Source organism: Ictidomys tridecemlineatus, chromosome 6, assembly GCF_052094955.1.
Source record: "Ictidomys tridecemlineatus isolate mIctTri1 chromosome 6, mIctTri1.hap1, whole genome shotgun sequence".
Lineage (NCBI taxonomy): Eukaryota > Metazoa > Chordata > Mammalia > Rodentia > Sciuridae > Ictidomys > Ictidomys tridecemlineatus.
The window spans coordinates 47711655-47783743 of NC_135482.1; the positions used below are offsets into that span (position 1 = coordinate 47711655).

General features: G+C 34.5%; 1 protein-coding gene and 1 long non-coding RNA gene across 3 annotated transcripts; one reads left to right on the top strand and one right to left on the bottom strand.

Annotated features, from left to right (window-relative positions):
- Positions 1-1139: 1139 nt before the first annotated feature.
- On the bottom strand, positions 1140-39568 carry Cand1 (cullin associated and neddylation dissociated 1). Of its 2 annotated transcripts, XM_078053188.1 has the most exons (15): positions 39191-39568; positions 27547-27690; positions 20569-20723; positions 18899-19022; positions 17215-17471; positions 17027-17132; positions 15886-16031; positions 12455-12747; positions 10939-11080; positions 9099-10592; positions 8410-8505; positions 5691-5860; positions 5439-5603; positions 3532-3639; positions 1140-2673 (listed from the first exon to the last, which is right to left on the bottom strand). In XM_078053188.1, the coding sequence occupies exons 1-15, from the start codon at positions 39256-39258 to the stop codon at positions 2449-2451; spliced, it is 3693 nt and encodes a 1230-aa protein (XP_077909314.1). In that variant the 5' UTR covers positions 39259-39568; the 3' UTR covers positions 1140-2448. The 2 variants fall into 2 exon arrangements, with proteins under 2 accessions (XP_077909314.1, XP_077909315.1); XM_078053189.1 differs by lacking the exons at positions 27547-27690; positions 39191-39568 and adding an exon at positions 22758-22773.
- A 152-nt stretch (positions 39569-39720) lies between these two features.
- On the top strand, positions 39721-45107 carry LOC144378621 (uncharacterized). Its single transcript, XR_013440504.1, has 2 exons — positions 39721-40437; positions 44220-45107. It is a non-coding gene; the product is annotated as an uncharacterized LOC144378621 (long non-coding RNA).
- The last annotated feature ends 26982 nt before the right edge of the window (positions 45108-72089 follow it).

The following is a 72089-nucleotide window of genomic DNA, read 5'->3' on the forward strand; positions in this document are numbered from 1 at the left end:
TTATTCAGTGCTACTGATTTTATAAATAACTTTTTAAGTTAGGCTCTACTACACCAAATTTTCTTTCTGCTTTAGTTTTTTTAAGATAAAATAAACTCAATCCCATAGAACTTTCTTCAAAAAAATAGAAGACAGATCTAAAATTTAAATATTTAAATGTCTTCATGAAAACCAGAAAACAGCTTGTTCTCAAATTGCTAAGTTTTAGATCTCCTGAGGAACCTACACGTGGAGAATTGTGAAGCAGAACTTCTTACCATTTACAGTAAGCAGCATAAATGACAAAATATGTCTGGTCTCTACACCTTGCTACTTCCAATTCAGCATCTGGACCACATTACCCTAGAAGTATGGAGTTAATCAGGATAATTCAACATTTAAATGCTGAACATACCTGTTACTGTGTTATGCTGGTGTACATATAGGTAGATTAACACTAGAACCATATATCTTTAGTACTAAGAATTTCAGCTATGTTAGAAGAAAAATGAACTGGTTTGCAAGACAAAAACAAACACAAAACCCAAAAAACCCCATAACATGCATCTTGGAAGTTAAATAAAAAAATAATAATAAAGTAAAAAATAACAACAAAAAAAACACCCTTAATTTTAGGCAATTAACTAAGGCATTCACACAACATATGTATGTCAGTCTATATGCATGTCACAAACCTATTCAGTCCTAAAGCCTGCAGTATTGTAGTTTATTGTGAAACTATGTAACCAAAACCTTAAATATATCCACAATATCTATACCACAATAATGCATAGGACATAATATACTACATCTCAAAATAAATTTCTATTACAATTTTATGCAAATTCTGGTATAAGATTTTCACCTGCCATATTTTGAAATGCAACCAACTTTAAGTCAATGTACTAATCAAAATTCTCACTAGTAGCAACGTCTTCTGTGTTATCACTGGAACATTCAAAAATCAAGCTCTTAATCTAATAACCACAGTATGTTATCAATTAAAACCACTGCATTATTGGTTGTTAAAGCAGGAAGTAATACAGCAAGTAAAGTATTTCTAATTCACAGTTTCAAAAATAAAATGTGCAGTTTTCAAATATCAGACAGCTTGAAATTGGTCATTCAACAACTGCCTCCTTCAACACATGTAAACTATGTTTGCACAGCATTAGGAGATGTCTTTTATTTCAGAAGTTAGTTCTTACTGTTACAGGAGCACCACAAATTTGAATAGAGGCTACAGTGTGAAATGAGCTCACTGAAGGATATGTTAAAAAAAATTTCAACTATAATGCAAAAGCTTTGTTCCCCCAGCACAGATTCCTTAATGAGAAAAAGGAGTCAACACTTACCAAACACAATATGTAAATTAGCTCTATAAGAGATGGGGAAAAATCTAACTCAACTAAAAGATTAGTTAACAAACCTGTGATAGCTGGCTTCAGAATTTTCCTAAAAATAAAATTCAAAAGCATACACAGTATTTGTATCCTCCGCTGAGGAATGCAGACTTTCAACAGTAATGAAAGAAAGATCTAGCTTTAAGAAGTTGTAGGTGGAAACACACGCACACAAATGGGTAACTGAAGAAAACTGAGTACTTAAATATTCAAATTTTAAATGTGTAAGAAAATCTATAATAGAAAAAAAGTGGCAAATTGTTCCTGTGACTTGATTTGCTGAAAACATTTGCAAATTCACACTGGCATTAAGAAAACCAAAGTTTCAAAATTTACTCCTCTCTCTCCAGATATGTTTTCTGTGCAAAAATAAATATCTGAAAATTGCACTAGTAATACTTATTTTAACTTTTGTATTATGAATAATCTGCACATGCTTCTTTACAGACAATACATATTTGTATACTTGCTCATGCAAAATTAGTGTGTGCAACAGGGATATTGTTAATCCTCATACTTAAAAATGATACCTTATTATCCTTTCAAAACTGCCAAATCCTCTGAAATGTAACAAATTTTATGTGGATATTCTTGTCTGCCAGCTAAAAATCATTTGTGTTGCTGAAACAAAAAATTATACAAGAAAAAGAAACATGTTTTTTTTTTGTCTTGCAGAATTGATTTTTAAATGAGAAAAATTTATAAAACAAAGAAATTCATGGTCACAAAATTTTAACATTTTAATCCTAAACATTACAGGGTAAATAGATACTGGACCCTATCTCCACACTCTGTAAGTCCTAACTTTTAGTTTCCATTTTAAATGTTGCTTCTAACCACTAAAACATTAGTGGTTTCACAACCTCTGGATTATGGAAATACACATTTCTCAAATAAATGCTACAAAACAACAATGGAAGAAAGCTGAACAAACTGTCTCCATGAAGGAAAAAAAAGTGGAACATTTTGAAGCTTTTAGACACTTCTGTTTCCATGTCTTATGATTAACTTGTCAATTCAGTGCATTATATGGTCAAATGTAATGGTCCCAGTATTGAACAAGCATTTAACTAGTGTCCATTGATTCCAAATTAGTGGATGATGAATCTTTTTGGATACTTTCAAAGATGGCTGCCAGCTCAGGGTTAGAACTGATCTGTGACTGGAATTCACTCATCAGTGGACTCTTCTCTGCTTCTGGAATGGTTAGCAGTGCTGCTACTGCTCTCATGGCAGATCGCTTTAATTCATCTTGTTTTTCAAACTCCTGCTTTACTGAGTTTGCCTTTACCTGTAATGGGAAGTAAATTTAAATTACATGCTGTAAAAGACAGCTTACATGAACAAAATTAAGCACACAGGAATTCCTGGTAAATAAGCAAAATTACTATCAGAGGTCCAAAGGGCACTTTATATTTTAAGTATAGCCAGAATTACACTTCTTTCAAAGCAGAAGCTGTCTTTTTTTCTTAGGAATTTACACAGAAAATCCAGACCCACATGATTGAAACAAAAAGTGAAACTTGGGGAATATCATCTGCTAAGCAAATCCTACTTTGGCCTTTAGCTATCCTATTATTCATGATTCTTCAAATGCCATATAATAACATCTCCATGCCTTTATTCATGTAATTACTTGATATTTAAAAACCTTGTTTAACCTTCTTGGTCTAAAAAATCATTTTCCAAGGTTAATTTCAAATATCATCACCCTCATATGAAGTCTCCTATGTTTCCCTCCCTAACCAGAACTGAATATGACCTTATCACATCTTATTCTACATGGGTACTTTAAAATATATATCATATTATTATAGCAATAAAAATAACATTTAACAGTGCTACAGTTCATAAAACAATAGGTTATCTTTAGATCAACTGCTATATATGAAGTTAGAATAATTAAATTTGGAAACCTCAGAAAAAGCTACCAATCCTAAATTCAAAGTTACACAAGAAAAAGAAACATGTTTTTTGTTTCCCTAAACTTTTTATTTTTAAATGAAAAGACTTATAAAGCAAAAAATAATTACATAGTCACAAAATTTTAACATTTTAATCTTACATGGTAAACAGATCCTGGCCCTTTCTCCACACTCCATAAATCCTACACCCAGGATAGTCTAGGTTGATGTCTATTAAGGATTACCTTAGTTGTACATGTGGCACGTAATGGCTCAACAAGTCGGTCCAACCTCTGTAGTACCGCACTTGGACAAAGGGTAGAAAGTCTCACCAACATTAAAAATGTTAGCATCTATTAGGAATAAAAAATGACAAAATTTACAACTGATATTTTTTCTAAGGACAAAATCCCAAATTCTGATAAATTTCTTAAAAGGAAAAATGACTCACATGTAAAATAGAGCTTCATTTTAATGTAATATGTCATTCTGAATCACAAAGATTTATTTCAAACCTTATCTGAGTTAAGTGCTAGGGAGAACAACTGTCATGTGGTCCTAAAATACAAAACTAGAAAACTGGTTTTCTATCTTGGCTGCACATTATAATCACTTGGGAAAGTTCTGTAACATACCCATTCCTCAGCCTTATCCCCAGAGGGGTTGCAGATTCAATGTTTTTTTTTTTTTGGTACCAGGGATTGAACCCAGGGGCACTGAACCACTAAGCCACATCCCCAGCCCTTTTTATTATGAAACAGGGTCTCACTAAGTTGCTTAGGGCCTCAATGAGGATGACTTTGAATTTGTGATCCTTCTACCTCAGCCTCAGATTTAGTATTTTTTAAAAAGCCCATGTGCACCAGAATTGAAATTCACTAAACTAGAATATTACTAACCTGGACAAAAGCTTTATAGTAAGTTTCCACTACCTTAGCAGATTTTTTTCTAGGGAGAGAGGTTAACTCAACTGTTATCCAGATTAATTCATATAAAACTAAACAACCCCTAATTTTTTTCTCTTGGGCTATAAATTTATAGAATTAAACAATATATCCTGTTACTTTTTGGGGGAGCTCTCTTTACTGAAATCTGGGAGGATCAGGTCACTACCATATATAGCAACAAATAAAAGTTCTGGTAGAATAGCTCAATACTGATCAGTTACCACTTTTGCTCTGCCAGGAAAGGCCCTAACGGAAGAGTTGAGGAAAAGGATATAATACATTTTTTTCCCTCAAAACTGTCGTTTACTGTTTGTATTTACAATGGAGATGAACAAACAAGAAAATAAAAAACAGTTATAAACAAAATTCAAGTTCTAAACTTAAGAAGTAATGAGTCATTTCTAGGCTCTTCTACAGATTGCTTTGTATTTCTAAAAAATATTATTGCATGTTGTCCTCTTAATAAAAGTTCTGATATTAAACATGGTATATTATACTGAAAAAAAAAAAAGCCCTCATTCAGGTAAACAAAAATAGTTATCATTCAGATCAGCCTCAAAGACAGACCAAGACAATATGAAGAAACTAGGAAACCCTCTCATGGGTAACAACTATAGTCCAACATCGAGACAGGTCAAAAAAGTCAGAGATTTATACTTTGAATAGCAAAAGCTAACTGGACTTTCTGGAAAAGATCTAGGTAAGGGACTAGTCACTAAGCAAGCTGGCACAGAATTTCTTAAAAACTTTGTGTCCATTTCCACTTCATCTTTTAATAAAATGAGTTTTGGACTTTTCTTTTATATTAACTTTTCTTACACTAACTTACTACTATTATTTTCTTTTTTGAACCAGGGAGTGAACTCAGTGGTGCTTAACCATTGAGCCACATCTCCACCCCTTTTATTATATTTAATTTAGAGACAGGGTCTTGCTAAATTACTTAGGGCTTGCTAAATTGCCTAGGCTGGTTTTAATCTCCCAATCCTCCTGCTCTAGCCTCCCAGGCTGCTGGGATTACAGGCATGCATCACCATGGCTGGTCATTACTACTACTTTTGCATATTACAGTTTATAAGATGCTTACTAAGACTTTAATAGACAACCCTTTTTTTTTTTTAACTTATAGGTGTTAACAAATTACAAGAGCACCAAGTGCTGCAGTCTTCCTCTAAAACATTCTATAAAACAATCAAACATCTTACCTTAATATCATAATGGTCCTTCAAACCATCTTCAACATGATTTAGAAATTCAAAGATATCTAGTCTATCAAGACAACTGTCTAGAAGTGTATACATACACTCAAAAGCCGCCTTTCTAATATCCAAACCATCATCAACTGTGTGTTTAAATGGACCCATTTCTACCTGTTAAAACAAAAAAAGAATTTGTAGATATGATACTTAAGAAATAAAAGACAAGCTCAGATAAACAATGTACTCTAACTAACTTACCTCCCTTATAAGCTCCTTTCTAACTTTTGTTTCATTGTACAGATGTGGAAGAACAGTATCCAAAAGATCCCTTATTAATGATGGTTTGTTATGTGCTGCTGAGTTGAATGTGACCAAGGCTACTCTTCTTACATTCAAATCTGGGTCTTCTAAAGTTTTTAGGAAGTCACCTGAAAAATTATGAGAAAAGCAACATACAGCTATAGTAAGCGTAAAATAAAATATGCATAATATTTTTTTCAAATTGAATTGCTTATTATAGTTGGTATCACTGTTATTTTCTTCACTGAAGGTCAAAGAACAGAACTTGATAAAATACTAAGTGAACCATAAAAGTTTATTTTAGCAGCAGGAAAATCATCATTTCTAAAGCTGAGTACATTTTCAAGTGATAACCCACTATCTATATATACTGCAGAGTGTATGGAAGGACAGTTCATGAAATTCCCCAGAGGTGGCCTACACAGAAAGTGATAAGTCTGTAGCCAAAAAGACTAAGTTGCAAGGTTTTCCTTATAGTTTCCCAAAAATTTTTAAACAAAGTTCAAAATAAGGCGAGGACAGATCTACTGCTGAAGAAAGATGAACTATTGTTAACAGGTATACAAGCAATCAAGTGTCAGAGAAACTGGTCTCCAAAACCTGTATTTTTTTTTCTATCTTCACTGAGAAATACGTGAATCTGTAAGACTATAAAAAGAGTAAACTAAAATTTAACAAGTAACAAACACCAAACATAGCCTCTAGATACTTGAAATTAGACTGAAGTCTGCTTGTTTTTCCCAATGTGGGGAGAAATTTATAATGCAAAAATCTTTGAAGTTACAGAAATGGTGACTCAAATAATTTCTCAAAGCCTCAGGTTTCTCAATCAATAAAATGAGAATTATACGTTTAGGGCTACTAAACAGAATAAATCATTATGCATACTGTTTGAACACAGTATTGATACATACAAGGTATGCATAAGTAGCAGTGATTCAATATTATATGATCCCAAGTCTATATCAGCAATTTTTAAAAATAAACAAGAAAATGAAGACAAGGTAATAAAAATCTTGAGCATCAATTTGAAAAATAGCAATTTGATAAAATAAGGGGAGATTTCAGACACTGTACATTGGTAAACTCAATGGTAACATCCAGAAAAGTTTCAGCACTTATTACAAAAAAAAAAAAAAAAGTTTAGAAGACAGCATGGTGGCACATGCCTGTAATCCCAGCGGCTTAGGAGGCTGAGACAGGAGAATTGCAAGTTCAAAGCCAGCCTCTGCAATGGTGAGGTGCTTTTAGCAGCTCAGTGAGATTCTGTCTCTAAATAAAAATCAAAGTAGGGCTAGGGATGTTGGCTCAGTGATTGAGTGCCCCTGAGTTCAATCCCTGGTAACCCCTCCCCCCAAATAATAATTTAAATGTAACAGATTAATCCTTCCCACCCCTTTGTTTACCTAATTATTAAACTATTAGAGGAATAATTATAAGAGAGCATGTATTTCCTTTTAGCAAAGCACCTAAAATACTGCTGTTTATCATGAATGAAATGTTATTGCAGAGTAGACCTGTGGTCCCGATTCCTTGGTCTAGAAATTTCAATTTGAAATTTAAAAAGATTCCTAGGTGGTTTTGATGTTCAAATACTCAAATACTGAATTAAATAGTTAATTCAACTAGAAAACCACCTGACTAAATAACTATACTAACAATGTACAATATAATGCCTCTAGATATTCTTGAGTATCACCTCTAACCTCTTCTGAGAGGTTATTTATTGTTTGTTTCTGGGAGTTTATTTATTGTTTGTAACCCTCCAATCCCCGCCCCCCCCCACAAAATAATCAAAGATTGGGGCCCTACCAGTTCAAATGAGATTCATTCAGTTAACGTTCTAACTGGTCCAAAATTTATTAATCTTAGATTATCCCAAAAATGTGATTATCAAGTATGTAGTTGATTTTAAAGACATGCTTGTATTATCAACTAATTTAATATATTTGCAAAATATATTTTGTTGGGTGGGAGCCCGCCCCGCCTCTCGCCCCCCCAGGCTCCAAAGACTAACTTCCCTGTCCCCCAAGAAGAGCCATCCAATGGTGAGCCCTGCTGGCTCACCTGATCCTACCCACCACTCAGACTAGCCCTGCTGGCTCACCTGATCCTTACCCTCCAATCAAAAAGCCAACTGTCAAACCACCCCTGGCTCTATACGCAGAGCTGTTCCTCAATAAACGGGCATTTGCTCCGAAGACGATAAGCCTTGCTCATTCTTTCAGTAATAAGTATAAACAAATATAATTTTATAAAGCTATAAGATCATACATAATAAATAATCTTTTGGGGTGGGGAGCAAAGGGAGCTTACCAGGCATTGAACTCAGAGGCACTCAACCACTGAGCCACATTCCCAGCTCTTCTTTGCATTTTATTTAGATAAACAGGATCTCACTGAGTTGCTAGTTCCTTGCTTTTGCTGAGGCTGGCTTTGAACTCACAATCTTCCTGCCTCAGCCTCCCAGGCTGCTAGTATTACAGGCATGTGCCATGAAGCTCAGACATCAATAATCTTTTTAATAAAATAATTACCTAAAAGGCATTTTAATTTCTATTCAAAACAAAAACTTCCTCAGAAATGTTTATAGTTATTGAAATTAAGAAACTTGACAATATAGCTCTTTCACCCAAACAGTTAACACACTATATTTATCTTTTTTTCCCCCACTTACCTATGCAGTTCTTTAATAGTGGATCGATAGGTTGAGGATGATCAGAAATAGTAAACTTCACAGCTGTAACCACTGAACTTCGGGCATATGATGAGCCTAGTTAAAAATAAATTGCAAGTCTATTGGTCCATGAAACCCATGGACATCATTTCAAGAAGGTGACCAAAGGAAGAAACAATGGAGGATCTAGCCCTCACAAAAGGGAAATGGTTAAATCCACAAGTAGCTTATACATATTTCAAAATTTTATTAAAAAAAGAAATCTATTTTAAGAATGAATAGCCATTACTATTTTCTACTTATTTCAATGGCACTGACAATGGTAAATCTGAAATCTAAGATCTTTCAACTGAATTAAATACTTTCACCAATTTCAACATAATTAGCACTAGCAAGCCCTTTAGATTAATTCTGGAGCAATCTTCCACATGTGACATTAAAATGTAGTTAGCATGAAGAACTAGATCAAACTTATTAAGCATTAGTACTTAATTATACTCTATCCTTGTAAACAACAAAATTTCATCAATATAGCTCCACATTGTAACACAAGGCAGTACATGTGCATGCATTAACTTTTACATATAAGAGAATCTGGTTCAACTTCCTCATTAGCTAGCTTTCAATGTCAAAAAATTTATTTATTTATTTTAGACAAGAAAATCTATCTTAGATAAGAAAATACTCACCTGATATCAAATACCCTTTAAGCCGTGGAAGGAGAGTTTCAGGATCAATTAGAGTGAGTTTTCCTAGACATTCAGCAACAACATTTCTGGTACCTTCCTCTGCACACTCACAGTGCTTTAATAATAAGGCCCAGATATTTTCAACATATGGTTTAAGGCCCACCACTGATGCAGAGCTAATAATTTCTTTCAAGGAATGAAGCAGAAGATACTGCCTTTTGGGCTGACTAGTTATTTCTTGTAAAACAAACGGCAAATATTCAGGAAGGTTGCCCACACTAATGCTGCCTAATGCATAGGATGCAGCTGATTTCACTTCTTCACTAGGAGATGAGAAAGCTTCTAATATTACAGATTTTAGTTCCAACTGCCCACTTAAGTCAATATGATGCCCAACTTCTCCAAGAGAAAGGAGAGCTAAGAGACGAATGGAATCTGTAGACCTTGAGTTCTTGACATCTTGAATAAACTGACCTACTACAGCTGGTCCCTCCTTAGGGCATGCTCGAGTAAGGGCAGCTACACATTTGGCAATGGAATAATAAGACTGCTTATGAGTCAGAGCTGTGCTCTGAGAGTAAACTGGACCAGTCAGCATACGCAACAAATCCATATATCCTAAATTATTTGTTCCAGTGACAACCAGAGCTTGGAAAAAGTCTAGCATGGCACTAAGAGCTCCCCCCTGCAACAAGGGTGATCTCACAAGTCCAATGAGTTCATTGAGAATAGATCCACTTATCTTTGAGAGGGAGGAGGGATAAACTTTTGCCAGGGTAGTAAGAAAACTGATAGCCATCTGTGAAACATGCATATCACTTTCACTGATAAGAGGTGGGAGCTCATCTAGAACTGCATCAATCATGGCAGCTGTCAGGCTGTCACTGTAGTTTTTAATCAGAATATCTAGGGCAGAAAGGGTCCCCAGTTTCAAAGCTCTCTGGTTCTTCCTGAGAAATGAAGCAAGAATAGGAACCCCTTCTCCCAGGACAGGTCTCAAATCTATCTTCAAAGGTGACCCAGCAATCAGTGTTAATGCCTTCACTGTAGTTAACCGGGTAATTTCATTCTTGAGTCTCTCCAAGAAAATCTGAAGGGTATTAGGCAAGTCGGAACCCAAATTGTCTCCAAGGTTGCAAATAATTTGTCCCATACAGGAAATAGCCCTTTCCTTGACTTCCTGATCAATGTCAGCTGCTTTTAACCTCTTAATGGTACAGGTAAATAGATCTTTGATGTAAGGAGTTGCATCAAACGAGGAAGGCTGATCTAAAGGACGGATTACTTTAACAAGCTGTTGAGTAACAAGAAGTGCTTCAGATGTAATCTTGTAAAATGGGTCTCCAACACAAGCCACAACTGGAGGGACCAAAGCCTGAACATGAGGATGGAAGACTTGAGGAGAGTGGTTACAGAGAATTACATATAGGCATGACAAAGCATCAATCTTCAGATTCGATGAGCTTGATTTATCATTCAGTGAGAAAATAATTCCTAAAAAGCCAACAAAAAAATCGAATCATTTCTATGCTGTTTCAAGAAAGAAATATTAAAAATCAACCGCTAAAATACTGCTAAAGTTCCTATTTTCATTATATTGTCTCAAAAGTAAAAAAAACCCACAATCTGTAACAGCCAAATTTTAAACACAGTAAAATTTTAAACTTTTTATTTGCAAATTTCTAACTTCACATGTTTAAGATGCTTAGATGAAAAAATTCTATATGTAAATTAAATTTTCATAAAATTCCCTCTTAAGAGAAATAATTATTTAAAGTTATCTGAGTCTTAAAATAAGAAGTCCATAACAAGCCCCCAAAAGATACTATTTCTTTCATACCTGGTACAAGTACAGGAATGTGTTGTGTTAGGGCCCCAGGTAATACATTTACCAGTTCAGTTAACATGTTAAAACAACATTGTCGGGTCTTCACACTTTTTTCTTTCATCTGTTTATGCAGAGCTTTAACAATGTTGGGAACCTGTAATTTTCACATACTCATTAGTTAGTTCATCCATTGGTATTTACTCAGTATATTTAATATAATTTATGGATAATGAAGAAAAAGGTAAGAATTTATTTCTTTTTTGTTACATTCCTAAATCAGCTCCTAGTGCTCTTGCAAATAAAGATTATTAGATCTAAACCAAGTTTTTTGCATGTACTATAACTCTTATAACTATTTGCTTGCAGCTAATAAGAAACTAAAAAGATATCACTTAGCTTCCTACAGAGCAACAAAATAATTTTCCTTGATTTTTAATTATAAAATGCACATGACTAATAAAAATTCAACAAATGGTAAATAATAATTTTCAACTAAAAATTTAGCAATTTAATTTATAAATAGAAAGACAACAGATAAGTAACAAAGAAAACAAGTAACATTATGGAAAAGTAACCATCAAATAGGGTTTTTTTTGCTTTCAGTTTCCTGTCACCAGGAAAACAATCTCACTTCAAAAGTAGCTATAAGCAGCCGGGGTACAATTTGTAGACATCTGGTCTAAACTTTCTAATGTTTGTTAGTAAAACTTAAATATGGTCTCCATCAACAATTCTTATAGATGAGCTTGATTTAGGCTATAGACAGAGCTTCTAAAATCCCTCAATAACTAAAAAAGAGATTAAGAACAAAAACAACCTCTCAACAATACTAAACAGCTACATATCATAACTGAACAGATATGATATGTATTATCCCCTTCTCTGATTTAATGACTTAAAACATCTCTTTTATAATAAAAAAGACATAGTATTTATATACTCCATAGAGCTACTATAGAGATTACATGTAAGAAAATGCTCACTATATACTAGTCAATAAATGGGAGCTATAAAGATGTAATGTTTTAGAAAAAAAGTCCTCAAGTAAAAAATGTGTATGTTATTATACTAAGAGTTGACATATGTCAAGCACTAAGTAATATGCACTACACTGAAACTATACAGATCATTTCATCTCTCACTACATGAGCCAAATACTTTTATGTAAACCTTTATTATAATGAGAAGACAGAGGTTAAATAAAACAGATAAAACAGATGGCTATATGATCTGACAGCTCTAAGAATTCTCCATTAATATCAAATATAAAGATTACTTTAATGAATCTTAATATCACTTGTCAAGTAAAATGAGAAACACTTTGATTAGAATAAATGATTTATAAGTAAATATGAACATTTACTGATACACAAACATTTATCTTAGAACTTTGTTTCTCCAAAGATATTTCAGAATTCACATTTACACACACACACACACACACACACACACACACACACACACACACACACACACTGGAAGCATATTTACTATCATGAATTTCTAAGGCATACTTTTTTAAACCAACCTGACTCTGAAGCATTGTTAAAGGTGTTTCTCCCTGTTCCATTGCATCAGGGTCACATAGCCAACTTTGTACAGGACGAGTTTGCTTCAAAAGAGAAAGGTATGCATGAAAAACATCTGCCTTTACATTCTCTTCACGCTCTTTAAATCTGGATATCAGTGCAGGAGAGACAGTCTTGTAAAATTCTGGAAGCATTTCATGCCTTGTGCTAACTACGGCATCCAAGCATTTGGCAGCTGCACGCCTCACTTTCCAACTCATGTCATCATCATCACTGTATTCATCATCACTACCTAAAGGGAAGTTTTAATGTGAACAAGATATTAATGGTAAGAAAAATATCTCATTTTAGAAAAAGCAAATTGGTAATTTTTAATCAAAAACAGTTAATCTAACTTTTCATTAACATATACAGCAAGCATAGTTTAAAAAGAACTAGAACTAAAACTAGAACTAAAAACAGATACAGAACTTGTTACTTGTATAAATTTGCATATAAATGAACTTCTTTATGACAAAGCTTTTCACTAAACTGGTTGATGTGCTATTAGGACAAATATGCATACACTACCTTTCAAAATTTTGTGAAAAGACACTGTACATTTTTCATGATAAAAAGAAAACACTGCCCACTTAACAGATTATCAACTTCTCCAAATTCCTAATGTTAAACCACAAACACTGCAAGCATAATCATTATATCTCACTTATTTGCCAAGGAACAGTGCTGTACTCCTGTTATCCTATCAATTCACAGAGACTTAAGGCAGGAGGATCTCAAGTTCAAGGCCAGGCTGGGCAAGTAAGAGACACACTGTCTCAAAATTCAAAAAGTTTTTAAAAAAGGCTAGGGATCTAGCTCAGTGGTAGAGAGAGCACCCTGGGGTAGGGGCAGGGGTGATCAATCTCCAATACTATTTAAAAAAAAAAAAAAGTGTGTATATGTGAGTGTATGTGAAATCTTAAAAAAAAAAAATATTCCCTTCCTAACACTATTGGTTCAATCAGTTGAGTAACAAAGTCAGAAAGGCAACAAAAACATCAATGGTTTTGGACTAGGGATGCAGCTCAGTGGCACAGCACTTGCCTAGAGTTCTTGAGGCCCTGGGTTCAATCCCAAGCACTACAAAAAAAATTAAAAACTACAATTGTTATGGGCTGAGGGTGCAGGTCAGTGGTAGAGCCTTTGTGAAAGGCACTGTACCAAGAAAGAAAGCAAATACAAAAAAAAGCAATTCTCATGTCAGTCTAAAATTATTTATCAATGGTTTTGTTATTCTTAGATAAGACTATAGCTCTTAAATGATCCCTTAGTATATGAACATTGAGGGTAAGGGGTAATCTCTCTCTACCGCCTTATAACCCAATTAGCTTAGTGACAGTCAAGTATAGCCAAGTAGATTTTAGAAGACTCTATGATATATAATAAAAATTTCAAATCTCCAAATAGTTTACTTAATTTCATTCATTTTTGGTCATTATAGATAATTCAACAAAATACTGCTAAACACAAGACATTTGATTCAGTCTCCCATACCTACTTAAATAAAATTTAAAAGGAACAGCTAGAAAAGACTACTGACTTAAAAGAAAATAAATAAATAGAATTTTCTCCAATTTCAACATAAATAAATCAAATTTTCTCCAATTTCAACATACAATGTGAATTGCATCATAGAAATATAAGGTTTATTAAAAACAATTTTATGTAAAAAAATTAACAAATGTCCTAATCACTGAAATTATGTTTACTTAATGAATCATTATAACACCATGGATGAAAGACAGGAGGTGTTACTTATAATTCATATAAACTTATAAAGTAGCATGCTAAACACCAACACTCAAAACCTGGAGCATACATTGTTCTGTTATTTAGCATGCTAAACACCAACATTCAAAACTTGGAGCATACACTGCTACTGCTTCATTCAAATGATATTCACATCACACCGTAAGCTAAGATTTCCCTTCATTAATATAACACATGTATTACCTACTATGTACTAGGCACTGTTCTAGGCACTGACATAGGCAGTTAATAAAGAGGTTAAAATTTCTAGTCTCCCTGCAGACAGCAAGTAGGTGGAAGATAATCATACAATGTGTCAGAAACTGTGATAAACAAAATTAAAATGCTGAGAAGGGAAATAGAAGTATGCCAAAGGAGGGGAAAGCTCCAAGATGGGAGGGATATGAGAGAAAGGAATCAGGTATGACTAAGATTTTAGTCCTGAGAAACTAGAGGAATGGAGGCGCCATTCTGAGAAAAAAAAAAAAAAGACCAAAGAAAGAACAAGTTTGAAGATGGATGAACAAAAGGTAGAGAGAAGATATTTCAGATATTTGGCCAGTGATATCAATTAAACAGTCATATATGGACTCTAAAGAAAAGATCTGGAGCAAAGATAAGATATGGGTTGTAACCATACTAATAAAGTCAGGAGACTTCATGAAGTCCAGAAGAAAATTAAGAGTCCAATAAATAAGTATAAGGACTGTGTCCTGGAAAAGGAGTGCCACAACAATACGACCAAACCCAGCCAAGTTTGGTATCCTAAAAGCTAAATAAAAAAATACTGCTAAAATTAACAGGCAGAGTCAGTCCAGCCTTTGCAATATTATACATCACTGAAGGACAGGGTTCAAGATGGAAAGTGAAGAAAGGAAAAGAAAAACATAATTTAAAGAGTTCTGCTGTAGAGAGAAAACAAGGAGTACCTGCTAGAGAAGTTAAGGGAGGTATTTTTAGTTGTTTTTTTAAAGATAGGTTAAATTACAAACTTTATAGGAAAGTTTATTACATAAATTCAAAGAATCAAACTAAATAAAAAGTATTATTAAAAAATATTTACCCATTAAAATATCTCTATGATTTACTCATAAAATATCTCTTAAGTTCTTCCAATACAAAAAGAAACAACTAAACATGAGCAACCCTATGTCCTTTAAGTGCCATTCCTTTCCAGAGTAAATACCACAAATCACAGTGTAACATCAATTTTAGAAACTTTAGAAATGTTTAGGTCATTCATGAAAGTCTAATATGTCTTTAAACGTTACCCTACCCAGGTCATCGCCCATGCTAGACAAGTACTCAGTCATTGAGCTACTTGCCCAGTTCTTTTTCTAATTTTTATTTTGGGATAAGGTCTTATTAAGTCTCCCAGACTGGCCTTGAACTTGTGATACTTCTGCCTCAGCCTAAGTAGCTGGTTTTATTGGCTTGCATCACCATACCTAGCAGATTCAAAAATTAAAAAAACAAAAAAACAAAAAACAACACTGATTTATGCTCTGACAAAAACATTTTGTAGAAACTGTGAAAACTAAAGAACAAAACTGTAGTATAATTTGCAGTAAGAATCACCTCCATCTATAATACCGATCTTTCACAAAATTTAAATTTTCTTCCATCCAATCTGAAATACCTTGATCATCGTCATCACCACCATCAGCATCCATAGCATTTTCATCTTCATCTTCATCATCATAATTGTAATTTGGATCATAGGTAAGATATTTAAGACAAATGTTTATAATAGTAGAAACATGAGGATATACTTCCTTAGGACATCTGAAGATAAAAACAAAACCTGCTTTAAGCAACTCTTCTCCTTGATTCAGTGTCTGCCACATTTTACTTTATTACCATCAATAACATATAAAAGTGTTTCCCAGACTATTTAACACCAATTGGACTTGAACTTTTTCTTCCAGGGTCTTCATATTTTAAAAGATTTCTTTTAAATTATATTTATTTAATTAATTTTATGAAGAATCCTCCTCTTCATACAGAAAATCAGAAAATTTCCAATTTTAAAAATCAGATATCATTATAAAGTGATTTCTCAAGAACCTGAATGGCAAGGAATAACTGGAAGACTAAGTCCAGTGAGACCAAGACACTATGCTATATTAGCCAAAGGAAAAATCTGTTACTAGGTTAGTATTGCCTTCGAGTAGATATTTGCAAAAATTCTTATTAAGCTTTTAAAAAATATTAGAATCAAAATTTTCAAAATGAGTATCACTGTTCTTAGCAAAATAGATATGAGGGATCTAAACAAAAACTGTTGAAAAGATTTGAAAGTCACTGATCAAATAATTAATTTATCTTATTGATCTCTCAAAGCAGCTATATCTTCATATATTATATCTCTTCCCCTCTACAGAGGCAGAAATAATTATAAATGCTTTTCCTACATTTAAAAAATAAATTCCTAATAATGAGATGGAAACAATTTCAAAGTAAATGTGATAATCACATTTGATAACAAAAATAACATTATCTTCAAATATTGGCTATCAGTTATTAAAGAACTATTTAAAATACAGCTGAAATTTTGAGCACTGTTTTTCCTTATACAACCTACTCTAGATTTTAATTATTCTATTCTTTTTTAAAAATATTTTTTAGTTGTTAATAGACCTTTATTTTATTTATTTCTATGTGTTGCTGAGAATTGAACCCAGTGCCTCACACATGCCAGGCAAGTGCTCTACCACTGAGCTCCAGACCTATTATTCTATTCTTAAGGAAAAAAAAAAAAAAAAAACTAAATAACTTACCTTCTCACAAATGATTCAAAAGCTTGAATGCAGTATTCTCTCAATTCATCATCATCTACATTACAAAATTTTACCACCAAAGGAATTATCTTTTCAAGATATTCACCTAAGAAAAACATACCTTTTCTTAAAAACATGCTTTTTTTTTTTTTTTTTTAAATTAAAGACAGCTTTAAAACATTTCTTACCTATCCTATGGCCAGCTTGCCTACTAATAGCAGCAATACATTGTATGTAGGTTCTTGTTGTTGACATGGAATCATTTTTGGACAACTCTGACAACAGATGTTCAATAAGATCTACAAAAACTATATTTCCACAGCTCATAACCAGATGGCCAAGAGCAATAATGGTTCTTTTCCTCACTGCAAGTCTGGGGCTGGTCAACTGAGGGAGTAGACAGGTCAGAATTGAAGGATGGAAATTAACAAGAAGTCCTCCTTGCCTTAAAATAAAAAAGAAAGAAAAAAATGAATGAATTCAAGATGTCAGAGCACACTAAAATATCTGTCCTCTGAACTCAACATAAATATGCAATAGGGTACAAATTTAGATGAAACAAACCCAAATTCAGAATGAAGGGAAAACTGAATTGTCACTATTTTTACCATTGAAACAAAAAATATAGAACTAGTACTAGAACTCCTGGAATCTAGATTTACATTCTCCATTAGAAGCTATCTAATGAACTGGCTAGGCAATAACTCAATGTTCTTGTCACTTTTTTCCTTCCATGATCTTTAATTGATTTTATCTATTAATCATAGTTTCTGGGGTGATTCACAATACTTCTATATTCCGTCTCACCTCATTCCTCTCTCTTCCTTGCCTTCTTTTCTCTATAAATCAAAATACCAAAAATTTCAGAGATTCTCATGGTTCCAAATGCTCTTTTAAAATAATCTCATATGTACATGTAAAGTTCAATGAGTTAATAGTACTCAAATACCCATTATGTGCCAGGACAGTGCCAGTGATCAAAACACACACAGGACAGAAAGCCTGACTGGATTGAAAATGCTTATCAAATTAAGTACAAAATCTCTACCCACCTCAACATGATTCCAATCTATCAAAATGATTTCCTACTACTTTTCTATTCCTTCTATATCCTAGAAAACACCACTTACATGGAAATATTCTATACCTACAATACAGGCACATTCATCTATTAAAAGTGCTACCCAGCACTTCAATTCAAATGCATTCTTACCAGTCTTCAGTCCCACTCTGCCTTATAGCCATCTGTGTTCTCATTTCCTATAGTAAACTATAAGCTCTTCATGTGCTAGAATGATAGCACCTCACTATATATTTACATATACACACATACCCTTCCATATGAAGGCACAAGATTATTTTAAAATTGAACTGAGTTAGCCACAAAAAATAAACAAGAACCAGGGATTAAATAACTTCAGACCATTTAACTTACTTTCTCCTAAGAGAAAGTAGAAAAGCAACAAATGACTAAAAAGTCAAGTTCCTTTCTCCCCACAAACCATGCAATTCAAACAATGATTACTAAAGATTACCAGCATTTATTTAACTGGAAAATTTGTAACTTCCACTTGTACTTCCTATCTAAGTAAATCAATATACATAAGAATATAATAGTTTAAAAAAAAAGGAAAAACAACTGTGCTGAAAAAACTTAAAATACAAACTTTATTAATTTTCAGAACTATACTATGCTTATAATTATGCTTACATAATTAGCTTATGTGTCCCCCTACCCCCAACCATATACATTTGTAAGACACTTTAAACATGAATAATTTTGGATACCTTTTTTACATTTACCAAAAGGAATTTTTAATAAATGAACATAATATCTGTAAAACAAGTAATGCAAATAATGGGCACATTTACCTGCTTAACATATCAGCCATAATATCCAAGGCTTCTAGCTGAACAGAGACATCTTCCTGTTTTGCTATTGCACTGGTAAGACGTCCAGTAATCTTTTTACATACATTAGCAGCTAATGCAGAACCTGAATAAATAATAAACCAATGATAATTTCAAGACAAAGATGTTGAATTCCATCTTATATTCATTGAGGAAATCAAATATTTGACAACTCTAAACTTGATGAAGACACTCAAAAGCTCCACACCAGAAAAGCATGTTTCAAAATGGGCTGTTTTTCTATAAAATAACTTATTAGACATAAATGAAGGCAATAACAATAGTCTTCTCTACTTAAGTCCTCTTTTTTAGTAACCTAGCATTTTAAATTTCAGTGAATTAAAAAACATTCTGAACTCCAATACTTAATAGATTCTTTAAAAGAAAACCTGATAGCTATGTAGTCTCTAATAAAGGTCCTTTTTAGCACAGATTGTATAGTTTCATTATAAAGGAGAAATGTTATTCTATACTCATACATATATCAAGGTTATTACTATTGAAAGTAGTTCATGTTGCCACTGAAAATGAGAGAAAAAAACATAAGTAACTGCGAAAGAATCTAAATGGTTAAAAATAAAGTAAAATAAAGGAAATACCAACACAGCCAATACAATTTTAAATAATGTTGAGTTGTATAGAGTAGTCAGAGCTGGTGGAATATTTGAATGAAATGAACTTCTTAATAAAGATAAAGTTACATTAGTATGATATAGTGGAAAAAGTATCAATTTGGAATCAAAATATAATGAAATTGAATCTTTACTGGACTAGGACATCAAAACTGGATGAATTAACCTAATCTCTCTGAATTTCAATTCCTCCATTTACAAACTAGGAGAATCTTAAGATCTCTTTGGGTGGTTAATGTTTAGATTAGGGTGAAATACATAAGCAGCATTTAGCATGATGGCTAGAATAGTGAATTATTAAGTATTTACTAAGCAAATGAGTAAAAACATCATACCTAGGTAACATTATTATCAATTAAATCTTCCCATGAATCAGGGAGATAATATTTTACCCCATTTGCAGATGAGATAATAACTAGTAGATTGCTAATTTTAATGAGTTTACAAGTCAAGATCAATTCTAAAACTTACATAGACACTTCATTAGAGGTCAAAGCTTATTTATTAACAAATTCATTAGTTATAATTCAAAATTTTTATATTACCAAGTAATAAAAAGTTTAAAGTTACTAGTGACTGGAACAGGTTCACAGCCATGTCTTAACTGCTAAATTTTACATACAAAATTCTGATGCAAAGAAAAATTAATATTGGAAATAGAATAGTAATCAGAACTCAAAATATTATTTATATTTCCCCTCAACATATAGGCTAGCACAACTCCACTCAGCAGTTTTGGCACATTCAATATAAAATTTTGCTCAAACATATAAAAATTCATCTGATATATTTAAATTAAATCATAATTATTTAAAGTTAAATTTAGTTTTAAGAAAAACAAGGCTTCAGGCTTTGATTTTTCTTAATTGTTTAAAGGAATACCTATAAAGATCTCTTATGATCTCTCTCCCTCTCTGACCAGGAAAGGATAAAAGAAACCAGGGATTAAAGACAGGGGAAAATACTTCCATTAAATAAGAAAAAAATGTTCTTGCTTACCACTGGAAGCAGGAGGAAGTTCTCCAATTACTGTTTTAAGGCCAATACTTGAAATATCCCGAAGTTGTTCTTTATCAGAAAGCATGTTAGTGCAGAGGGTATCTACAATTGTCTCTACTTGGTATTCTTTCACTTTACTCACTAAAGGTCCAAGGCTGAAATATAAAGAAGAAAAATTCCCTTAAAATTAACTTGTCTGGCTAGCAACTGTCAACTAAGTATACATTATGCCTGATTCATAAATAGTATACAAATGAGGATATAAAAGAAACTCGACTGATAAACTCCTTGTAGTTGGTTTCCAATTTTTTCCCCAACTAAAGATGACTTTCATTCCCCACTCTTACCACTTCGAATATTAAAAAAAAACACAAAACTTTATTTATAATGTAACTAGGAGTCTGTTACTAGCAGGAAGATTTACCTACTATAGCAGTTATCACATGTATCACTCTTACAATTTTTACTTATACTATCATACTATCACCATACTCCACCTCATGAGCCAAAAGAATTCTGAGTGTCCTTGAGTATCCTTAATTTATATATCAAAGTTCCTTTTATTCTGACTGGTTGCAACAACTGAAATTTTAGTAATACTAGTCTGCTCCCAAAGCACTTTGCATATAGTTTTTTCCTGATAGTATCTTATACTGTTAATAAAGGTTTGCATTACATCCAAAGGTTGAACCACTTCTTTATGGAGGAAAGTCCTTTGTTTATTACCTTCCCATAGACTTTAACACATAGTATGTATCAAGAAATAACTTCTGATTGTTTGACTAGAGAAGTAGAAGGCACTGCAATTTGGGAAATTAAGAGAAAAGAAGAAAAACAAGTTGTTTGGAGAACTCCAAGAACAGCCCAATCTAAATTGATGGCAGTGATAATAAAAACAGGGCAGATATATATGTATATATAAAAAAAAACTAAGGTGTAACTATGAAAACTGAAAATAAAGATAAAAAGGATTCCAAAAATTAATTTAAAGATTTGTAGCTTCCAGGAATAAGCAGAATAGCTTTGCTAAGCTAACCTTTCTGCAGATAACAATTGCAAAATTTCCAAAACTATCTTTTAGAAAACAACTATTTGAATGGCAGAAAACAACTCAAAAAACAAGAGAAAAAGTCTACCTAGAATTTCAAATCTGGTGGAATTTTCTTCAAAAATAGAAACAAAGACAATTTCACACAAACAAAAATTGAAAGAATGCATCACCATCAGGCCTGTAGTATTAATAATTAATTAGCAAAGGAAAATCTTTAAGCTAAAAGAAAATTAAACAAGATGGTAATTTGGGTCAACAGAAAAGAATAACTATAGCCACCAGAAATGGTGTTATGTGTACACACATGATAAACTACACTTAAAGGACTGTATTTTGCCCCTCAAGCCATAAAGAATGCTGTATTATAGAAACACACACATACACATACTTATCAATGTATTTAAAAAGCAGGAGCACACACAACAGGAGGAAAGTAAATGAACTGCTATTATTTCGGGGAGGAATTAAACTATATCAAGTGGCACAATATTAACTAAATAGACTGATAAATTTAAGGCATGAATTGTAATCCCTAGAGTCTATAAAGAGACACATCTTAAAAGACAACAGAAGAATCAAAACAAAACATATAACAGGAATTCCCAACTTTTTGAGTCTAGGACCCACTCTAAAAATCACTTAAGACCCTAAAGAAATTATCTTTAAGTGGGTGTATCTGTCAATGCTTACCATATTAAAATTAAATAAAACTATTTACATATTAGGAATAGTAACATTTTAAGAAAATTATAATCTCAAAAATTAAAAAATATTACCAAAACCATACTGCTTTTACATTTTTGCAACTTTCTTTCATGTTTGGGATTAAAAGAATATAGAATTTCCATATCTGCTTTTGCACTGTTTGTTGTGCGATTGCATGTCATGTGGCCTCTAGAAAATTAATGCTGTGCGCTATGAGAAAATGGAATCAAAAGGAAAAATAAGTCCTCAGTATTATTCATGACAGTCTGACCCTTTCAGGGTCAAGGGCTATACCAGGGCCCTTCTAGACCAAACTTCAGGAAGTGCTGCGTTAAGTATTTGATTACCCCAAAAGAAAGTAGGGGGAAAATAATAACAAAACTAGAAAACTAAAGTAAATGACATGCCAAAATCCAGCCGTATCAATACTTACAATAAATGTCAGTGAATCAACTAAACACTCCACCGAACAGCAGAAATTATAAAACTGAATAAAAGAAAAAAAGCCACATCCAATTACCTGTTGTCTACAATAAAAACATACTCAAAGACTCAAATATCAAGAAGACAACAATTATGATAAATGTGTTCACAGTCACCAAATTTTAGTTAGGTTCCTCTGAGACCACTTTTCAATTAGACCTTGACCTTTGCTCTGTACTTGCTGGGTCTGTACAGCTCAGTGGTAATAAGAATTGGCTCACCCTGGTGTGTCTCATGTAATTTTACGTCTCCTAGTTCCTTCATTTTGCTTGCTGGCTATAAATCTCCACTGATCCTTGTATTCACAGTTAAGACAAATATCTGAGGAATAGTATCATTTTTAAGAAAAGTAATTACATTCTCAAAAATCAGAAAAAGTACTGGAAACAGTACTGCTTTTATATTTTTTGGAACTTTCTTTCATGTTTGGGATTAAAAGAATATAGAATTTCCATGTCTGCTTTTGCAATAATCCTAACGCCTGTCACAACAATCCTGAATAGTTTTCCTGTTTAAACAAATGCCAATAATTTTGTCTTTAAATAATACAATTTTAAAACGAAAGGAAAACTGATATTACAAAGAAAAATGATAAATCAACAATTATAGTTGGAAACTTAAAAATCCCTCTTAGTAATCAAGATTACCCAAACAAAAAAGTCAGACAAGATATAAATCTAAAGCACCATCAACTATCCTGAGCTGACATTTATAAAACACTTTAACAAACACAACTAAAGAATATACTCTCTTTTTAAGTGAATAGGAAATATTCACCAAGATCTACCATATGGTAGGTGCACTATAACACAAATCTTAATAAATGTTAAAAGAAAAAAAAAACTGGTATAAGAACAGACAAACAGATCAATGGAACAGAAGAAAGTCTACAAACACAGACACTTTTATACTCAACTGATTTGTTGTCAAAAATGCAAAGGTAATTCAGTAAGAAAAGAAGGTCTTTTCAATAAGTAGTGCTACAACAACTAGATATCCACATGAAAAAAAAAGTGAACCTAATTTTCTGCAAAAATTATTCACAATAGATCACAGAACTAAAAACACAAGCTAAACCTATAAGGATTATCAGGAGAAAGTTTTAGTAACCCAAAGTAAACAAAGATTTCTGAGGAAACAGAAAACAATAACCAGAAAAGAAAATTAAGGATTGGGGATATAGGCCAGTGGTAGAGTCAATGTCTAGCACATGAGCTTTGGGATAAACTCCTAGTACCACAAAAAACAAACCAACTTAAACTCAGCAAATTGGGATAAAGTATTTACAAAAAGTATGTGCCAAAGAACCTGTGTCCAGTATACATGAAGAAATCCTACAATTTAATAAATGAAAGGACAAACTCAATATCAAAGTATCCACAGAAAACAAATGGCCAATAATGAAACATATGAAACAGGTTTTAACATCATTAGTTATGAGAGAAACGTAAGTTAAGACCACAGTTAAACATCTACTAGAATGGCTAAAACTAAAGACCAACCCAACTAAAAATAGTGAGAATATGGCACATTTGGTTAATCTTAAGAAAATGGAACATATACTTTGGGAAATAACTCTTCTCAAAGACCTAAATAGATAATAGCAATATCACTCCTAGGCACCAATCAATATGAAATTAAAAGATACATGACCGAATAAGGACTGTTTCAAGAATGTTCATTTATTCACAATAGCCAAACCATGGAAAGGAACCAAATGAATAAGCAAATTATAACATCAGTGAACTACTAATGATTTTTAAAAAAGCATAAACTATTAATACACATAACATGAACAAATTTCACAGATGTTAGGAGAGAAAAAAATGCAAGACATAAAGCAGCACATACTATATTCCACTGTATGTTTTATAACAGGCGAAGCCAATTTATTGTGAACAAAATCTGAACGATGTAAACTTGAATTTTGAGATGCTATATAAAAGTACAATTTCATCTTTTCAAATGGTTTTCCAGTTTGGGGGGAAGTGTTCCATCTTTCCCCCTGTGATGCCGCCCTTATAACGCCCTTATAACTTGCTTCATTGGTCTATGAATGCCCCAGTACCTAACTGCTTTGATTATAGACATAATAGTATGATTTTTTTTTTGTTTCACATGGCTAAATACTACCACTATACCACCAGAAATAGTTTTACTTTTTCAGTTTTTTCAACTTTTATGTATACAGGCCCGCCCCACCCCATAAACTTTAGTCAATTTGTCTTGGCTTCAACTCTACAATGCTGATGCTGAGCTACCCAATCCAAGGACACAGATGTCTTTCCATTTGCTTGAGAACATTTTTATCTAAGAATATTTTAAAGTTTTTCTCCCAGAACTTTTTTCTTTGATAGTATTAGGAACTGAATCCAGGGACACTCTATCACTGAGCCACGTTCTCAGCCCTTTTAGTTTGCTTTTATTTTGAGACTGGGTCTTACCAAGTAGCAGAGGTTGGCCTCGAACTTGTGATCCCCCTATTTCAGCCTCTAGTGTTGCTAAAATTACAGGTGAATACTAATGCACTGGCCTCCTCTTAAAAGTTTTGAAAAAGTTAAAATTGTAACCTTACCTTATACAATACTCCCATTCAAGATCACCACTGTTAAATTTTCTTGTTACACTTCCTTCTAGGTGTTTTGTCTTTCTGATGCTATAGTAAATAGGTATTCATTTCCATTATAGCTTCTAATTGGTTATAACTGCTTATATGAAAAGCTACTGATTTTCATAAGTAAATGAAAAGCTACTAATTTTTTAAACTTTACATTCTGCTACCCCACTGAATTATTTACATTTTTCTTGACTGACTTGCTTTTTCCTATTGTCCCTTATAGTGACTAATACTCTTAGAAAGACAAAAACATACCCGGATGCTTTGTCTCTGACCTTAGTGTGAGTTTATCTGGTATTTTATTAGCTTTTGAAGAAATGTAATATTTAATGATAAACAGCGACCTTCAATTCCTATATTATTAAGTGATTTACCTGAAACAAGTGATGAATTCTGTCAAGGAAATAAAGACCTATTCTTCAGTCTAATGGCATGTTTAGTATGGTGTTGGTTTTTTTGAGAAAATGTGTTTTCACCTTTCTAATTGTAATGAATGCACTTGTGTTTTTTTTTTCAATCAAGAATCAATGTTGAATTTTATCAGTGTGTTGACAACTATGTACTTTCTTCCTTTGCCAATAGGAAACATGACAAAATAACTATATTCATAAAGCACACAATATTGAAGTGATTACCCTTACACTCTTGTGTTAAACCCCAGTAGGTCATAGGTGTGTTGTTCTTAACTTTTTGCTATATTTAGTTTTAAACATTTAAATGAGGTCTATAGTTGCCCCTTTCTAGTGTTATCTTTGGTCAAGATTTATTGTCAGTAATTAGTTTAAATAAAAGTGGACGGTATTCAGATCTTATGTTCTGGAACAGAACTAGAACTATCTGTACTGGAGGTGTTCTTTAAGATTTCAGAGACATCTGAAACCTCAAAGAACCTTTTTAGATCTTTCTGTTGGGTAATGAATTCTTTTCTATCTTAAATTCCTTTACTTTCTCGAATATTTCTTCTCCAACCTCTTTGAGTAAAGATTCATACTTAAGTGAATTAAGAACTATGTACTTATTGAGAGTAGCAAAGTACATAGTTCTTAATTCACTTCTTATTATTGCTTTAAGACTATAGTAAATGTTTAGCACATTTTGAACAAAGCTGAATTTTGCTTATCAGGCATACAGGAAACAATTATAACATAGAAAGAGTAAAATTACTAATTCAGTTGTATTATTCTACACTTATCATTTCCTGAGGATGTGTTTTAAACTTGCAAATGTTCCAAATTAGAGATATTTGTACTGTGTATCTACAGATTTTAGGTTGACCAATGATTTTTTTCATTTTCTGCCTGATTTTACAGCAAATATTTAAGAACTTAGCCTAAAATAAATTTGAAATCTTTATTAAGGACTCAACAAAGGAGCAATAATGGAACAATGTTTTACTTAAAAGGATACCAAAGATAAACACAAAAATGACATAACTTCAGTTTGATTTTTGTGTAAAATTGAAGGTCATACTTACTAATAACTTGGTATATAAATTATAGATTTCTAAAATTTAGTATTCGCAAATTAAATAGGTATATTAACAAAAATTTTTAAGAATTCAGATTCTGTACCCAATTATTCTAAGCAGAAACCAAACTGCCAACATCGTGCCTAACAAGAAGCTCCTATTTATTGCATTATATATCCAAAAAACAATTAGAATTTCCATTATTTTAAGGAAATTCTTTGTAACCATCGTGTCATCAGTTTTAACTATGGCTTTGATTGCTTCCATTCTTTATTAAATAAGAAGTTTTTAAAAAATGAATGTTGATTTTCCTTCAACATTTGGTTTTCAAATCCGATTACTATTGAAATTAATATTTCAGAGGCAAACAGGCTTTTACCCATATGAAAAATTAGGCTATGGTCAAATAAGTTGGAGAACCATTGCTTCTGGAATTCCCTATATATATTCTAAAAGCATTAAAAGAAATACCATGAAAAGCTCATTAATTTACATTATGTATGTAAATAAATATATATATATACCACAAACACTAAACATTCACTAGTTACCTAATATTATTATTATTATTATTTTTAATAATCTAGAAACAAAATATGGTAATTACCAATCATAGAGTGTTTTCAGGCACAGGAGTAGCAAAATACAACTTACCATTTGACAGCTAAATTCTGTACCTCACCATTTTTATCTTCCAATAACTTCAAAATCATTTTTACTACTTTCCTTTCACTATCATCATCCAACTTGATGGAATCTTTCTGCAATTCTGTCATCAAATCATTTGTAGCCATAAACCTATTAACAAATTAAAATTTGTTAATTCAAAAAATTTAAAGCATTAATAATAAATAACAAATAATAATAATAATAAAACATCTTTCAAATCCAATGCTATATCATTTACATATTAGGAACATAGTATATTACAAAAACTCTTTTAAGTGATCATAAATTTAAATGCTACCAAAGAGGATAACAGATTATATTTAAAAATTATTATATTCAGATGGATATGTTTTAAGTCCCAATATGCTCTTATATTAAGTCTAAGTAACATCATTCAAAATTATTATCCCCTGGTCAGTCTTGATTTCATATTTACTAACATGACCTGCAGTGAATGTTCATTCATTCTAAGTAATTTTATTACTGTTCTTAGGGAAATTTTTTTTTCTTTTTGCATAGGATTTTAATTTATCTATGAAGCCCTTAACCACAAACATTAAGAATATATTCTCCAAACCATAATTGTGTTATGTTCCATCAGAGGTCACATATTATAAATTACTAGAAATTTTCCAGTATAAAGTCTCATGCCCATTCCAACTCTGTCACAAGAAATCAAGTGTATTTTCAAAATGGTGAGGAGGTAATTCTAGAAAGTTGTTGTACCTGACATTTACCTCTCCCCCCTCCTTAAGAATCTTAGGGAAAGTAAAGTTTAGCACTGAATAGTCTGAAAATACGTTAGAGTCATCAATCATCTACCCTAAGCTTTAAATAAAAAAGCTGAATAGAGGGTAAGATAAATAGGATCTTGGGTTTTTCCCAAATGTACATTACCACAAAATTTACTATTTTTTTAAATTAGTTTCTCAGAATATAAGGTACTCACATTCAAATAAAGCCCTAAGACCTGTTTAAAGCCAAATCAACTTTTCTCATAATTCTTAGCTACATTCTACTCATTAAAATAACCCAACTTAAATGACAACTACTTAACACCTTTTTATTAATATCTTTCTCTTTTATTGAACCTGATCCAGTTTGAATAAAAATCGAATATTTTGTTTTATGCATGAATGTTAAAATCCATGTTTAAATTTTTAAAACACAGCTAGTGACAACAATTGGAGCTAAACTGACAAACAACTATGGAGATAGGCAGTGTGGCAATAAACTATATGGTAAATTTAGCAATTCACTACTTATAATTTTAAGGATAATTCTATAACCAAGATGTTCATTTAATACTAATTAAGTTTTAAACTATATGTAAGCCATGTAGTTCAATTCTTATCAAGTTCTGTAAAACAGCTTTTAAAGTTTATATTCACATCGAGACAATAAAAGAAAAATGAGGCATGTACTTTTTAAAATTGGAAGTTCCTCCCCATTATAAAATATGAAGACAAAATTAGAACCACATAATTTTCATAATATTTTGAAGTGGAAAAAAACTGTATAGCACATTAATACAAGTACTTTTACATACAATGCACTGAAAAGCAACTTAACCATTTTACTTAAATAAAATACATTAAATAACCATAGAAGTTAAACAACCCAAAGACCTCTGCAAAGCCAGTTAAGTGCTTCAAGAGAAACACTGATAGTCAACTTAAGTGAAAATGCAGATAATTCCAAATAAAAAATTGTTCTTATGGTTCTAAATGAGCTCTAGTACATAAATTCATTCCTTAGTCATTTACTTATTCACTGCTTATTATAGGCTGGAAAGGCTAAGCTAAGAGCTAAGGAAAGATAAAAGGTGAATAAGTCTTGGCCCTGACCTCAAAAAGCTTATTCTGTATAAAGAAGTCTACCAATTTTTGAAAACCCATGGTTAAATTTAAATAAATAAATAAAGGTGAAATGAGCATCAGCGAAATTAGCAATAGACAGTATTTTTAAACATCAGAAAAAGTGGATTGAGGTATTGTAATATCAAGAATTACTTCTGAATGGTGATTCTGAAGCCAGAAAGTTCTGGGAGTACTTTCTTCCATTAATTTGATAAAAAAAAAAAATTGCACAATATATCTCCTTCTAAGGAAAGTTGTCAGACCAGTTGAAAGGCTGTCCATAGCAGACTCAACAGCTAATTTGGAAATGACCCTTCAGCAGACATTATCGTTTTAGGTTATGGTGCTAAGGACCAAGATGATATATGCAGACTAAGTCCTGTACTTTTTTTTTAAGTATATGTTTTAGATGTTAATGAACCTTTATTTTATTCATTTATTTACATGCTGTGCTGAGAATCAAACCCAGTGCCTCACACATGCTAGGAAAGCACTCTACCACTGAGCCTTTTTTTTTTTTTGGTATGGGGAATTGAAGTCAGGGGCATTCAACCACTGAGCCATATCCCACCCCTATTTTATATTTTATTTAGAATAAGGATCTCACTGAGTTGTTTAGTGCCTCTCCATTGCTGAGCTGGCTTTGAACTTATGATCCTCCTGTCTCAGCCCTCTCTCCAGCCTCAGACTCTGAAGCTGCTAGGATTGCAGTTGTGTACCATTGCGCCCAGTGTAAATGGACAACTCTTACTGTTAAACATTTGCTTTAAAACAGCACTCAAGAACATAAAAAAACGAGTACATCAAAGAACTGCCTGTCATTTTGGATCTCATGGAGAAAAGTTGGCTTGGGATTTACATTTTTTTTTCTTTTTGTGGTAGTGATGGCAGGGAGCAGAGAACATCAGAGTGAAGGAATGAGTAGTTGTTTAGTGTGACTAAGCACAGAAACCTAATAGAAAAAAATGAAAATGTAGGTTGAGGCCAAGCTAGGAATGGATATATATATATATATATATATATATATATATATATATATATATATATATATTTTCACTATGTAATGAAAATCTACTATGTATCAAGCACTATACTAGCTGCTATGGATATAAGGAATAGCCAAAGAAGACATATTTCCTAATGTAAAGATTACATTACAGTCTAGTAAGAAGCATATTAATTTTTAAAATTACATAAGTACCTATAGAGTCATGAGGTGAGATAAATGCATAAAGAAACATGCCAACAAGAAAAAAAAATGGTATAACAAAGTAACCTGACCTAGACTAAATTAGGGGTTGTGGAGTCAGAGAAGAAAAATTCTGAAGAACAGGCAGAATTATTCAGGAGTAGGGAGAAAATTGATGTCAGGTAAACAAGAGATGGAATTAAAGTGATTTGTAGATCACATTAGGATTTTAGTTTTTAAGAGTAATGGAAAGTTACTGAAAGGCATATGGGATCAAGATGGGAAGTAAATGCAATAAACAGATCTGCCTTTCAAATATACTATTCTAGCCACTACTATGGACAACACTTTAGAGAGAACCAATCTTCATTTAGCCTGACTGAATGGAGACCAGTTTGGAGAATCAGTACAGCAGTCTAAACCAAGAAATTATGGTAGTCTGAATTATGGTTATCAATAAAAATGGGGAAAAATGGAGAGCTGATCCTCAATTTTTGCAGATACATATCTGCAAATTTGCCTACTGGCTAAATTTATTCATAAGCCCAAAATTAATACTCCTCATTTCATAATCATTTACAAACAAGTAAAGAATGGTAAAAAGTTTGAATCACTCAACACATACATTCTCAGCGGCCTCCTACTTTCAACTCTATGTTTCAACTCTCATAATTATAAACAAATATCTTCTTAGCTTATTTAGTGCCAGGTTTTCTACATTGGTACCTTTATTAGTGATTTTACTATTTAATACAGCCCCCATGCACAGTTCTAAAATGCTGTCCAGCTAGGATCCCTCAGTGCAAGAAGGCTGAGATGGGCCTTCAGGGAAAAAAAAATAGATAAGCTTCATTCAGGCATGAATTACAGTACTACTGACTCAGAGTTCAATGTTAATGAGCCAAGTATATTAAATAAGATGTCTTTAAACAGAAGTACATATAAAACTAGAAAAAAATGTTTTGACTAGGGGCTCAGAATAATCTAACCTTTTAATTTCCATAGAAGCCAAGGTTCCATATATGAAAATTTGATGTTTGTGGCAACTTCACTGAAAGCAATTACTACAAGAATAAGGGTTAACTATATTTGAGATTATCAGGTAAAATAGTTCTTCAAAATGGATTAGACTTAAGCAAAGTAATGGATAAAGAGGAAGAAAGAAGTAGAAAGACTTTGGGTATTACCACCACTGATGTATCTTTGTCTAGTCTTAATGTAACTGTACAGCCACTGTCACATCAAATGGTTCAATCATTCATCTTTCACTAGAATGAGAAAGAATTAACTCTGGTTTAAGTACAACGACCCTGAATAGGTATGTTGCTAATCTTAAATCAACAAAATCTTCAGTCACAAAGAAGATATAAACACCATGGATCAAAGTCCTGTAGCACAACTTCATCTGCAGTTGGCCATAAATAGGAACTGGAAGAAAAAACTGACAAACAAAAAACAACCACCAGCAAAAATATGCAGCTCTTGACATCCAGAAACTGATGTGAATCTCATATCTAAACCCAAATGTTATTAAAACTGACTTAATGCTTACAACTAAAGCACATACTTTTCTTTGACATAAAACAATCTCATAGAACATCCATTTCAGACAAGGTCACTGAACACCACAAATACCAAAATGTCTCCCTTCTCTAGTTAAATGAGTGCTACTTCTTTACCAATTACACTCCTTGCTTCAGCCTCCCTAGTTGCTGGGATTACAGGTATGCACCACTGCCCAGAAATCCCTATAAAATTTAAGATGCCAGGTCATAGAAACATCAATTTAAAGTAAAGCCCTACTTCCTTAGACCTTTGCTTAAATGACCCAAATAAATAGGTTCCTTCTAACAACCTCCAAGACCCTATTGTATGTGTTCTCCCTCACTGTGATGAACATTAAGCTTAACCTGTGTCCAGGATACCTATGTAAGAAACTCTGAAAGGAAAAAACGTGATAAAAAGTACTTAAATATCAAATAGATTGACCAATGAAAATATTCACTGAACCAAAGATATACACAGTTTAAACAGACCAATATCAAGTGATTAAATAGAAGATTCCATCAGAAGCCTACCAACCAAGAAAAGCCCAGGACCAGAGGGATACACCGCTGAGTTTTATAAGACCTTTAAAGAAGCACTAATACCAATACTCTTCAATTTATTTCAGGAAATAGAAAAAGGGGCAGCACTTCCAAACTCATTCTATGAAGCCAATATCACCCTGATTCCAAAACCAGGCAAAGTCATATTAAAGAAAGAAAACTTCAGACCAATATTTCTAATGAACACAGATGCAAAAATTCTCAGTAATACTAATTCTGGCAAATCAAATACAAAAACATATCAAAGAGGATATTCCATCAATCAACAAATACATGAAAAAGTGTTCATCATCTCCAGCAATTAGAGAAATGCAGGTCAAATCTCACTCCAGTCAGAATGGCAACTATTATGAAGACAAATAATAATAAGTGTTGGCGAGGATGTGGGGGAAGAGGCACACTCATACACTGCTGGTAGGACTGCAAATTGGTGCAGCCAATATGGAAAGCAGTATGGAGATTCCTTAACTTGGAATGAAACCACCATTTGACCCAGCTATCCCTCTCTTCGGTCTATACCCAAAGGACTTAAAAACAGCATACTAATTAACAATAGCTAAACTGTGGAACCAACCTAGATGCCCTTCAGTAGATTAGTGGATTAAAAAAAAAAATGTGGCATATATACACAATGGAATATTACTCAGCAATAAAAGAGAACAAAATCATGGCATTTGCAGGTAAATGGATGCAGTTGGAGAAGATAATGCTAAGTGAAGTTAGCCAGTCCCCAAAAAACAAATGGTGAATGTTTTCTCCGATAGAAGCTCACTGACTCATACTGGGGTAGGAAGAGGGAGCATGGGAGGAATAGAAGAACTCTAGATAGAGCAGAGGGGTGGAAGGGGAAAGGAGGGAGCAGGGGGTTAGCAATGATGGTGGAATGTGATGGACATCATTATCCAAAGTACATGTATGAAAACATGAATTGGTGTGAACATACTTTATATACAGAGATATGAAAGATTATGCTCTATATGTGTAATAAGAATTGTGATGCATTCTGCTGTCATGTATTAAAAAAATAAAAACAAAAAAGAAAATATTCACTGAATCAGTTATATCAGAAGACTGAATGCTAGAGACTTCAGGTAGGGCAGTTTCAGTGAACTCAGAGAGGCAACAGCCAAAAAGTTTGAATTTATTTTTCATCAGGAAAATTAGTGAAAGAGGCAGTAATTGGCTGAAAATAAAGAATTTATTTCCTTTATGCAAGAGCGAAAACAGACTAGATTAGGAAGAAGGCTGAGGTAGGGAGACTAATTTGAGAAATACTCATCATAGGACTAAAGAGAAGAAAGGCAGGATAGGGGTGACACCAAGGTATTCTGCTTTGGACTTTCAGTGGGATTTACTCAGACGTATTTGGGGGTCCCAGCATAAGGAACTGTGCTGTGAACACAGTGATGAACAAGACTGTCATGGTCTGGTACTTATACTCCTGGATTATTCTTCGAGACTAGAAGTTCTTTGAAGGGAAAACTTATCTTTAGTAAATCCAATGTAGAGAAGCAGGAACACAGTAAAAGTAGATGTCTTGACTGCACGCTGAGTAACTTCCACCATAATCTTTCTCCTCTTATCCAAACACAATTTCACCCTTGATTACAACAGAAATCTAGGTGATATGGGCCAACTGCATCACCCAGTAAACCAATTATCTTTCAAATTTCAAAGCCTTTGAGCACACAACACTGTTTTAACTTTTTCTCATTTATTTCCTGAAAGGCTATAAATTAGCTTACAGTAAGTAGTCTTAGTGATGTTCAAGTAAATAAAACTAATTTTTATTCTTCTTCCAAGTATCCTCTATAACATCCCCCTCCCTCCTTCAATAGTGAATCCTAACCTTTGCTGACAATGTTTGTAGTGTATCTATATATAGAAAAACCATGTTGAGTAAAATCAAGTAAGTTGCTGCCATAAATCTGCTAAGTACTTAAAATGTGCCAGGAATCACCTTATTAATATAATATCTCTACAAATCTATTTCTTCTCAGGACACCTGATTTTCTCCAAGTAGTCAAAATAATTTCAATTGGTATTTCCTGTTAATGCTCAAACAGTGTTTTGCTTATGATTCCTTAACAGGTCCAAATTTTTTTTTTTTTTAGCATTTTAAACATTTTTCGAGAGAAAATGCCTTCAAATATCCAAAACACCTTAACAAATTTGCATCATAAACCATTCTGCAACTGAGAAATACTCGTATTCTATAATAGTGATTAAGATGTAGAGAGAGGTATTTAAACAAAATGATTTTACAATGGTTTATTACAGAGATTTCTTACAATTCTTTTATATATGTGTATATACTTATATATGTGTGTACACACACACACTTTTTTTCTTAACTCTGGATCTAATAAGCACTTACTGAAGAACCACAAGGCTAAAGAATTCTACAGGTTTCAGTTCAGTAAGACAAGGTTTCTGTCCTTAACAAGTTTCTGAATACCTGCCCATCTACAGTCAAGATTTTCTCCCCTTCGCCTAGTGAAATTTTGTAGTGTGCTTGCATACTTGTTCTCACATTTTCTACTGAGAATTTCAAGACCTTACTAAGATCTCTCCATGAATATGAATCTCCTTACTTTAATCTTCTCTGCCACTTAACGCCTGACACTTACACATTGCCATGGTATAATTTATCTTTTTATAATAGTGTCTTGACCACTCAGCAAACATGTATGCTCACTAAGGGCAAGCAATGGATCTTTCTGAAGTTCCTCTCAAAGAATTATTAAAAGTATTTTCCAGCATAAAATATTCCATAAGCCTAATTTTAGAGGCAACTGAAATTTAAGGTCTGACTTATAATGCCACTAGTTAAAACTCTAGAGAAGTAGCATAGCATGGTAATTAAGAGTTCATGGGCAGATTATGTGATTCTGAAAGGTTATATATCTTCATGTTTTATTTAAATAAACATTTATTAGTGAGGGGGCAGGAAATAAGAGTTCATGGGTAAAGAGGTTCTATAAATCCCAAATCTATCATGACGTAGGGGAAATAACTAAGCCAAATTTCAGTTTCCTTAATGGTAATACAGTAACTGTCCACTTTTACTACTTATGAAGAATAAATAAAGTATATGACGTTCACAGTAAGCAGAAAGATACATGTACAGAGAGACAAGTGAATATTTTCCTTAGCTTTTGATTCTTTGCAATACTTTAATTAAGTTGGTAGTGAGCAGATGAAAAGTTGCCTCCACCCACTGAATGCTCACTATTAATAGTCACGTATGGACTACGCACTCACAGGGCTCATTTACCTCAAAGCTTTCACTCTGTTATCTACACAATCACCTAATCACCAAAACATACTGATATAAAGGTTTTCTAGGTGTGGAGGGAGAAGCAGAAGGTGTTTTCTTTAAGTGAGGAGAACTATTCTAAGGTACTCTCCTAAAGAATGTTTCTTCATTTTTATTTTAAAGAGTTATCTGAATTAGCATTTATTATTTTAAAGATTTTTCCCCAAAAAATTAAGACTAATAGGTCATTATTAGGATACACACTAATGTCCCATTTTATTAAAAGGTTCCAGTCTTGACTTTTCTCTTCCCAAAGCTTCTCCATTTCTCCAAACTCTTAGTATTCTTCATTATTTGATGGTAGGATATTAACACATGAAATAATAAAATTAAAAAAAAAACTGGTAAGTTTTTTATCTACAAAAAGATTTTAAAATGCTGGAATTTCAAAATTCTAAATTTTGCATGTTTCTCTACCTTCTCTTCATTAACAAGCTATGTAGTTAGCTAAGTAGAAACCTGAAACTTCAGACCCATAAGAGACCTTTTGTAATTATACCTGTGCAAGCCTCTCAAAAGTGAAAATGTAATCTCAAGTAACTTGCCCAAGATCTCACAGTTCACAACAAAGAATAGTGCATGACTAGAACTCCTATCTTGTGACTGGGTAAAATTCTCCTAGAGTCTATCAAGAAAATAGAACTTTCTTCATTTTGGCAGCACTATTTTCTTCCGCTTTCCTTTGTACAAGATAGAGTACTTTAGACACGTTAGTTAGGCATCCAATAATGTTAATTATCCTTGCCCTCAAGATCCTCTTGGCACTAATTATTTTAAAATATGTAATCAGGATTCCCGTACTTACATCAAAATAACTAAATTTCTATGTGAACAAAGCATCATTTAAAAAATGTAAAATAAATGCCTATATAGAAAATATGGAGAAAAATCCTCAAAAAACTTCAAATGCTATTTTAATCTTTAAATGTCTGTTAATTAATACACAAGGTGCTTTAGTTCCAAGGACCTGTTTGTTAACAGATGGCTAAAGCATATTACAAGAAAGTCTTTAAAACAGTTAATAAAAATGTTAAAGATGCCAAATTACTGAAAGTCACTTATTGTTCCTCAAGATACATTTAATAGCATTCACCAACCATTAGAACTATATCAATAAACCAATCCTCTAAGCAAAGTTTTGATGCATTCCAACCCAAGTAAGTAGATAATTCTTATCAAGTTCAGCAATCACTATAGTTGAACATCAAAGTATTATTTCTTTCATATAGTTTATTTAGAAAACAAAAACTCAGGCATACATGCATTACTTTCTTTTGCCAGAAATATAAGGGAACTTCAATCAATAATCACATCCATGGTATCACCATATGACATGATTTCTTTACTCTTCCTAAACACATTATCCATATCTGATTCAGTCTAGTTGAACAAAATTGTATTAGTATGGTGGAAGCACTACCTTTAGACTAAAATTAATATCAGAATGAAATTTAGTACTTTTATAGGAATAACCAATCTGACATAAGGTATGAGGAAATCACACCGCACACCTTATATGATCCAAAGGTATGTATGTATGTATGTATGTATGTATGTAATGTATGTTCCATTCAAACATTTATTTAAATTTCAAAACTCGAATTGTGAAAAAGCAAAACTCCAAAGGGAATCAAACAGCATCCCAATCCTTAAACAATACATAAATTTTTTTAATATTTGTTTTTTAATTGTAATTGTACACAATACCTTGATTTTATTTATTTTTATGTGATGCTGAGGATCCAACCCAGGGCCTTGCACATGCTAGGTCAACGCTCTACCACTGAACTACAACCCCATCCTATAATACATAAAAATTTTATTTCCTTCAATAATCTTGATTTTGGTCCCAGAACTACACAAATCTAAAATTCCAAAATACCCAAACAGGGCACTAAACTATCTTCAGCAAATTAGTTTTTAGAAATTACAAATAGAACACTTAAAAGCTCTCTTGGTAGCAAAACTTTCAAATTTGTCTTGGAACACGATCGTTGATTTTTTTCATGGTTCCTTTTTTCAGAAATTGGAAAATTTCTTCCCAAGAGACACATTTTCAGGTGTTAAAACTTATTGTTCATACAAGTAGAAAAGGAAGTTCTTTACCCATAATTTTAATTGAAGATTGCCGGTTCTTTTTAAAAGAACGCTAATTACAATTACTATAGCACAAGAGAAGAAAACCTAGGTTATCAATAGCTTTTTTTCTTTTTGATGGAGAGCTTATTTATTTGTGAATATAAGACAGGCAGTAAGGAAAGTAACAATCCCTGTAGAGTGAAAAACAAAAAAAAAAAATGTGAAAATATAACAAATCTTAAATGTGCATGTTACAAGAATTTGAAATCAACAGTACAAGTCTCCTGGATCAGAACTACTGTACTAAAGCTTCATGTTCACCAGCCCGTCTTTCAAGAAGATTCGTTTGCGTGGTTTAAGGTTCAGCAATTCAACCCTCTGGCAGTGATTTTGGATCTAAGGATACGAGACTTTCAGAAATTCCGTGATCTTGCGTGGGTTTCACCTGACAAGGAAGACTGACAAGATGCTGGCGGGAAAACCCTACCGGCCAAGTTTCCTTCATCCCAGCTCCCCTCCCCCTTCTCAAAAAAGCATTATCCGAAGAAAGAGTACATAACCCAATCAGCGAAGAGCTCAAAAAAGTTCATCGTTCCAGCTGAACGCAGCCAGGTCCACATCTGTGGGAGAGCGGGCAGATGCTGCGTCCCTGAGCGGGCAGCAGCTAGGGCCCGGGCGCGTTCGGAGGCCTAGCGTCTCGGAGGGCCGGCGAGTAGGCCTAGCCGCCGGGTCTCCGCGCCTAGAGCGACTCCCTCCACTACAGTACTGGGTGACTCTGGGCCTCCACACTGCCGGGGACGCGGGAACCACGTCGCCGGGGCCAAGGAATGCGGCGGGGACGCTTAGAGACCCAGAAGGAAGGGATCGGAGCCGCGGCGGACAACCGCCTAGAGGAAAGGCTGGGGGCGGGGGCTGGAGGAGACCCGCGGGGAAGCGGGAGCGAGCGGTGGGCTGAAAACCTCGGGGAAGAGAGGCAGCCGGGCCAAGGCCGAAGGGGTGGGGCCAGGCCGGCGTGCAGGCCGGGGCCGTGGATGGGGGACCCCCGAGGTGGGTTAGAATCGGATTTCGACCTCACCTAAAGTCCTTGTCGCTGGATGTCATTTTTTCCAGCAAATTGGAAATATGGTACGAAGCGCTCGCCATGTTGACGGCCTCGATCCCGCCCGCTGGCGCTGTGGCTGCTGCTGCCCGCTGCCGCCGCTGATGGGGCTCCTCCTCTCGCCGCGGCTCCGGCTTCCAGGGTCGCAGAGCGACGCTGGCGCTGACTGGAGGCGCCTCTACAGGATGCCCCCTCCCCGAAGAGACGTGAGCCTGTCCCGGGGGAAGCAGAGTTAGGGGGCCGGCCTAACGACGGCGGCGTACATGGGCGGCGGGGCGTACAGCAGGGCCTCTACGGGAGGAAGCCAGACACTTCCACTCGGGCCGTCTCGCTCCCACTCCCTCCGCACTCGCTCCCTAGGGCAAGAGGCCAAAACCCGCCTCCTTCGCTCCGCGGGCGGGGGTGGCAAACGCGGGACGCTACGGAAAGCTGAGGTCAGAGTTCACGAGGCCTCTCCAGGCACGCTGTGGAGGGGCTAGTTAAAGGGCAATTCTGTTGGCCGAAGCCAATGTCAGTCTTCGTGTGAACCGCCTTCAGGAGGCATGACAATGATTCAACGGGGCTGTTCTCGCGAGACTCAAGGGCGACGGTTAATGGACGAAAGACTAGTGGGACGAGTATATTTTCAGAAAATAGGTTGAATGTTTTCTTCCGTATGACATTGACAGAAAACGTTTATGACTCCTAAGACGTGTGAGGTCTGGGAGTAATAATAATAGGGAACTAGCTTAGAGACCAACAGAAGACATAAAATGGAGCTCTCGTTTTAATACGGACGCGTGCGTGGCTTTTAGCCTTAACCACCATGATGTAGTGTTGCCACGTGAAAACCACAAGTCCCAGAATTCAGTAGGGTGATAGGCTGTATTGAGATGTGATTGGCCGTGGGAACTTGTCTCTTCCTCACTGGCTCCCGTGGGAGGCGGGGATGCTGGGATTTGCCTGCGATCTAAGCTGCTGTGCTGGATACAACCTTTCAATCAGCGTGCTCTTGGTTTCTGCCTTGGGTTCTTGTTTTCCTCCACGCGCTCCTCCCACACACACCTCCCCCTCCCCCCGCCCCCATTTGCGTTGTTTGCAGAGCTAGGTGCTGCGGTTTGGGCAAGCGCATTGCGGATCAATTGGTGCTTCCTTACCCATCCGAAGGCCCAGAGCCTCACTTCTGTCTAGACCCACACTGCTTTCGTGAATCAAAAAACCAGTTCTAAAGCCGCAGGACCTTAGTAAGAATAATATACAGTTACAGACGATTTTATTGGGGAACACTCGTTTTAGAATGTTAAAAGATTATCTTCTGCATTTGATGTTGTGCATTTGACGATCCTACAGCTGTTTATTTTATTGTGTTCTCATGTACATAGAGAAGCAATATCAAAGCATTTGTTCAATATCCAAGGTTTTGTGGTTGTTTTTGTTGTTGTTGTTTGTTTGTTTTTTAAATCTATTTGGGAGTTTTCACATAAATTTTTCCAGCTAGGGATCAACACCTAAAAAATTTTAGTAAGAGTGGAGCTATCTGTTCTAACTGTCTGGAAAGAGTTAAGTTAGAGACAAGGAAAATTCAATCTCATTCTGATAGTCGTATCAAATATAAACCTTTAAATGTTGTCTTACTTCTAAATACATCGAATCCAACCAAAGCCATCTGACATATCTTTACCATTCTTTCTCCCAAATTATTACTGAGTATCTTCTAAGTCAGAGACATTTATAGACAATAGCAGTTTAATAAAACAGATGGAAATGTGATTTGAACTCACAGCAAGTAACTAAATTTCTCCTTATTACTACTGTCTACCACCATTTATTCTTTTACTTTAATATCATATGTATATTCTTTTCTGCCCAGTAATGCCATATGCCTGCTTTCATTCTGCTCAAGTTTGCCACCATTAGGGCATTTTTCATCAAAGTGTCCTTGAGGACTTTAGCCACAATTAATTTCCTTTTGCTCTGAACAGCTTTCCCACAATAGTTAATGTAATATATGCTCACACAGAGAGGTCATTTTTCTCTTGTGACTCTCAAGGCTTGAAAGCTCAGTTATCTGATAATCCTTTCTTTTAGCCTGTTTCCAGTAAGACACAAAATCATGGCTTGTCTTTTTTTGTGTGTAAATCTTTTCATTTATCAGTTTCCAACTGAACTATAGTATTTGAAGTCAGACACCTTGAATATAAATCATGTTTAGTACCATTTACTAGCTCTGTCTTAGGCAATTCATTTCAGTTTGATTCTCAGTTTTTTCATAAGTAAGACGAAGTTCAGCAGAGTATTATCCTTAGTGTTGTTTTAAGAGTTAAATCAAATACACCATATATCACATTGCCTGTAGCATAGTAATAATATTTAAAATTAGTGTTTCTTGCAAATATCTTACAAAGTTCCAAGAAAGTGTCTAATAAAAGTTACTATTAATATTATTCTATTCTTTCAGTCTTTTATTTTTCCCTATTCCCAAGTCATTTTACACACCCAAAGTTATTCAAAACATTGTTAAAATTGTACTGTTTAACCTATTTAAAATGTTTAGTGGCTCACTAGTAACATAATAATATCTCAATATTTGGAAATTCAGTGGCCTCTTTCATCTGTCCTTACCCTTTTGTTTCTAACTTGTCACTCTTCTAATATACGAATTATTCCCACTGTTTTGAGTCTTTCAAACACCTAGCTCCAATTCTTTGTATATGATAATAGTAATACGGTTGTTCTTCAATGTATGATGAGGTTACATACCAATAGACCCATTTTAAGTGAAAATCCATTTTCTACACCAAACCTACTGCACATCATAATTTAGTATCAGTACATTGTTAGCATCAGTTTTTTATCCTTGTGATGGTGTGGCTGACTGGGAGCTGTGGCTCACCTGTACCATGTATTGCTAGCCTGGGAAAAGATTAAAATTCAAAATATGGTCTTGACTGAATACATACTGCTTTAACACCATTATAAAGTTGGAAAATTATGTCTAGCCATTCTAAGTAGGTGATTATTTGTCACTACAATAAGAACGTATTCATGGATCAAGTATAATATTAACTCGTTAAATCCTCAGAATCTTATAGATGTTTTCTATACCTGAAGTATAAGAGGCAGAAAAAGTTAAGTAACTCACAAAAAGCCACTGAAAAGATGGATTCAGGGTTTAGAAGAAGCAGAAAAAGATCAAGTAACTCACAACAGTCCACTGACAAGATAGAGTCAGGGTTGAAACTAAGACAGTATTGCTTCAGAGCCCATTTCCTAAATTATTCCACTAGAATGTTTCACCCATATGGAATGCCTTTCCCCTCCCCTTTCCAGAGTCTTAGACAAACTATATTAGTAATATGTAAGTTCCCTAAGAGCAGTTTCCATCTTTAAACTTCTGCTTATTTTGAGTAAAAAGCCAATACCAAAATTTTAATAGGCACTTTAGTGGCATTTAATTTTATTTTATAAAAATCTGATTTGGGGGATGGGATTGTGGCTCAGTGGTAGAATGCTTGCCTAGCACGCGCGAGGCTCTGGGTTTGATCCTCAGCACCACATTAAATAAATAAATAAATAAAATTAAAAGTATTATGTCCATTTACAACTAAAAGATATTAAAAAAAGGAAATCTGATTTTGTATTTCAATGAATACAGCTTGTTAGTAAACAGCAGAGAATGCTTTCTTTTAAGGATTCATTTATGCTAAATTAATATTATATACAAAAGAAAATAAATCTAGGTAAAGCTAAACTCAGAGTTTTGTTTTTGTTTTTGTTTTTTCTAGTAAATGGTCAGAATAGAAGGCTTAGATGAGAAATAATAGAGAGCAAGAAAATCAGTGTCTTTCCAGCTTTTGGGAAGTTCTCCAACATTATCTTTAGTTTAGCTTAGTTCATAAATATATATTGAGTACCTACACTATGCTATGCACTGTATTAGATAAAGGGACACAAAGATAAGCAAAACATGTCCCCTAATCTTGAACATTCATGTGGATAAAATATTAAATTTCATATCAAAATTCTTATATTTTAGGCAAAAAAAGAGACTCACCATGAATATAGAATCAAGGTAGCTTTATATTTTGTATTTGAAATGAAGAGTAGATCTTTAAATTATCTTTAAAATTTTTAAATATGGTAGGAATAAATTGTGCATTAAAAGACAAATGTCAATAAATGAAGAACAATGGAAAGATCATTTAATTGGTTTGTTGAATAATTGAAGTTTTCAGAGTACCAGCACAAAATGTTACTTTTCTGTTTTGTTTTCCAAATACACCTGTAAAATACTTTCTATGACCTTTAAGGACATCTTGGGTGGAACCATAGATTTTCAGACCTTTCAAGGTGTTACAAGTTCAATACAATTGCTCCTACTGAAATACAATTACTGTTATGATGGTATTAATAGGTGAGATATTAAGGCTTTGCCTCATTAATCCACTTATGGTTTTTTTTTTTTTTGTGGGAGTGGGTGCCTAATTAGAAGAACGAGTTCAACTAGATGTCCTCCATTTTGCGAGTACATGCTTACTTGCCCTTTCACCATGTCATGAACTCGCACAAAGGCCCTTGTCAGATGCTTTTAGACTTCCCAGCCTCCACAACCATAAGCCAAATAAACTTCTATTGTTTATAAATTACTAGTCTGTTGTTTCTATCATATCAACAGAAAATAGACTTAAGACACTAGTTAGTCCAATAGCCATCCAGATACTCCAGTCTGTTTTTAGATCCTCTGGAATTGAGAAGATTCTGTCCTTACTGTTAATGTCCTCTCTTTGGCATTCACCCAAACACTGACTCTCATATGAAAGCCAAGGTTGTGAGTTCTTTCAGGTGTCTCTCAAGAGGCCACCGACTGGGTCTGGGGATGTGGCTCAAGGAGTATTGCGCTCGCCTGGCATGCGCAGGGCACTGGGTTCGATCCTCAGCACCACATAAAAGTAAAATAAAGATGTTGTGTCCACTGAAAACTATTAAAAAAAAATTCTCTCTCCCTCTCTCTCTCTCTCTAAAAAAGAGGCCACCTACTGCACATTTTCCTGACAAAGAAGCTCTGAGCACTCCATAGGCCTCCAGGTGGCAACAGCACTCCTAGATGGGATACTTCCAGGTTCAAGCCCAACTTTCTTCAGAACACTTGTCCATGTGGCCACTAAAACCCATGCATCCTAGGTACATTGGGTGGAGGAAGTACAACCACTGCACTATCAATTCCCTCTGGACCCTGCCACTTCTGTGCCTTTCTCTTCTCAAGTGGGTACAGATCAGAGGATGGCCAACCATGAATAATGGATAATCTAAAGCTTTGGAAGTATTAAATTAAAGATTTTTCTATCATTTCGTTTTTCTTATCACCGCTTTCAAACAAACACACACTCAAGTCTTTTCCTTCATCCTTATTGACATCATGGGCAGACCACAAAGCTCTCCGGCTCTTCCTGTCTTGCAAAGATTCTCATTTCCTCCAAGTGTCTTTTTTTGTTTGTTTGTTTGTCTTTGAAGTGAGTAGGGGAAGAAACACCCAACTCTCTCTGCCAATTAATTACCACATTTCTTTCTCTTAGAATTCTCTCCTCCATGATAAGCTTATAGACTAGAGGGCATCTGGGTCCCCTCAGAGGATCTTTATAAAACTAGGAGGGTACTTTATGTGTAATATTTTCAACGCTGGGGCTTCTAAGATCACAGGAAATGTCTCAGTTTATACATGTATGAAAAGAATGTATGGAAGGACATTCTTTTCATACATGTATAAAGAGGGACAGTTTAGAATGACACTTTTACAGAGAAATGAAAGATCTGAAGTGGTATGACAAAGAATGAAGCTTTCTTCATCAATTTTGTGGTTCTTTATATTAGCCTACATAGCTCAGAATGTCTTGAGTCTGAACTCTATTTCCCCAAACTGAATCACTTCCATCTCCACTCTGTCAGTTCTCAAGAAGTAAACCCTGAATGATGCACACACCTGACTTCTTGTTTCACTGTGTACAGTCTTATTATGATCCTTGTCTATGCATGTACATATAATATACGTTGATGTTGGGTACCCAGGGTGATTTTAAGAGAAAAAATAGAAATAAATTGTTTGTTATAGATTATTTAGATTCTAAATAACGTCCTAATTTGCTTATCTGCCGCATTAGGTATTTGACTGTTCATTAGTACTCCTGCAAGAGACTATGAGTGTAAAAGAAATTAAATGGAATCAAAACCCTTTAAATTTTTGCTAAAGCAGTTTTAATATGGCAGGAGATGAAGAAAAAAAGTCAAAGCTTTTAGTGGGAAAAGGCACTCCGAGGGCTTTCTATGGGTTTCCGTCCTTTCCCCCTCTTATTACAAGGAGGCTCTGCTGCAGCAATTCCCAAACTGTGTTGGAGTGAACAAGTTCCATAAAATATTAACAGAAACAGATGCTTTGAGGTTTTGGTGTAGCTTGGTGATAATGATGGCAAGATACTACTTAAATATAAAAGTTTATAAAAGGGTTTTTTGTTTTGTTTTGGTACCAGGGATTGCACTCAGGGACACTCACTACTGAGCCACATCCCCAGCCCTATTTTTTAAAAATATATATATTTTTTATTTGTGGGTGGACACAATACCTTTTTTTATTTGTTTATTTTTATGTGGTGCCGGGGATCAAACCCAGTGCCTCAAGCATGCTAAGCAAGCACTCTACCACTGAGCCACATCCTAGATGCTTAGAAAAGGTTTTTTTGTTTGTTTGTTTGTTTGTTTGTTTGTTTTGGTACTGGGATATTTAACCACTGGGCTACATCTTTAGCAGCACCACCACCCCCTTTTTAAAAATTTTTGGTTTTGAGTCAGAGTCTCACTAAGTTGCTGAGACTATTCTCAAACTTGTGATCCTCTTGCCTCAAACTCCCAAGGCTCTGGGATTAGAGGTGGGCACCATGGTGCCCAGTCTGGAACAGTTTGCTTAATGAAAAATACTTCAGAACATTTAATATGCTAACATATATTATGAATCCCCAAAACAAATATGTAGTACACAGCTGCTTGACACATTTGAGCATAAAATTTAAAGTTGTACCTATTACTATCTCAAAGGATAAATGTAATATGAAACACAATTTGCACATGTTCTATTGATATTTTTTCTTAACAGATGATGGGAAGATGGAGAGTCATGGTAGAAAATAATTTCACTGTACATTTTAAAAACAGCCCTCAGTTGAGTAAATGTGGACTGTGCTCTATTCCTGTTTGTTTTAAATTGAATTAAAGACAATAGGGCTCCATCTATTCAACCAGTTATTGATTCCTGAAATATAACTAAGTCTTTGTTAAATGTCAAAGCTGATAGGTTAATAGGGGAGGAAAAGGGCACTTCTGACTTGTGTTTCACTGCAGACAGTTTCACACACAAACAGGTGCAAACTACTTCCTATTATGGATCATTTGCCAATGATGAATTCTACTTAGGTACCCAAGGAAGTGAATACTGTATAAGTCTAATCTCAAGGAGATTTATTTCCAACTGATGGGAAACAACCCAACAGCTATAGGTTTTCCTGTGATCTACTCTCTTCTAAATAACTTCCAGAGCTCTTGGTTAATTTTTAGTGGCACTCTAAATCAAGCTTAATTGCTGTTCTGTGAAGGAATTATTCTTTTAGAATTAGAAATACATTTGCTGCATATTAGTGAAAATTACAAAGATTATTTATGTCACTGATATGCTTCCTTTGGAATATGTACCATTTTTTCTTAACTTTGGCTTTTATATTAGTATTAACCATAATGTAAAAAATCACAATATTTTCTAATATCAATGATAAGAGCACTCTCTAGGATTTCCAAATAAAAATATAATTCTATATATGTAAAACTTGTTATCAGTTTTGGAGTAAAGATGTGGAAGAAAGAGCTAGAATTCAACAAATGCTGCAATTCACTTTAAAATACAGAAGGGCTGATGATGCCTTATTACTTAAAGGGGTATTTTGCTTACTATCAGTGTAAGTTTTGATTTCTGAAAAAAAAAGTGTTAAAGAGTAAGAGAAATTATGAACCCATAGGATCAGGGATTGAAAAAAAAATTACAACAAGATTGGGAAAAAATTGTAAATTAATGAAAATAAATATAATGAAATGATAGCAAAATTCTTTCCTTTTATGCAATATCATACTTCATTACTAATACTAATCAGTTAAGTGATAAAAACCTTATATTCCAGAAGAAAATTGCTGATCATATAAATGTGGTTTTGCTGCCTTTGCGTCATTTTGGAAAATAAAAACTGTTCTATATGGCCTTAAAAAAAAAAAACTCAAGTAAACTCTCTTTGTATTTCATGAAGAAGGCAATAAAAATTTTGGATTAATCCCAGCAAATATAAAGGATTTTTATGATCAATGTAGTAATTTTTATATATGATATGTCAAATTCTGGAATTAGGAAAAAATCTTGCCCCCTTGGGAACATTATTTTCACCAGTTTAATCAATATTTAAAACAAGAGAGCTATTTGTGAAACATGTTTAACAGAGAACTTGTATTCAGAATATGTAACTAACTTACATAACTAAGTAATAAGACAAAATCCTGATTTTAAAGTATGCAAATTATTTGATCAGATATGTCACCAAGGAAGCTACAGAATGACAAACACCTTAAAAAGTGATCAATATCAATACTCTCAAGGAAAGACAAATAAATGCTATAATAATATACAATGTATGTGTTAGAATAGCTGAAATTAAAACACCTGAGCACACTAAATGTTGGTAAGACAACTGGAAGTCTTCTACACTGCTGGTAGAAAACAGATCAGTGGTTTCTTCAAATGTTAAAAATACACATCTACTATATAACCTGCCGTTCCATTCCTGGGTATTTACCTAAGAGAAATAGGAAGAACATATGTCCTTACAAAGACAAAGAATATGAATGTGTTTATAGCAGATCTATTTGTAGTATTTCCAAATTGGAAACAACCCAAATGTTTACCAACAGATGGATGGATAAAGAAATTGTGATATATTCATATAATGGAATATTTCCCAGCAATAAAGAGGAGTGAACCATGGATATACACCTACCAATATGGATGAATCTCAATCTCAAAATGAGTAAAAGAAGTCAGGCAGAAAATAGTAAAAAAAAAAAATATATCTGGAGTCTATTTATATATAACTGCAGTCTAAGCTGTAGGGATACAAGCACATTAGCGGTTGCCTGGAGATGAAGGTGAGGAGAGGGATAGATGATTAAGGGGCTCAAAGACAGCTTGGAATTATGGAAGTTTTTGTTACAATAATTGTAGTAATGATTTCATATGTGTATACAGATGTCAAAATTTATCAACATGTACACTTTATTTTGTTTTGTTTTTGCAGTGCTAGGGATTAAATTAGGGCTTTGCACGTGGTAGGCAAACACTCTACCACTGAGCTACAATCCCAGCCCCCAATATGTACACTTTAAATGTGTGCTCCTTCTTGGATGTCAATTATACCTCAATAAAGCTGTTGAATGATAATAAAAATAAAAGTCATGTTACCTAAAAACAAAATGATTTAGAATATAAGTCTCAAAGTAACTTTAGTTTTCTTTCATGTATTTGCCCCAGAAAAAATATTTATTACAAACAAGGACCCAGGAATTGCTTAAATGAGGGTTTATATCCTATATATATCTACAATCCTGATAAAAATTTTTGGAAACTAGTCATACTATATTTATGAGAAATTTACTATATTTATTATTTTTTGTGTTTTTTTTAACTTTTTAAAATTGATTTTATTATTTTTTTAAATACACGACAATAGTGGAATGCATTACAATCCTTATTACACATATAGAGCACAATTTTTCATATCTCTGTATATAAAGTATGTTCATGTCAATTTATGCCATTATACGTGTACTTTTTTATAATTCTTAATACACATATATACCACAAATTTTCATATCTCTGTTTGTATATAAGGTATGTTGACTATTTATGACACATGAAAATGTTTGTGCTACTCCTCCATTTAAAACTACTTAGTAAGCATATTTATAAACTAGTAAGTACTTGAACATATAATTAATGGTTTTGTTGTGATATACTCATATTTCTAATTTTTATGGCATGTTTTTACTTGAATCTTATACAGTCACCTTAAATTCAACATGAGATGCTGTAAAGTGTTTTGGAATGCCAGGTTTAACTCAAAGAGGCCTGCGCTCAAATCCCACTTATTCTGTAATCTTGGGTAACTTCTGTAAGTGAGAATAATGTTTACTTCATAGGGTTATATCAGACTTAAACAAATAAGTGCTTGACAAATATTTCTCTTGATATTAAAAACCCAAATGTATTTGTCTCCAAAGAAAACCAACCCTTTCCTACTACCACATTTCTTTTCATAGGTCTAAAAGTATTCCAACATCATAAATAGGAAAGTATTTAAACTGGGAAGTATTGCAAACTAAGGGATAATTGGTTTGTTCACCTAATAGTCCACAGAATCTTCTAAACATTTCCATGCACACACTGTGCCTTGGTTATTCCACCCTATCCCAGACTTTCAGAATGCTAATCTATTACAAGTTATTATGGATGAACTTAGAATTATCTGGAATGCTTTTTCAAAATATAGATGCTCCAACTGTACCCCAGACTAGTTAAATACAAATTTCACCAGGGAATTTTAATGTGCAATTTGAGTTGAGAACTCCAATTTTGTTTGTTTGATTTTTATTCTGTTGTTCCAGTTTTGCCTGGTTTTGTTTAGGAACTAACTATAGAATTTTGTTTTAATTTCTGATGGTCTTTTTGGATCTTTAATTTACCATGAGGCATGCTAGCTTCCCCTTGCTGCTACTAATTTCTGCAAGTTTAGACATCATGTCAGCAATCTCTTAATGTTTTTTGTTTTAGTTGTAGATGGACACAATACCTTTATTTTATGTATTTATTTTTATGTGGTGCTGAGGATCAAGCCCAGTGCTTTATGTGTGCTAGGCAAGTGCTCTACCACTGAGCCAGAACCCCAGCCCCATGTCAGTAATATTTTAACCAAATCATTTGTGTAAAAACAGAGTGAGCTAGTAGCATTTTTTGGAGAATTCTCTATATCTTGGCATTAATTCATTAATCAACATTTTGGGAGATATCATTAATCAAGTACTCTAATTACAAGTCCACATAATTGCACTTGATGATACTTCTTAATCTACAACATCATCCCTTCTAAATCTTCTACAACAGAGAACAACCTGTCAGAGGACTTTCTAAAATCAAGATATATATTTTAATCTTATCTGAAAATACAAGGCTTATCTGGTATTATTTATTTATTTAGGTACTAATGATTTAACCCAGGGGTTCTTTACCTCTAAACTGTATCACCAGCCCTTTTTATCTTTTATTTTTATTTGAGACAAGGTCTCACTAAGTTGCTGAGGCCCAGCACAAACTTACAATCTTCGTATCTCAGCCTCTGGAGTCACTGGGATTATAGGTGTGGGTCACTGCACCCAGCCTAGCATGATTTTTTTTTTTAAATTTTAAGCAAATCTATTTTAATTCCTCCTGATTATAGGTTTCTTTTCCAGTGCTTAAAGAACCAATAGTCCATCCAAGAGCCTTAATGAAAGTCATGTCAAGTTCTCAATCCTGTAGTCTGCAGTATCTTTTTTTTTAATTGGAGAATTTATTTTTTTAACTCTAAATTTTAAGCATCTCTTCATTTCTTTCCAAATTCTCAAAGATTGTCAATAGCTATTTAGTTAAGACATTTTATAGGCCTGGAGATCAACTAGAGTGGTGGACATTTCTTTACTATTTTATTTTCTAGTCTCCCATCTCTTCTTATTAATGTTTATTTTGCTTTTTCCAGATGGTGATGAGCCTTCACAGAAAAGATGTAAATATACTTAAGAAGTTAGTTGAGTTAAAAAAAAAAGATAAATAATTCAACCTAATTTCTTCTCTTCAGTAGCATTTTTGTCATTTACCCCAAATAGAAGACTTAATGTCATTCATATTTTCCTTACTCACAAATAAAACTCTTTTTTTCTTGCTATTAATAATTTTTCTAAGCCTCAGAATCTTCTGAGCTTTGAGCATCTTGGATATCATTTCCACATACTGATTTCTACATCTTCAGTATTGGTACTTAATAACATTTCTCTCACATTTTTTACAATTTTTTCAAAATTCTTTTAAATATTAACTTGCTGGAGAATTCTCCATGCATTCACTTTCTTGATTCCTGTTCTCCTTCATCACTGTCGATTAGATGTTGGCAAAATTTTCTGCAAATTGTAAGTATTTCAAGATTAGTGTCTTAAAGGCTCTGTTGTAACTACTGAAGTCTGACATTATAGCACAGAAGCAGTCATATAAAATAAACAAATGAATGTAACTATATTCCAATAAAATTATATTTATGAACACTTATTTTTGAGTTTCATATAAATTTCACATATTACAAAATAATTTTTTACTTAAAAACTATTTTAAAATTTAAAAAAAAACATTCTTGGCTAATAAACCTTATGAAAACAGGCGACTGGGTAGAATTCAAACAGGTAAAGGTTGGAATAGTTTGCTAGCCTTCTTATATGAGAGTGAAAATACATAATTTATACTATAATATAAGAAAAATTGTTTTTTCACTTTCTTAGGAAATCTTGAACTGATCTTATACAACTATTTTAGGTTTCAAAGAGTAGCACCTTCACTCTTTCAACTTTATATGCTCTCTTTCAGGAAATTTGGAAAAAAAATTCTCAAGACCTGTCCTGAGAGCACTCAGAAACTCCACAGGGCTATTCTCAGAAGGGCCATTCTCTCTCCAATCTGGCCTCCTAAGGCCAGACTCCTCTTCCACATAATGAATGTATTCCCCTTCAGGAGGAATTTCCTTTTATCACAGGAATCTGATAATATCTCAAAATCCTCTCCACTAACATTCCCAGGAATATGGACAGAGGAATCTTTATAATTTCTCTGGGGAGAGCTCAATCAAACAGGATTTCTGATGGGCTATTCTGACTTCCTGGAGTTTTTGAGAATTCCATGCAGCCTTAGGTCACTTTTGTAGAATTATCCTACATTTTTAATTTATATCATTAATCATCTACTGAGAATTGGAAAAAAGTCAAGTGATAATCAAAATTTTAGATATAGATTTAAAAATGAACACATAATCTCTAGTAATAAGTTTTTTCAACACATTTTCCCATTTAAATATTATTCTCTTGCTTTCTAACATTTTATATTACAATAATGCATTATTATAATCCACTAAATTTCTTCCCATATTCCTTCCCAAAGTTTTTTCCTTCTAAGAATGCTGTAAGCACATTTAAAGACTCATATGAATTCTAAAAGTCAATGAAATGAATTGTTAAATTATATATACATAATTTGAATACATACATTTGGAGTAACTTTTGCATCTATAAATTCAAATTAACAAACATTTGGGATTACCCATTTTGCAATTGTGATATGCTATATACTGCAATATCATACCAGCATTTTGGGGATCCCAATATGTTCATTAATTCATAAGATGAAGAGAGGAATATGGACTTTGATATCAGGTAGGTTTGAGCTCTTAAAGCTACCACTCACAAATTGTTACCTAGGACAAAGTAGGTATTATCACCTTTCATGCTGATGGTAAAAATGTCACAGTACACAATATATAAACTACAGGAAAATTATTTAGTTCTAACTGTGGTGAGGATGGACTTTAAATACTTGATAAGGAAATGGGATTAAGAAGGACTTTGAAAGACATTTATGACTGTAGAAAGTGGAGTTCAATCCAGGCCAGGAAAAAAAGAATATTCCTTGATTTGTAGATAAGACACAAAATTTAAAAGCATCTATGGTTTTACTGTTTGCCTTAAACATTTAATTAGCCCACTGTTATTTTACAGCTGCCTGTATATTTGTTTTTTGTTGTTAATATTTTGTTAAGGTCTGTAAACAAGTCAGGAAGGCGCCTGGCAAATGTTAGAGTCTGTAAACAAGTCTGGATGGCGCCTGGCATATTGCCAGAGGGAGTGGTTTGTGAAGTAAAGCCAGCAAGCCATTAAGTGTGGAGATTCCTTATTGGTTGACTGATGTATCTAGTTTATGCTAATTAAGATAAACTGTATGGAATGTATAAATACCGCTCCTGTCCTACAATAAATGGCTCCCACTCCTGCTGTATCAACGTACACAAGTTGTTCGTCACCCCACGGTTATTTTGCTGCAGCCAGATTGCAGCAATATTTTCTGAAGTACCCAAGTGAACATGTTGTGAAAATGTTATGATCTGATATAACCCAAAGCATATGCCTGTTTTTACTCATTGATCTATGTAGATAACAACAAAAAAAATTTAAAGTAAATAATCAAGGAATCCAAGATCCAACATGGTGGCCGGCGAGGAAGCAGCGATTCCAATGTCTCCACTTTAACGGGATCAGAAGGACCCATTGGAACAGCCGCAGCCTACCTACAGAGGAACTTCTAGCAAAATTCCCTTGAGAGGAGAGCAGCCGAGAACTGGTAGGTTTATTGGAAGTGACAGTTTATCCCAGAGAAGTGGATCTTGGCTGGCCACGTGGGCACAGAGGTACAGTCCGGCAGCCATCAGCCGCTCCTGCAAGCGGCTCTCACAGAGGCCCATCTCTCGCTCTGCGAGCGGCTGCCCCACCCAACTGGCTCTCAACCACCAGGCAGCAGCTACCCAGCTCTATAGGCGGTTCCACAGCGGGTGCGGGACACTCCCGCAGCCAGCACCCGCTTCTGAAAGCAGCCAGCACCCGGAGCTGCGCGGCCCGCCCCGCCCGAACCGGCAGGCGGCCTCCACCATCCGGGCTCTCACGGGAGGCCCATCTCTCGCTCTGTGAGCGGCTGCCCCATCCGCCTGGCTCTTAACCATGCGGCCAGAGCTACCCGGCTCCACAGGCGGCTCCACAGGCGGCTCCACAGGTGGCTCCACGACGGGTGCAGGAGTTCAGTCCCACAGCCAGCACTCGCCTCTGCAAGCGGCCAGCACCAGGAGCTGCGCGGCCCGCCCCGCCCAAACCTGCAGGTGGCCTCCACCATCGGGGCTCTCACGGGAGGCCCATCTCTCGCTCTGCGAGCGGCTGCCCCACCCGCCTGGCTCTTAACCACACGGCCGAAGCTACCTGGCTCCACAGGCGGCTCCATGGCAGGTGCAGAAGTCCAGTCCCGCAGCCAGCACCCCCTTCTGTAAGTGGCCGGCATCCGGAGCTGCGCGACCCGCACTGCCCGAACCGACAGGCAGCCTCTGTCATCTGGGCTCTCACAGGAGGCCTGACTCTCGCTCTGCAAGCGGCCGCCCCACCCACCCGGCTCTTAACCACGCGGCAGTATGAAAAGACAAGGAAAGAAAGGACCACAAGCAATGCAGGTCAACTCAACTTTAGAAGAGGCAATAGCTGCATCAGATGGAATGACAGATAAAGAGTTCAGGATATACATGCTTCAGATGATCTGGAGTCTCAAGGAAGACATGAAACAGCAAAATCAGACAATGAAAGATCACATTGACAAGGAACTACATAAACAAATACAGGAAGCAAAACATCAATTACACAGGGAGATAGAGGTAATAAAAAACAAACAAATAGAAATCCTAGAAATGCAGGAAGCAATAAACCAACTTAAAAACTCAATTGAGAATACTACCAGCAGAGTAGATCACTTAGAAGATAGAACATCAGACAATGAAGACAAAGTATTTCAACTTGAATAGAACATAGACAGCTCAGCAAGTCTGCTAAGAAACCATGAGCAGAACATCCAAGAATTATGGGATAATATTAAAAGACCAAACTTAAGAGTCATTGGGATACAGGAAGGCACAGAGCTCCAAACCAAAGGAATAAATAATCTATTCAATGAAATAATACAAGAAAACTTCCCAGACTTGAGGAATGAGACAGAATCCCAAATCCTAGAAGCCTACAGGACACCGAATGTGCAAAATCATAAGAGATCCACACCTAGACACATTATAATGAAGATGTCCAACATACAGAATAAGGAGAGAATTTTAAAAGCTACAAGAGAAAGGAAGCAGATTACATTTAGGGGTAAACCAATCAGGATAACAGCTGATCTCTTAACACAGACTCTGAAAGCTAGAAGATCCTGGAATAACATTTCAAACACTGAAAGAAAATGGGTTCCAACCAAGAATCGTGTATCCAGCAAAATTAAGCTTCAGGATGGAAGATGAAATTAAAACCTTCCACGATAAACAAAAGTTAAAAGAATTCGCAGCTAGAAAACCTTCTCTTCAAAAAATCCTTGGCAAAACATTACAGGAAGAGGAAGTAGAAAATAACATTGAAAACCAACATTGGGAGGTAGGACAGTAAAGGGGGGAAAGTAATCAAAGAGGAAAACAAATCAAGTTTAGTAACATTAATAAACAAATATGGCTGGAAGAACAAACCATATCTCAATAATAACCCTAAATGTTAATGGCTTAAACTCACCAATTAAGAGACACAGGCTAGTTGAATGGATCACAAAACAAGACCCAACAATATGCTGCCTACAGGAGACGCATTTGATAGGAAAAGATATACATAGACTGAAGGTGAAAGGTTGGGAAAAATCATACCACTCATATGGACTGCGGAAACAAGCAGGAGTGTCCATACTCATATCTAATAAAATAGATTTCAAGCCAAAGTTAATCAAAAGGGATAAAGAGGGACACTATGTACTGCTCAAGGGAACCATACACCAACAAGACATAACAATCATAAATATATATGCCCCAAACAATGGTGCAGCTATGTTCATCAAGCAAAGGCTTCTCAAGTTCAAGAGTCTAATAGACCACCATACAATAATCATCAACACACCTCTCTCACCATTGGACAGATCTTCCAAACAAAAGTTAAACAAGGAAACTATAGAACTCAATAACACAATCAACAACCTAGACTTAATTGACATATATAGAATATACCACCCAAATCAAGTAGTTACACTTTTTTCTCAGCAGCACATGGGATCCTTCTCAAAAATAGATAATATTTTATGTCACAGGGCAACTCTTAGACAATATAAAGGAGTAGAGATAATACCATGCATCTTGTCTGATCATAATTGAATGAAACTGAAAATCAATGATAAAAGAAGGAAGGAAAAATCAGGCATCACTTGGAGAATGAACAATAGGTTACTGAATGATCAATGGGTTTTAGAAGACATCAAGGATGAAATTAAAAACTTCTTAGAGTTAAACAAAAACACAGACACAACATATCGGAATCTATGGGACACATTGAAAGCAGTTCTAAGAGGAAAATTTATTGCTTGGAGTTCATTCCTTAAAAAAAGAAAAAACCAACAAATAAATGATCTCATACTTCATCTCAAAATCCTAGAAAAAGAAGAGCAAAACAACAGCAAAAGAAGTAGAAGGCAAGAAATAATTAAAATCAGAGCTGAAATTAATGAAATCGAAACAAAAGAAACAATTGAAAAAATTGACAAAACTAAAAGCTGGTTCTTTGAAAAAATAAATAAAATCGACAGACCCTTAGCCATGCTAACAAAGAGAAGAAGAGAGAGAACCCAAATTACTAGCATACAGGATGAAAAAGGCAATATCACAACAGACACTTCAGAAATACAGAAGATAATCAGAAATTATTTTGAATCCTTATACTCCAATAAAATAGAAGATAGTGAAGGCATCGATAAATTTCTTAAGTCATATGATCTGCCCAGATTGAGTCAGGAGGATATAGACAACCTAAACAGACCAATAACATTAGAGGAAATAGAAGAAACCATCAAAAGACTTCCAACTACGAAAAGCCCAGGACCGGATGGGTATACAGCAGAGTTTTACAAAACTTGTAAAGAGGAACTAATACCAATACTTTTCAAGCTATTTCAGGAAATAGAAAAAGAGGGAGAACTTCCAAATTCATTCTACAATGCCAACATCACCCTGATGCCTAAACCAGACAAAGACACTTCAAAGAAAGAAAACTACAGACCAACATCTCTAATGAACCTAGATGCAAAAATCCTCAATAAAATTCTGCGAATCAGATTCAAAAACATATCAAAAAAATTATACATCATGATCAAGTAGGATTCATCCCTGGGATGCAAGGCTGGTTCAATATACGGAAATCAATAAATGTTATTCACCACATCAATAGACTTAAAAATAAGAACCATATGATCATCTCAATAGATGCAGAAAAAGCATTCGACAAAGTACAGCATCCCTTTATGTTCAAAACTCTAGAAAAATTAGGGATAACAGGATCATACCTCAACATTGTAAAAGCAATCTACGATAAGCCACAGGCCAGCATCATTCTGAATGGTGAAAAATTGAAGGCATTCCCTCTAAGATCTGGTACAAGACAGGGATGCCCTCTCTCACCACTTCTGTTCAACATAGTCCTCGAAACACTGGCCAGAGCAATTAGACAGACGAAAGAAATTAAAGGCATAAAAATAGAAAAAGAAGAACTTAAATTATCACTATTTGCAGATGACATGATTCTATACATAGCAGACCCAAAACGGTCTACAAAGAAACTATTAGAGCTAATAAATGAATTCAGCAAAGTGGCAGGATATAAAATCAACACGCATAAATCAAATGCATTCCTGTATATCAGCGACAAATCCTCTGAAACGGAAATGAGGACAACTACTCCATTCACAATATCCCCCCAAAAAATAAAATACTTGGGAATCAACCTAACAAAAGAGGTGAAAGATTTATACAATGAAAACTACAGAACCCTAAAGAAAGATATAGAAGAAGACCTTAGAAGATGGAAAAACATACCCTGTTCATGGATAGGCAGAACTAACATCATCAAAATGGCGATATTACCAAAAGTTCTTTATAAGTTCAATGCAATGCCAATCAAAATCCCAATGGAATTTCTTGTAGAAATAGATAAAACAATCATGAAATTCATATGGAATAATAAAAGACCCAGAATAGCAAAAACAATGCTAAGCAGGAAGTGTGAATCAGGCGGTATAGCGATACCAGACTTCAAATTATACTACAGAGCAATAGTAACAAAAACAGCGTGGTACTGGTACCAGAACAGGCGGGTGGACCAATGGTACAGAATAGAGGATACAGTAACCAATCCACAAAACTACAACTATCTTATATTTGATAAAGGGGCTAAAAGCATGCAATGAAGGAAGGATAGCATCTTCAACAAATGGTGCTGAGAAAACTGGAAATCCATTTGCATCAAAATGAAACTGAATCCCTTTCTCTCACCACGCACAAAAGTTAACTCAAAATGGATCAAGGAGCTTGATATTAAATCAGAGACACGGCATCTGATAGAAGAAAAAATTGGCTATGATCTACATACTGTGGGGTCGGGCTCCAAATTCCTCAATAGGACACCCATAGCACAAGAGTTAACAACTAGAATCAACAAATGGGACTTACTCAAACTAAAAAGTTTTTTCTCAGCAAAAGAAACAATAAGAGAGGTTAACAGGGAGCCTACATCCTGGGAACAAATCTTTACTCCACACACTTCAGATAGAGCCCTAATATCCAGAGTATACAAAGAAGTAAAAAAATTAAACAATAAGATAGCAAATAACCCAATCAACAAATGGGCCAAGGACCTGAACAGACACTTCTCAGAGGAGGACATACAATCAATCAATCAGTACATGAAAAAATGCTCACCATCGCTAGCAGTCAGAGAAATGCAAATCAAAACTACCCTAAGATACCATCTCACTCCAGTAAGATTGGCAGCCATCATGAAGTCCAACAACAACAAGTGCTGGAGAGGATGCAGGGAAAAGGGTACACTTGTTCATTGTTGGTGGGACTGCAAATTGGTGCAGCCAATTTGGAAAGCAGTATGGAGATTTCTTGGAAATCTGGGAATGGAACCACCATTTGACCCAGCTATTCCCCTTCTCGGTCTATTCCCTAAAGACCTAATAAGAGCATGCTACAGGGACACTGCTACATCGATGTTCATAGCAGCACAATTCACGATAGCAAGATTGTGGAACCAACCTAGATGCCCTTCAATAGATGAATGGATAAAAAATGTGGCATTTATACACAATGGAGTATTACTCTGCATTAAGAAACGACAAAAAAAAAAAACCTCCAAGAGTCACCCAACACCATCTCTTCACTGGCTTGTCTAGCCACATTGCCTGCCTTTCTCCTCTGTGTGCTTTGCTTTTGGAACTAAGTACATATCTTAAATGTTAAAAAAAAATAATCAAGGAATCCTATACATTAGACTTACTATTAACCAATAAAAGTTTAGCCTTTTTACTAAACTTATATTTAATCCTTGCATAGTCCTAACCTATTTTATTGACTTTTCTAAAACATTCTTGCATATATGCATACTCTAGTTTAAGCATAATATTTTATAGTATGACAGATCACTTAAACACCAGGGGAATTTTGTTTGGCATTATATATACTCTCTCTATAAATGTTGGTCCTGAATAGACATAATAATTTTTCAAATGTTCCTTGATCTTGTTTCTAAAAATTAAATACATCTGGATGGGTGCTACTATGGTTTAGATGAGTATTCTCCAAAGACTCATATGAAAAGGCTTGATCTCCAGGGTGGTTGTACTGTGAGATGCTAGGAGCCTTGAAGGGATGAATCCTAATGGGAGGTCCTTGCGCCTTTGGCAGTATGACCTAGAAGGGACTCAAGTCCTATTCTCTTTCTTTCCTCCTCTATTTCTCTGTCTCTCACTCTCTTTTCTGGCTTAAGATATGACCACTCATTCTGACATGCACTTCTGCCATGATTGCAGCCCTCAGCAGAAGCCCAGACTAAAGGGTCTACCTCATGTTAGACTGAACCTCTAGAACTGTTAGTCAAAATAAATCTTTCCTTATAAGTAGCCTATGTCAGCTATTTTTTTATTCTGATGGAAAACTAATATATTGATCAATCAGAAGACCTGTGGATTCAAAATTAAGGTTAGTACAGCTGTCAAATCTAGACCAGCAGTACACTAAGTATCTCTCTCTCTCTGTCTCTCTCTCTCACTGTGTGTGTGTGTGTGTGTGTGTGTGTGTGTATGTGTGTGTGTGTGTGTATGTGTGTGAGGGTGCACTCCAGGGACTACTCGAAACTATCTGTTGAAGTCCAGCAAGAAAATATAAGAACATTTGTTCACATTTGTTTTTAAATTCTATTTTAAATGTGTCAGTACCTTATTAGCATAATAATATATCTATACAATTGGTAAATAAATCAGTCACCATGTACTAGAAAATGTGCTCAACTATTTTGAACTGTTATGGATATTTAAACAATTAAATATATTTGAAGTGAAATTAGTATGGAGTGAAACATCAGTCCTACTTCTTCCCACCTTTCCGAGTGGCAGATTTGGACAGCCTGGATTTCCTCTGTCTGTGAGCTGTGGGCACCAGACCCAGGATGTTTGTCAGAAAGTTGCTGCAGTCTTGCAGTACTGCACAGAGAGGATCAGTACCCTTTGAATCTTGAACTCTGAGCACCATTCCAGAGTTGGTTGTAAAACAGGAATAATCTAAACCCACAATGTCATTTGGCATATCTTCTATCAAAGAATAGATAGGCTTACAGGACTGACTTAGACTTTTACATTTTGCTTCACCATTGTAGATGTTAAAAGAACAAGTGCTCCGGTACCCCTCAGCTCTGGTTCAAACATTGTACTATTTTTCTTTATCTACTCTAGACTGACAATAACAAGTAATTAATAGCAGTTTCATAATGGAACAAATATATTGCTGTCATCTATGAAATAATTTTGGGTCTCACAGAAAACATAATGGATAAAGGTGACAGTAATTATCTGCTATACTTCTAGAAGAGAAGAAACTTAGAAATCTCTGGTGCCTCAAAAAAATGGAAGAAAAAAGGAGGAAAAAGAGGAGAGGAAGAAGAGGAAGAGGAAAGAGAGGAAGAAGAGGAAGAGGAAAGAGAAGCAGAAGGAAAAGAAGGAAGAAAGAAAAGAAAATTCTTAACAAGAGACCCTCCCAACTAGGGGAATGAAGGATGCTTTGGTTGATTGTTTTTTTCTGAGTGAATTTTGATTAATTTAAAACAAAATGTTTTAAAACTTCCTTTACTTTAAGAATGATTTTGGATGATATAATGGACTACATTACAATAAAGATGACTCAATATCCCTATTTTAAAGGATTATTATAAAGGATTTTATATGGATGAGGATTACCTTTCTGTCTAGTCCATTTTGCATTGCTCCTTAAAAAAAAAAAAAGCCTGAGCCTGGGTGCTTTTTAAGGAAAAGAAGTTTATTTGATTTTAACACCTTAAAATTCCAAACACCATGGTGTGAGGGTCTGATGAGGACTCCCAGCTGTGTCGCAACATAGTAGAGAAGCAGAAAGGGAAACAGTCCCATACAGAAGAAGCCAAGAACATGGAGTGGCCTAGCTCTATAACAACCTGTTCTGAGAGGATGCATTCACATGAAGCCTGGCCCATTCCAGGAAGACAGTCATTAATTCCTTAGAGTAGTTGCCCTCATGATGTAATCACCTCCCTCTGGGTCCCATCTCATAAAGGTTCCACCACCTTTAAATATCACCATAGTTGAAATCAAACTTCCAGCACAGAAACCTGTAGGGGACAAATCACAAACCCTAACACATTCATTATACCCACTTTCAATCTCTAGAAGTATAGCAGTAGGAGATCAGACAGTGGCTACTGACTTCCAGAAAATACCTGACGCTCCAGGATTGTTTTTTACAAAATATTAAACATGACATCATGTTCTTGCCACCTAACTCTTTCTCTGAAAATAGGGCACTATCAAACATTTGGATTAAGTTAGAATTATGGTCAACTGAAGAGAGGCATCTTTTAATTTTTATTTGCTTTAAGCCCTCTTTTGAATGAACAGTGCCTTGAAAAATAAATCTCATGAGAATCCATGTTTTAGCCTAATAAAACATTTAATACTCTTTCTGATCCCATCTTCTGACTTTTTCTTTGAAAATGTATGCTGAGGACTCTGAGGCTATTTCTCATATTCTTTTCATCACAAAAGATAGGAATTCTTTAATATAAAAAGTGAATCCTACAGACACAAGTGTTTGGAAATCCTAGGTATAAAAGAAACTAATTTTCTTCCTGGTTTCCAATTTCTACCAACACATGTTGTCAGCTTTGTTTTTCATACTGAGCCACTGCCCAAGTACACATAATCTCAAAGATGAAAGATTTTATCATCCTCCTAATCCATACAGTACCCACACAGTACCTGTTGATGTTGGTCCTCTGTAGTAGTAAGTGGGCCATGACACTTGTATTCTAGTCTTTTTAGAAAGAAGCATTTGTATCTGAAAAAGTAAATTCTAAGGTTGTAAATTCTGCATTGATTATGGCATGGTTTGAGAGTTAGCCAGCACTGTGTCTCCTAAAATAATTTCTTGAAGAGTAAGCCAAAACTCAGCCTGAATAAATCACCTGATGGTATTATTTTCAAGAGTGGGTACAATTATGACAATAGAGAATATGGTGTACTTGGTAAAGATTTTGAGCAATAATATAAAGTAACGCATGAATTTTATCCAGCCTGTAAATAATAGCTCTGCCTACAAGATGATCTTCCAAAAAATATGTAATTAAGTATGAGAATTTTATGAGATATATATATATATATATATATATATATATATATATATATATATCATCTTGCCTTTAAGCTATTTGCAGTTTCTTACTTTTTTTGTTTTGTTTTGTTTAGCACAGAGCATCCTATTAGGTAGAAATAAAATTCTGTCAAACCGCAGTGTATGCAGTGAGGATATGCAGTATTAAAGCTTTGGAGTTGGGTAGGAATCCCTGAGTTAGAAAATAGACTCCAGAGTTTAACTAGCCTTATTTTATTTAAGGATAGCAACTTCTAGTTCACAGGTTTGTTGTAAAGACAAAATGGAAACAGTTATATATAAGACAAGGCTCAGCACCTGACACTTTGCTCAGTCCTCTGTTGCAGGGATCATTAGCTGGGAGACTGTGCTAAACTGTCGACAATCTTAAAACAGGATTGCACACTCTTCCACAAGAGAAAGAAAGGGCAGTCAGTATTGTTTGTATTTTGAAAAAGGTAATCTTCCCTCTAAATGTTTACTTGCTTCTCAGTAGCAATCTTCAGCCTCATTGTTCAGAAATGGAGCAAACCATTCTCAGGTTAAAACATTTTATTACAGTCATTCCTGTGAACCCTCTGAAGAAAGGAAGTCATGCTGATCATGGGAAATTGATTATGTTAGAATCTGCCTCAAAATTCAGCTCTTGCTGCTGTTCTATCTTTCTCTCTGCCTCTGTCCAGGATTCAACCAGGCCATTGCTTGCTCTGGCATGAATCATGGTGAAATTATAAAGATACCGGTCTTTATTCCTACTCATCTCTATCTAATCATTTAACAAATTTTCATTCATAATGTATGCCCATGCTTTTCGCACTTAGAGAAAAGTGGTCAATTCTCCAAACTTTAGTGACCTGTTATCTTTTAGGGCAGACTTACTACTGGGTTTCCTGGGTCTCTCTCTCTCTCTCTCTCTCTCTCTTTTTAATAATGTTAAAGACATTTGTTTTTCATATATATGTCAAATAATTCAATATCCAAAATAAGATCAATAAGTCATAAAAGGAATATTCTGAATTGAGGTACCTTTATAATCTCTCTTGATTAAGAAAGTGAGTAAGAATAAATATCTAGAAGACATGATGAATTTGCTACTTCATTGTGTAGCATTTCAGGTGGCATTTATGACTGAAGTTCAGTATTCAGTAACATGAGTAGCTCTTGAAGTTTGGGTGGGAGTTAGGATCAGTTAGAAGATTAGTCTTCCTTGAGCCGTGGCACTCATCATGGACTCTGCTGTGCCTTGCTTTGTTGCATTTGGACCAGATTAAAAAGAATAGTGCAGAATAGTTGCTCCATGTTTTAAATTAATAACATCACAGAATTTGCTAGTTCTTGTTGGTCATCTGGCTCTCCAGTTGCTTCTGAGCCCTTATCAAATTAATGATTCAGATAAATTAGGTCATGTCTGATGACATATCAGTTACTCAAGTATTTCTTTGTTTTCAGCCTGGATTATCATAAAAGAGAACTCATAACTATAGGTCTTTAACAGGACTTTCAGAGTATATAAGAAAAAATCATGTAAATCAAGATTTTGGGGACATATTTTTATCATGATCCACATTAACAAAAAAGTTTATAACACAATTCAATACACACATTACACACATACCACTCATATGGAACTATACACTAATGTTTATAACCTATTTTATTTCATGTTTTTCTAAGTAGTGGAGATTCATTAATGGACTATGACCCCCTTCTTAGGAGTATCTCCAGAACCTGTTTCTCTGGCGGAGAATCCACTGAGTTTGTTCCTGTCTGTGTACAATTTCAAATCTGGTTGTCTATTAAACCCTGAAAATAACAGAGTTATGTTAGTCAGTTTCCATCCCAGGAACAATTAACTGGGATAACCAATTTATAAAGAAAAGGCTTACTTGGCTTACAGTCTAGGAGGTTTCAGTCCATAGTTGGTTGACCCATTGCTTCTGGGGCTGTGGTAAGGGAGCATATTATGGTGGAAGCACATGGCAGAGCAAAATCACTCCACCTCTTGGCTAGGAATTATAACATAGAAAGAAGAGACCAGGGTCCCATGATCCCCTTCAAGGGCATGCTCCTCATAACCCGAAAATCTCCCACTAAGCTCCACCTCTTAAGGTTTGCACTTTTTTTCCCCCAGTACTGGGGATTGAATGCAGAGTCTTGGGCATATGCTAAGCAAGTATTCTGCCACTGACCTACATCCCCAGCCCGTTAAAGTTTCCACTCTTTGCCAATAGTACCAAACTAGGGATCAAGACTTTACCAAATAGAACTTTGGGAACATTCCAGATCCATACTATAGCATTCCACAATGACACATCTGTCCAGAGACTATTTTCAAAATCCAGCTAACTGGATTCAAATAATCTTTATCTCAATACTTTCTGACTACGTTTTGATGAACTAATTAGGCATACTGTGAGCTATAGAAAAGTATGGAAAATTCAAAGTACCTAAAAATAAAAATGTATTATTATCTCTGTAGCTTCTAGAATAACATCTGCAAATACTGTGCTTAGGGCAAAAGGACAGTTCCTCTTGCTTTGGAGAGGGAGAGCTGGTTTCTTATCTGAAATCAGTTTAACACGATAGTAGAAGGTACACAATCCCTGCCTTGACTTACTATGGACAGGCTCTGTGGTCCAAGACGTTTTTAAACAGTTTCTAGTTGTCTTTTAAACTTGCAATCTATTTACAGTGTATGGTTGGAAATAGACTTTTTATTTAGCTGTGTGTGCATTTGGCAACCAAGATTGGGGACAGCTTCTGTCTGCCACAGCAGAACTGTGGAGAAGCAGATGTGGCATGCTTGATGGAGCCCGGACTGAGAAAAACCTGGATTTGCAGGTTCTATTCCTTGTGAATTATTCTGTCTTAAGGGGAAAAAAGTCCCAGTTTACTATCAAACCAATAGGATGATTTGAATGCCAAGCACAATGTCAAATTTTGGAAGAAAAAGATGACTAAATTATAGTTCACACCCCCCCCCAAATGGAGATAAAAATGTTATAAGATACTGTTATAACATTATTCACAAAATTAAAAGAGAGGCTAATCACAATGTTTCACCCATTTTAGGATTATTTCACCATGTAAGGATTATTTTTGTATTTGAAGCAACTTTATTATGAAATATAACACAATGTTAGAACAATGCAAAACATGTTCAGCCAAATGTATAATTAAAAAGCAAACACAATGTAACTCTCAGACAGATAGATAAAATCGTTGCCCCAGAAATCTCCCCTGAAGTCTTGATCCCAGTGAAAATGTCTCCCCATCTAAGGCAGCCACTTTCTTAATTTGTATGTATCAGTTTTGTTGCATATATAAACAAACAAGTATACTATACCCATCTATATATCAAATTGCACATTATATTCACATATTACATGTGTAGCTCTATGTAACCACATACATATGAATCCTCAACAATTTATCATTTTTATGGTGAAATCTTCAAAATCCTTTCTTCTAGCTTTAAAAAAAATATATAACAAGTTATAATTATTATCTGTGGTCACCCTACTGTGCAATAGCACAACAGAACTTCTTGCTTTTGTGGTATACATTTTTCTGTGCCTGGTTTATTTTATTTAAAATAATGTCCTTTAGAATCATTCATGTTGTTATAAATAATATTTCCTTATTTGTCAAAACTGAAGAGCATTGTGAAAATACCATATTTTCTTTATCTATTCATATGCTGATGAACAGCTATGTTGATTCCATATCTTGGCCATTGTGAACAATGCTGTAATAAACACTGAAGTGTGGATACTTCTTTGACAGACTAATTTGATTTCCCTTGGATATACACTCAGAGTGGAGGTGTTGGATCTTTTGCACCACTTTCTCACTAACTCTTGTGATTTTCTGACTTAATCTTTGCTAGTTGAGAAGGTATATGGTATTTCATTTTATCGTAAATCTCATATTTCAGCTAAATATGAGATTGATTATTAATAAGATTGAGCATCAGACATTTGCCTTTAATGTGAAATTCTATTTAATATTTTGGTTCTTTTTTTGGGTCCTGGGTACCAGGGACTGAACTCAGGGGCACTCGACCGCTGAGCCACATCTCCAGCCCTATTTTGTATTTTATTTAGAGACAGGATTGCTTAGCACTTTGCTATTGTTGAGGCTGGTTTCTTTGAACTTATGATTCTCCTGCCTCAGTCTCTCGAGCTGCTGGGATTACAGGCATGCACCAACTTTTTCTGAAAATTGAGTTGTTTGCCCTCATACCAATGCTCTGGATATGATCTCTTTGTCAGTATACACAGTATAAATGTTTTGCAAATAACTTCTCCCACTCCATATCTTGTCTTTTAGTCACTTATTGTCTTTTGGTGAACAGAAGTCCATAATTTTAATATTAGTCAACTGTGTTGTTTGTTTTCTTTATGTTAGGTGCTTTTCTCTATATCAACAATATATACTGAAAAGACCATCTTTTTTGCTTGCTGCACTCCAGCTCTACTTGTGATAAATCAAGTGTCTGTATACATGTAGTTCTGTTTGTGGGGTTTTTTTTTATAGATCCAGTGACCTACCTGTCCATCTTTACAACAATCCCACAGATCTTCTCTATTTCCTTACTGATTTTATCTACTTATTTACTCAGTGAAATATGGATGCCATAATCTCTTAATATAACTATGATTTGTCTACTTCACTTTGTAACTCTATAAATTTTTGCTTCATATATATTTTTTTGCTTCATGTATTTTAAAGTAAGGTTATTAGATCTAGGTTATTATAATTTTAAAGTTGTATTTGTTATGAATTGGAATTCTTATCATAATATCTCTTTAAAATTTTTTTAGTTGTTGATAGATCTTTATTTTATTCATTTATTTATATGTGGTGCTGAGAATCAAAGCCAGTTCCTCACACATGCTAGGCAAGTGCTCTAACACTGAGCCACAACCCCAGCCTCTAGAATATCTTTTTTTTATTTTCAGTAATATTTTTGTTTCAATATCTACTTTGCTCGATATTAATTTGGTAAGGCTCTCAATTATTAGATCACTATTTGGTATTTCAATTTACATACTTTTGTTTCATGTATTCCATATCTTTATTTCTTAGGCATGTGCTGTTTTGTTTGTTTTATAAACAACAGTTACTTATGATTTTCTGAAAAATTCTTGTCTTTTAATTGGATTATTTAGATCATTTATATTTATTGTGATTAGAGAGTCATTATTTTATATCAGCTATTAATTTAATGCCTCTCTGCCCCCAATCTACCTTTCAACACCATGCTCATGATGTTGGAACATTTCTCCTCTGACAGTTGGCACACTGTTCAGCTTCATTTGCAGAAGACACTGGAGAGACACAGAAGGGAATGCAGAGGTCAAAGGCATGTAGCATCTTCCTGTGCACAGCTTCCTCTGGTAATTAGAAGGAAGCTTCAGAAAGTTTTGTCATTGGGGGACCTTAGCAAACTTTTCTGCCATCCTTCTAGTAATAATCACAATCTCTCCAGTGAGGTTTGGATTTCAGCCCCATAGGAAAAGGAAAACTTCCAGAATTGTTCTGCTCTGGATAACTATTCTTCATTCTAGAAGTAGAAGATACTCCCTTCATCTACTCTTCCTGCATTCTTTGTGGTTCTGTTTAGCCTTAAGTAGTATTTCCTTATTATGTACTTAAATATTCGTTGTATTAAAACTTCCCTCTTTGAAATACTGCATGTTTTCTTTCTTCTGAATGGACACAGGGATTAATCTTCTATTTCATTCTGTGCTTTCAATTTGGGTCTCTTGTTACGTGGAATGTTTTGGTTATTCCATTGCTCCATTTATTAATTTGAAAACATACTTTACCATTCTTAATGGTGATGGAATTATTACAATTTACAAACTTATAACAAAACTCGATACTTTTGTCTTTTTTCTATTGTTTCTGCTCTTAATAAAATTGTAGGTCTTTTGAAGATAATCTGTACTTTTTTGCTCTACAATTGCTTTTAGGATTTTTCACCTGGTCTTTGGTTCTATGGAATTTAATTATTATACATCAGGTATGAATTAGTTGTTGTTGTTGTTATTTTGCTTGAATTTGTATTCATTGAGTTTGTAAGCATTTGGCTGATGTCTTTTAGAGGATTTGAAAAAATTCTCAGCTAATTTCTCTATATATGAAACTCTTGTTTTATTTTCTGTCTTCATTTCTTCAAAGACTCCACTTCCATGTATATTAGATATTTTCACTCTTTTTCTTCTCTTTTGTATCTTCCATCCATGAATTTCTTCATGCATTATTTATATTTTCTACTGATTAATCATTCAGTTTATGATCTTCTGTTCATGTTTATTTTATTTGTAATTAATCCCATCCAATAAATCCTTAATTTTAGTTATTACCTTTTAACTTTCTATTAAAAAATTTCAACTTTCTGAGATTTGTCTTTTATCTCTTCAATCATATTAAAAAGAGCTATTTCAAAACCTATGTTGAATAATGCTATTGACTTCTTCTGTGAATAAGTTTCTATTCTATTTTCTGTCTTGCTTTTATTCCTGTTGTCTTGTTTCTTAGTGTGTTTGGTTATTTAAGGATGTGTGAAATCATTATATAAAAACATTGTAAAATTATGAGGATTAAAAAAATATTATCTTCCTCCAAAATTCAGATAAATTTGCTTCTGTAGGCAGCTAAAGACTCTAGCAATGTGAGATCACTGTAGGCCAATTTCAGAAATTTGTATAATTTTAACTTGAACCTTGGTCACTGAGAGGATGGATCTATTTCCAGTTTATCATTACTTCTATAGAGTAGCACTGGGAGATTGAACCTTTGGATCTTAAACTCAAATATTTGTTCTCCTAATTTCATGATCTGCCAAAACGATGTTTAATGTCTTAGCACTTCCTCTAGAATAGGCAGAAACCCTTAAGGTTAAGCAGCAACAAATGTCAGGCTTTTCACACTGGGTTGTCTTCAGAATATTAGCCCTGAATTTCTTTGCTCTCTTGTCAGCAGTCTGATGCTTTAGTCAGTTTTAAAAAATATTATTTAACATTTCCAGCTAGTCTCAGTGTAAAGATCATAGTAACAACTCTCCTTGTTACCATGGAATATCATTTGACTACCTTGTTGGTTTTCTCCATTCCTTTCTCTCTGCCTTCCATTTAGGATTCATTTTCTCCTCTTTGAAGAATGTTCTTTAGAATTAGTTTAAGCAGGGGTGTTTTGCAAACTCTTTCAGGTTTTTTCTTCTGCAAATGTCATTAGCTTGTCGATAAAAACACAAAGAAGAGGCAAGCAAGTTGTCCAGTGTATAAAATAAAAGAAGGCACTCATTCTCAGACTCGTGTACCTTGCCCCTTCTTGCAACCTGCAGGTTTTGTTTGCCTCCCCCTGATTCTGGCCTTGTATTTTACTTAATCATTATTATAGATATTTCAATGGATGTAGAGTTTAGTAGAAGTTCTGTTCTTTCAGTTTATTGAAGGAATATCATTTGACTACCTTGTTGTTTATCTTACTGTTGTTGAAAGGCTAGCTGTCGATATGATTATTTTCATTTTAAGGCAATATTTCTTCTCTGACTGCTCTACTTTGTCTTTGCCTCTGTAGTCAGCTTCATTGTGATATATCTAGGTGTGGATTTCTTTTTAAATATGCAGCTTATATTGGTTAGGCTTATTAAATCTATGAATCTCTGTTTTCATCAATTTTGAAAATTCTTTGCCATTATCTCTTCAAAAGTTGCTTCTAAGTAATTGTATTTCTTTTTTCCTTGTGAAAATTTAATTAAGAACATATTAGACAATATCTATTCTTTGTTTCATTACTCAATTTTCCCAATTTACTAATTTTAATTTTTGTAGTATCTAATCTGTTTTCTTATTCTCTCATCAAGTTCTTAATTTTATTATTGCATATTTAAACTCTATTATTTTATGTGACTTTTCTTAAATTTTCACTATACCTCTTATATTCTATATTTTTGCTGCTGAAATTTTCTAACCTATTATGTCCTTGAACATGAAAGACACGGTTATTTTTCAGTCTTTATCTGATAACTTAGTACCTAGAGTCCTATTGGGTTTCCTTCTGGTATCTATCACAACTCACAAGCTCCTTGTGCAGCTTTTCTATCTTTAATAGTGTGCCAATCATTCTATTTGAAATTTTTTATAGTAAGATTTTGAAGACTAGGATAATCTTATCTTGCTTCAGAGATTATTTTTTTCTTTCTTTCGGGTATTGATGGCTAGAATACTATCCACCACTGATACCCTTCATCTGTTTTTGAGTCTTATGATTTTAGGAAACACCTGGGAAACTTAAACCAGTGTTCATTTTATGTGAATACCAGTTTGTTTCCATTTTATTTTTATGCAAAGAGAAAGACTAAAAATAAAAATGTCCTCACCTTTGTTAGGCCTGGACTCTGATTTTTGTTTTCTTAGGTTCTAAGGTGGTTTCAAGTCATCTCTTTCACATTGATAACACTCAGGACACACTGGGTCTCCAATCTCAGGCCCATACTTCCAAATTTTTTTTATTATCAAATATTGGTCCCACCATTCATCATTAACTGATTTGATGGATAAAGTCTCTAAGAAAATTTCAAAAATATTCTCCAACTTGTTTTCACTATGTTCAGTAATTACATAGTCTTTCATATCAGAATTGGTATGACACTTGCTAGTTGATTGGTTGGCAGGTTGACTGATTGATTATTAATAAATTAATTAATTTTTGGCGGTGCTGGGGATGAACCCAGGGCCTTCTGCATGTGAGGCAAGCACTCTACCAACTGAGCTATATACCCAGTCCAACTTAATTAATTAATTAATTAATTTTAATTTTTTAAATTTTATTTATCCTAATTTGTTATACTTGACAGCAGAGCACATTTCAATTCATAGTACACATATAGAGCACAATTTTTCGTGTCTCTGGTTCTATACAAAGTATTGTCACACTATTAGTGTCTTCATACATGTACTTAGGGTAATGATGTCTGTCTCATTTCACTGTCTTTCCTACCCACATGACCCCTACCTTCCCTTCCCTCCCCTTTGCCTTATCTACAGTTCATGTATTCTTCCCATGCTGTCCCTGCATCCCCATTATGAATCATCATCCTTACATCAGAGAAAACCTTCGGCATTTGTTTTTGTTGGGATTGGTTTACTTCACTTAGCATTATATTCTCCAACTCTATCCAT

Bases quoted from the DNA above. Each gene is read 5' to 3' on its own strand.
- Cand1 (XM_078053188.1), bottom strand. From the start codon at position 39,258: ATGGCGAGCGCTTCGTACCATATTTCCAATTTGCTGGAAAAAATGACA. The intron at 16,032-17,026 runs GTAAGTTATTTA...TTTTATCTTCAG, and splicing joins TTTGAATCATTTGTGAGAAG to ATGTCCTAAGGAAGTATATC. The intron at 3,640-5,438 runs GTAAGATGTTTG...TATTCCTAATAG, and splicing joins AGGACCATTATGATATTAAG to ATGCTAACATTTTTAATGTT.